Raw genomic sequence first — 72,089 nt, forward strand, 5'->3', positions numbered from 1 at the left:
CACTCAAGGTTAATAAATATCCATGTAGCTCACACAAGAGGTGCCAAAAGGAAGAACAATGCTACTATATAGAAAGGACAACAATTCTATCCAATAATGCTTCCATAACATAAATCTCACACTGAATATAGGGTAGCACGTGAAAACTATATATGGTCTGCTGAAAAGAAAGACTGCAATAAGCTGGCACAACACAGTTGTGGACGAAAACCCTCACTCACCCGAGGGTGACATGCTTCATCATTGGGTTCCTCCAGCATACGAGGACCGCAAGGTACCTCGTATGGGCTACGACTTAACCCAAAAGGGAAAGAGCAGGAGTGCAAAGCACGTGTTGGAACTACCAACTCAAAAGGTAAGGAGGGGCAGAGTGCTGAAAATAAATGATAATAGTGTCTTAAAAACTACCTACTTAGGGGTCACAACTTTATTCCTCCTACCTAGGTGGTAGTGATTAAAATGCAAGTGAATACAGGTTATAGATATATACCCTTATAAATGATCAACATGTTTCTGCCATGGTGACGAAAAGGTTCAAGGCATTCATCAGGATCAAATAGGAGTCACTCTGCTAAATATGGTGAAAAAATTAATAAAATGAAGTGATACTTAGGCCTCTAGTCCTTGACCATCATGCTTTTAGTATTGATCGGTATGATCGGTCAGGGGGCTCTGTAAAACATCAAAATGCCCAAATTAATAATCCCTTTCTACTAAATCAGTCTTTCTCAAAAAAGCGTAATAAATCTCTAAAAAAATCTCTAAAAAAGAGAGCTTCAATCTGGTAGAGGGTTAAAAATCAATGTAATATCAAACCTTCATCTAAACACAATGCAGACACCACATCTAAAGTCTACGGTGCGGTTACATAAGGTGAGCAATGCACGATGCTATGTGCTATTCTTAGCTCTCTTTACAATAGTATATAGTTAGTGGCCTCGGTAGTCATGTATTACTGTCTAACTTTACTTGGTGGTGAATTTGAGACGTTTCCCTAACTCAGACATCACGCGTCCTCTCTAGATGTCGGTTGTATCTATGACATCGTAGTTATGGGCTGGTTACTTTGTATAGATACCGTTTTATTTTTAAGGTGACCTATCTATCTATACATTAAAATTAAATAGATTTTTGTGTTATTTACAATTAGGTAACACTGTTTGAGGTCAAAAAAATGGGACTTTATACTTGATCTTATTGATTACCATATGTTTACAAGGGACACACACCGATTCCCCAGTCTGGCTAGACTTTAGATGTGGTGTCTGCATTTTGTTTAGATGAAGGTTTGATATCACATTGATTTTTAACCCTCTACCAGATTAACCGACATGGCAAGACACTCGGTAGGAGGTTGAGTCGAATTACACAACCTACACTTAGGTAAGCTCTCTTTTTTAGAGATTTATTACGCATTTTTGAGAAAGACTGATTTAGTAGAAAGGGGTTATTAATTTGGGCATTTTGATGTTTTACAGAGCCCCCTGACCGATCATACCGATCAATACTAAAAGCATGATGGTCAAGGACTAGAGGCCTAAGTATAACTTCATTTTATTAATTTTTTCACCATATTTAGCAGAGTGACTCCTATTTGATCCTGATGAATGCCTTGAACCTTTACGTCACCATGGCAGAAACATGTTGATCATTTATAAGGGTATATATCTATAACCCTGTATTCACTTGCATTTTAATCACTACCACCTAGGTAGGAGGAGTAAAGTTGTGACCCCTAAGTAGGTAGTTTTTAAGACACTATTATCATTTATTTTCAGCACTCTGCCCCGCCTTACCTTTTGAGTTGGTAGTTCCAACACGTGCTTTGCACTCCTGCTCCTTCCCTTTTGGGTTAAGTCGTAGCCCATACGAGGTACCTTGCGGTCCTCGTATGCTGGAGGAACCCAATGATGAAGCAAGTCACCCTCGGGTGAGTGAGGGTTTTCGTCCACAACTGTGTTGTGCCCGCTTATTGCAGTCTTTCTTTTCACCAGACCATATATAGTTTTCACGTGCTACCCTATATTCAGTGTGAGATTTATAATAAATATCCATGCCACTCTACTTGGAACTTAGAACATGCACATAATACTAACCTTAGAGAGAGTGCACGCTGTCAGCCTGGTATCCATTGATATGAAGAATGTGTATATAGAGAATGTTTAACCACCAGCTTCTTTTACCCACATTCATGACTAATTATCCTCAAACACATCCGGCAAATAATATTCCAAGATGGCGTTACATTTTGAAATATACTTCTTCCCGTTTATAGAGACCCTTACATAAGGAAAAGAACTACCAAAACAGATCCTCCATTTTATATATGCGATTATCATCCAGAATCTGTATGAGCTGTCACGACAACTCCAGATCCTCAGCAACTACATATTTCTTGCTCTTACTCGGTTACCCTGGAAGCAACAACAATTTGTACGAGGGTCCTAGCCTAATCATACATGCACCAACCCTCTGATGACGCACTCCCTTAAGACTGATAACCTACAAGATTAGAGATCCGTAATTCTAGGATAAACCTGCTCACTACCGACTTCCAGTCATATACTTTCTGGCAATTACAACATTTGACGATCTTTTAATTTTTCTTTTTCATACTTGTGCCCTTGCCTTATATTTTATCACGCTATTGCTCGTCTCACTTTGGAGACATTAGTCCCATATTATGAGGGGAAACACCATTCTAAGATGGTGCTTCTTCCTCTGTATCGACTAGTGCCGTTCGGAATCAGAGGCCCTCACCGGAAACTAGGTGAAGTGCTACAAGGCTCCATTACTCAGATCCACCCGGCAACCTGCAGAATTTGCCCGTGCAGACATTCTAGGGCGAGGACAAGCCGACGGTAAGGTTAACCTGACCAACGGTTATTGACTGCTTCTCAATTACAAAGGAACACTTTAATAATCGTATATAAACTCGCCCCTGTAGACTTCTTTTGTGAGGTTACATTTTCTGGCAGAACTCACCTGATGACTAATCCTAGCTATTTCGACCATAGGTATGACTTTCCTTTTGATTTTCTCACATAAGATTTAAGATGGCTTTCTTTGAAGAGACATATATACATATACAGGAATAATTGTGTTTTTGGCTCCCCTCTTGCCTACTTGCTCTATTACAGATCTCTATTTTGGGGTTTTACATCTTACGACATTCGTAAAACCAATTGACCTAACGTTAAGACGGTACTCTGTTGACTGTGGCAATGGGGAACCACTAGGTACACACTATCCACCGGCTAATTACAAATGAGACACGTGGTGATAGCCATAACGTTTTTTTTTTTTACTTTATTTTTTCTTTTTATACAATTCAATAACAATATTGACAGATGGGACAAGAAGTCTTCAATGCAAAGTGTATGATCAACATTGGGTATGGAGGTACAGCAAGAATCAATGAATCTTGCAGAGGGGTCGCTCAAGAGAGAGCGTGTATACACATCAACAGTGACAATCCGAATAGTACATATGACCATTCTACTAAGTGTCCATTCGCAAACAGAGGGCGGGAAAGCATTCCTTATAAGCCAGTACCAGACCTCTTGTGAGATAGTGCAAGGGCTCCCCCTTCTACATCCAAATCGAGCTTGTAATACTTCAACCATGGGGCCCAAATGTTCCGGAATTTACGTGGACAGCCCCTTGCTTTATAAACCACTTTTTCCGCAGCCATGTATAAATCCATATTGGATTTCCATTCTGTAAACGTAGGAAGGTGTTGTGCACCCCAGTATTTGGCTATATCCCGTTTAGCCACTACCAACCCAAGATTAGCAAGCAAGAGTCCATGCCGTGGCAGATCGACCTCAGTGGGAATTCCCAATAGTAGGAATTTCACATCCATCTCAATGGTTGCCCCAAGTATTTTATTTAATTCCCCCACTATTGTGTGCCAGTAGGGCTGAATGTGACCGCATTCCCAAAGCGTGTGAATGTATGTGCCATGTTCCACATGGCATCAGAGGCATGCAGGGTCTTCCACCCTCCCCATCTTGTGCAATCGTTCCCTATCATTGTAGACCCTATGAAGGATCTTGTATTGGATAAGACGCAGTCTTAATTTAATCGCCCCCTCACGTGGGTGCATGAGGGCCACTTCCCAGTCTATATCCTCAAGGGGTCCTGTGGTGAGTTCCCACTTTGCGCGAAGTGGGCCGAGACAATCCGGCATGTTATTGAGCTGCGTTTTGTATGTCAGCAATATTGCCTGAGTCAGGATCTCCTCCTGAAGGAGTCTGCCCTCAAGGGGGGCGTATTCCGGCAGTATCCCATCATCAAGCCCTTCCGCCCGCCAAGCATGGCGAAGCCTAAGGTACGCGTAAGCTTGGGAACTATGCAACTGATATTTGGATTGAAGGAACGAGAAGGAGGCCAGGGAGCCTCTCTCCAGGAGGTCTCCTATCTTGGAAATGCCAATGAGGTCCCATTGTTTGAAGCCCGTCAGCTTCCTGATCTCACACAGACTAGCTACTTCCCATAATGGGGTCTCCCATGTAGGTTTTCCTTCCCCTCTCATCAATTTCCCTGCAGTTTTCCAGGCCTCTATTACCCGTTGGATAGAGGGAAGGAGTTGCGTCGTGCCGGCAACCCCGTATAGATAATGCAGGTGGGAGCGTTCCTGGAACTGAAGTCTTTCTAGCCTATATGCCGGATGATCCCTAGGTGTGTGAATCCACTCATTAATAATGATAAGGTGGGCTGCCCTATTGTAGGCTCTGACATCTGGTATGGCCAACCCCCGTTGTAAGGATTACGTTGCAGGGTCCGTAATGCTATCCGTGGTATGAATAATCTCTTTCTCCTTTATAGACAGTACCCATCGGGACTCAATTTCTTTCCGCCCCAGCCACGCCAGCAGTTTCCCCACCCGATCACCCGTTTCATAAAGGCGATGTTGGGTTGCTAGTTGGTATGCTTTTACCTCATCAGTCGCAAGCGCTAAGTATTCGTGCCTAGTTATTTCATGCCGGCGCAGATCTTGCTCTGTCATTGTACCCTGGCTTGTCCCTTCCAAGTCCAGGAGGGTATGTTCTAATTCTTCAAGCTCCTGAGTCGCACGTTTCTTCGTGTGGGCCAGTACATTCTGCACCCTGTCACGCAGTACCGTCTTGTAGGCCTCCCACAAAGTAATTGCAGATGGGACTGAACCTTCATTTTCAGTGAAATATAGCTGGGAGTCGACACAAAGCTCTTCAGCAACTGTCACATCACGCAGCTCCCATGCATTAAGCCTCCACTGCGGAAGCCGTCTACCTCCTAAACCACTCATTTTCATGAGCAGGGTAGAATAGTCTGATATTCCCCTAGCCAGGTAGTCTATATCGGACACCCGCTGCATCTCCCCTGCTGGAGCGAAAAGATAATCCAAGCGGGAGAACTCCTTGTGGGCACTGGAAAAGTAAGAATATGTCCGCCGAAGCAGATGGTGGCATCGCCAGAGGTCAGGCAGGCCCAGTGACTCTTAAAAACAGGCCAGAGGAGTAATATCTAGGTTGTCCCCTTGGACTAAGGAGCGGCCCAGCAGGGGATTCAGTACATCGTTGAAGTCTCCTCCAAGGAGGTGTATGGCGGGGCCAGAGTGCAAGAGGAGGTTAGTCAATTTGTCGAACGTGCGTTGTTGGAGGCGAGGTGGTGCATAGACACTAGCTAGAAAATAAGTCCTGTGTTTCCAAATCCCCCTGACCGTGACATATGTTCCCTCGGGGTCCATCCATGTTTGCGTGACATGAAAGGGTGGGGACTTCCTAACAAGGATCGCCACCCCACGGGAGACCTTGGTAAATCCCGCGTGTGCCAGAGTGGTGTAGCACCCTCATCCCAGAAAGGAGCATGTTGTTCCCAAAAGGTGCGTCTCTTGCAGAAATATTATATCAGGTCTATGTCTCTTAAGATATTTGGTTACCAATCCCCTTTTCACCTTATTACCCAAACCATTGACATTCCATGTCATTACTGTATAGTCACCGTCTGGCATAGTACTACAACTGCGAAATCTGTCCCGGTGTCTGCTTTCAACAGGAAGGTATCCCCCCTCCCTCTCCCCTGTTCTGCGCATCAATGTGATCACAAGCCTGAATCAAACGAACTCCATTCCCATCAAATAATCTCCAACTAATACTCAAAACAGCAAAACAACCCCCCTTCACCCTACACTCTTCTGGCGATCTCCCCACCCACCCACTCATCAACATGACAACTTTGGAGCGAATCGTCCGTTAAGAGGTCTGTTATCCCCCTGCCCCTCCCTCCCAATTAAATACACAATATCAAAACCCACACAAACAAGTCAACTACTTTCCCAGCTCAAATGTAAACCAGTGGACATCCACTGGAGCCCAGGAAAGTCTTACTGTCCGTCAGCGGCCAGTGGGCCCCACCTCTCAGGTCTCTTCGCCTCCACAGGAAGTTGTCTGGGTCGAGCATCAGGAACTTGGAGAGCATGGTCCGTCCCTTCTAGTCGTAGGATACTGTTCAGGAGCGGATGGGCGCTGGGTGCCCCGTCAGAGTCATCCCTCTCAGACAAGTCAGTGTGGCCCGTATCATCCCGTCTTTGCAGTGGATCAGCTGACCTCAAACGACGCACCTCTTCCCCAGAGTCCGACAAAAGTGCGTCCGTGCCCCTGGATCTCAGGGTTCTGCCCGGTGTACCACCCGCTGACAACCTGGTCCGCAAACTTCCCCTCTGGCGCTTATCTCTGATCCTGTCTTGGGACCATACCCCTCGTCTGGGTGGGGAGTTAGTGGAACCTGTCAATGGTGGCTTTAGAGGTTGCGGCCACTCCTCCACCCAGGACCACGCCTCCTCCGGGGTTTGGAAAAACAGCGTAGTGTTCTGAAAAATGACCTTCAGTTTGGCTGGATACAACAACATATATTGGATACCCATAGCACGCAGTTTTATTTTAACTTGATCAAAGGTCCATCTCTGTTCTCTGTTTCTGTTTGCACATCGCAAGAATAATCCGGAAAGACCATCACCTTAGTATTCTCATAGCGGATCTCCCCCTTCTTCCGGATTTCTCTGAGTATTAAGTCTCTATGATGAAAGTTCAAAAAGCGCACTATTAGGGGTCGTGGAGGGGCCCCCCGCGGCAGAGTAAAGCTGGGCATCCTGTGCGCCCGTTCTATTATGAAACAAGTCAAGAACGGCGCCTGTGGCAGCAGATCTTTCAGGAATGTCAGAAGAAACTGTTCCGGGTTACTTCCTTCCACTTTTTCAGGAAATCCAACTAATCAAAGATTGTTCCTCCTGGCCCTGTTTTCTGCATCATCCACTCTCCAGGCCACCTCCGCCACAGACGAGAGAAGCCCGCAACATCTTTTCGTGTGACCTGGGAAGTATCTTCCAGCTCCGAGATGTGATGTTCCGCTTCCGTCACCCTGTCTGAGACCTTGCGGAGATCTTGACGCAGCAGTGTAACTTCGGAGCGGACCTCTGCTATCTTCCCTTCCAAGCTCTCTCTGGACTCCCGGATAGCCTGCAGGATGGACGCCGTATCTGGTTGGGGTGCGGGTCCACCCTCCGTACCCTACGCAGCTGGTAGCACCTTGGCGAAGCGGTCAAGTTTGCCCTGACGGGACGGGCGGAGTTCTTTACCCTTGTCTTTATCCTTTGTCATGGTGGGCAGACACAGGAGAGGGACAGTCCAGCTGTCGTCTGCAAGGACTGCTATGTTCACCGCTATGACGCAGGTGTTGCGCCAACTTAATCCGAGGCAGCTGCGGCCAAGACTGCCAACACGCTGCCCTTGAGTCTCTCTGGGCAATGTAGGGATCCAGCAATACCGCAATAGGATCAAAGCAACCGTGCACCCTCTCTTACAGCGCCATCTTGTGATCCCAGTGAGGCTCCTTAGTCAGAGGGTCCAAACGTCTGCGACCAGTCCAGAAGAAGGGGGGAGGAGGCACGGAGATGAGGGGCCGACAGACAAGTCGCAGATGGGTGAGCAAACTGCGGTCTGTCCTCGGAAGCAGGGCTTATATTGATAGCTGTGCCCCTCAAATCCCCCTCAGTTTACACGCAGGGTCTATGACAGCGGCGCCCCTCACATACGGTATCGCCCCCAGTTCCAAGGCGCCACAAAGCGGGCAGGGTCCAAAGTCTTCAGGGGTCCAAGCAGGGTGACCAATCCATGGGGGAAAGCATGCCAACCACCGCGGCCAGGCAGTTGGGCCACACGCCCTCAGCGCACCCATGTAGCCTGCAGGGAGTTAGTGTAGTACCCCAGGATCGGCCCTCTAGGACAGGGCGGTGCACTAAAGATGAGTAGGGAAGAGTGACTCTGCAGCGCTATGATGGCAGTCCAAATAAGTAGGACGGAGATTACTCACAGTGCGGCTTTCAGAGGTCTCCCAGTCGGGAACTCACCACCGCCGGGAGGGTGTAGCCAGTATACCTTTTCAGGGAAAGGGGGGAGGGCAGGCAGGCCTCACCAATAACACCGGAAGCACCCCTTGAGCGGGGTATGTGCCAGTTCAGCTATTGCGCGGGGCAGAGGAGGAGCGCAAGGCCTTTATCTACAGGGGGCAAACCCCCCCGGGGAGCGTAGGCGCGCCGATCAAGTCTTCCCCAGCCAGAACAGTAGGAGACAGTCCGTGTGCTCATCAGTGGAGTTGCCGGCACCACCTCCGTGACCCGGAGCGTTGTTGTCCCGTAGTGTCGCTCACCATGGGGAGGGCTTCACTCCCGACGGGGGTCCACTCAGCAGGTTCGTGGGTCTCCCCACAGCGGTCACTACGTCCGCGTGGTCTCGGGCTGGGTTGAGATCAATGCGCCAGTGCCGCCATCTTGAAAGCAAAAACAACAGTTGATGGACAGAATGCAGAACAATGTCATACATTCACCCCAGTACAGAAATCTGGGCCTAAATCCATCGTTTTTTTGCTCACCATGCCATTCCAGTTTGAACCCAGCCATATGCAAATCAGTCTTGACCCTGTGCCTCATGGGAACAGTCCAGCCCGAACTGCCAAGCCAGGTCCTCCCTGGACGGGAACCAAGCATCCTAGAACCGGTTTCAGGGTTTCACCCCTCTTCAGCCAGGATAGCCTGATTCCAGTGGCATGGAGAGCACGGGACACACGTCTGAGCATACCCATCCCACTCAGGGTGACAAATGCAAAAACAACAGTTGATGGACAGAATGCAGAACAATGTCATACATTCACCCCAGTACAGAGATCTTGGCCTAAATCCATCGTTTTTTTGCTCACCATGCCATTCCAGTTTGAACCCAGCCATATGCAAATCAGTCTTGACCCTGTGCCTCATGGAAACAGTCCAGCCCGAACTGCCAAGCCAGGTCCTCCCTGGACTGGAACCAAGCCTCCTAGAACCGGTTTCAGGGTTTCACCCCTCTCCAGCCAGGATAGCTTTATTCCAGTGGCATGGAGAGCACGGGACTCACGTCTGAGCATACCCGTCCCACTCAGGGTGACAAATGCAAAAACAACAGTTGATGGACAGAATGCAGAACAATGTCATACATTCACCCCAGTACAGAGATCTGGGCCTAAATCCATCGTTTTTTTGCTCACCATGCCATTCCAGTTTGAACCCAGCCATATGCAAATCAATCTTGACCCTGTGCCTCATGGGAACAGTCCATCCCGAACTGCCAAGCCAGGTCCTCCCTGGACTGGAACCAAGCATCCTAGAACCGGTTTCAGGGTTTCACCCCTCTTCAGCCAGGATAGCTTGATTCCAGTGGCATGGAGAGCACAGGACTCACGTCTGAGCATACCCGTCCCACTCAGGGTGACAAATGCAAAAACAACAGTTGATGGACAGAATGCAGAACAATGTCATACATTTACCCCAGTACAGAGATCTGGGCCTAAATCCGTCGTTTTTTTGCTCACCATGCCATTCCAGTTTGAACCCAGCCATATGCAAATCAGTCTTGACCCTGTGCCTCATGGGAACAGTCCAGCCCGAACTGCCAAGCCAGGTCCTCCCTGGACTGGAACCAAGCATCCTAGAACCGGTTTCAGGGTTTCACCCCTCTTCAGCCAGGATAGCTTTATTCCAGTGGCATGGAGAGCACGGGACTCACGTCTGAGCATACCCGTCCCACTCAGGGTGACAAATGCAAAAACAACAGTTGATGGACAGAATGCAGAACAATGTCATACATTCACCCCAGTACACAGATCTGGTCCTAAATCCACCGTTTTTATGCTCACCATGCCATTCCAGTTTGAACCCAGCCATATGCAAATCAGTCTTGACCCTGTGCCTCATGGGAACAGTCCAGCCCGAACTGCCAAGCCAGGTCCTCCCTGGACTGGAACCAAGCATCCTAGAACTGGTTTCAGGGTTTCACCCCTCTTCAGCCAGGATAGCTTGATTCCAGTGGCATGGAGAGCACAGGACTCACGTCTGAGCATACCCGTCCCACTCAGGGTGACAAATGCAAAAACAACAGTTGATGGACAGAATGCAGAACAATGTCATACATTCACCCCAGTACAGAGATCTGGGCCTAAATCCGTCGTTTTTTTGCTCACCATGCCATTCCAGTTTGAACCCAGCCATATGCAAATCAGTCTTGACCCTGTGCCTCATGGGAACAGTCCAGCCCGAACTGCCAAGCCAGGTCCTCCCTGGACTGGAACCAAGCATCCTAGAACCGGTTTCAGGGTTTCACCCCTCTTCAGCCAGGATAGCTTTATTCCAGTGGCATGGAGAGCACAGGACTCACGTCTGAGCATACCCGTCCCACTCAGGGTGACAAATGCAAAAACAACAGTTGATGGACAGAATGCAGAACAATGTCATACATTCACCCCAGTACAGAGATCTGGGCCTAAATCCATCTTTTTTTTGCTCACCATGCCATTTCAGTTTGAAACCAGCCATATGCAAATCAGTCTTGACCCTGTGCCTCATGGGAACAGTCCAGCCCGAACTGCCAAGCCAGGTCCTCCCTGGACTGGAACCAAGCATCCTAGAACCGGTTTCAGGGTTTCACCCCTCTTCAGCCAGGATAGCCTGATTCCAGTGGCATGGAGAGCACGGGACACACGTCTGAGCATACCCATCCCACTCAGGGTGACAAATGCAAAAACAACAGTTGATGGATAGAATGCAGAACAATGTCATACATTCACCCCAGTACAGAGATCTGGGCCTAAATCCATCGTTTTTTTGCTCACCATGCCATTCCAGTTTGAACCCAGCCATATGCAAATCAGTCTTGACCCTGTGCCTCATGGAAACAGTCCAGCCCGAACTGCCAAGCCAGGTCCTCCCTGGACTGGAACCAAGCCTCCTAGAACCGGTTTCAGGGTTTCACCCCTCTTCAGCCAGGATAGCTTTATTCCAGTGGCATGGAGAGCACGGGACTCACGTCTGAGCATACCCGTCCCACTCAGGGTGACAAATGCAAAAACAACAGTTGATGGACAGAATGCAGAACAATGTCATACATTCACCCCAGTACAGAGATCGGGCCTAAATCCATCGTTTTTTTGCTCACCATGCCATTCCAGTTTGAACCCAGCCATATGCAAATCAGTCTTGACTCTGTGCCTCATGGGAACAGTCCAGCCCGAACTGCCAAGCCAGGTCCTCCCTGGACTGGAACCAAGCATCCTAGAACCGGTTTCAGGGTTTCACCCCTCTTCAGCCAGGATAGCTTGATTCCAGTGGCATGGAGAGCACAGGACTCACGTCTGAGCATACCCGTCCCACTCAGGGTGACAAATGCAAAAACAACAGTTGATGGACAGAATGCAGAACAATGTCATACATTCACCCAGTACAGAGATCTGGGCCTAAATCCGTCGTTTTTTTGCTCACCATGCCATTCCAGTTTGAACCCAGCCATATGCAAATCAGTCTTGACCCTGTGCCTCATGGGAACAGTCCAGCCCAAACTGCCAAGCCAGGTCCTCCCTGGACTGGAACCAAGCATCCTAGAACCAGTTTCAGGGTTTCACCCCTCTTCAGCCAGGATAGCTTTATTCCAGTGGCATGGAGAGCACGGGACTCACGTCTGAGCATACCCGTCCCACTCAGGGTGACAAATGCAAAAACAACAGTTGATGGACAGAATGCAGAACAATGTCATACATTCACCCCAGTACACAGATCAGGTCCTAAATCCACCGTTTTTATGCTCACCATGCCATTCCAGTTTGAACCCAGCCATATGCAAATCAGTCTTGACCCTGTGCCTCATGGGAACAGTCCAGCCCGAACTGCCAAGCCAGGTCCTCCCTGGACTGGAACCAAGCATCCTAGAACTGGTTTCAGGGTTTCACCCCTCTTCAGCCAGGATAGCTTGATTCCAGTGGCATGGAGAGCACGGGTCTCACGTCTGAGCATACCCGTCCCACTCAGGGTGACAAATGCAAAAACGCTCCGTTCCCGGGAGTCACAAAGCTGCCCAACTCTTAAGCGGGATGTAGGCGGAAGCCTCTGCAGTGGGTTCGCTGCACTCCGTTGGGATTCAGACTGCTGGCTAGCCGTTCCGAAGGCGAAGAGACACAGGATATCGCTAGGATCACGAGCGGGGCCAGTGGAGCTCTCGTGTAGCACGTCCACACTGCCATGCTGCTGGCCACACCCCCCGCCATTACGGGTTTTGACACGATTCGACCACAAACACTCTCTGTAGCATATTCTGTATCCCATTCACACCATAGAAGTGGTAATGACGGTAATGGGAAGATACTTTCTGGGGAATTGTTAATGTACAGTACTTTATTTATCTCATTCTTTTGATCTTGCTCTCTTCCTTACTATTGCCCTCTCCTGAATCAATGATGACTGATGATATCTGAACCTTACTTCTGAACGTATGTATATTTCTACCGTACCTGACTTGTTGCATGTAATGTATTTTAACCATGGTGCCCTAACCGATTACTGTCACGTCACTAGTGGCTATTTCATTTCAATGTTGGAAACTCATGTACTGATGCCCTACATGAATTACAACGTTTGTAATTCCAGGCATATTGCAATCATTGTTTTGAACATGATAATTTTATAATTGCCTACTATTTAATGTTGCTTCCTTTCTATCAATCTTTTTATCTCAAGTGATGATCCATGTACTTCAATCTATCGTAAGTACTTTTCTTCCTTTGTCTTTCCCCTTTCTCTCTTTTTTGCTCCCTACACCTCATCTTGGCTTGGATATTACCTTTCCTCCCTATACTATTTTAAAATCACTTTCTTTCCCTCATTTTCTGTCCTCTTATCCCTTTCTCTACTCTACCATTTACCTCCTTTCTGTTCCACTGTTTCCCCTCCTCTCATCCCCGTTCCTTTTTCCTTTTTTCTTTATTTTCTATTTTCTACCTACTTCTTGAATTTCTACACGTTTTTCTTTGCGTTGTTCGACTACTGCAATGTTGAACATATGACAATGTGGGAATGGGAACGCTTTGTATTGTCTTTTGTTTTTCACCTCAACCTTGAGAAAGCCCCAGCCTGCGGGCCGCAGGAGTGAAACACGTGTTGACTGTGCCTCACAAGAGTATTCTCCTGTAGTGATCACAAATGACCCTAAATAAATTTGCAGAAACAAAGGGGTTCCAACCTCATTCTTACCACTCCTAAAATGACGCTAGAAACTGATTAGGATCTTAACAAATTTTTATCATTACCAATACTTGTCCTGGTACTTTTTGACTGGTGACGTTAGACATATCTGTATCCATCTGCATGCTGATAGTTTTCCTGGGGGAGAGGGAAGCGGTACGGACTTACATGTGTATAGGCTGGGCCCTGCCCTCGCACAAAGGATTTGTTTACCCCAACTGATGTCTGGAGCCGGAGTTGGGATTGAATGGGGCTGTTGTGCACTTCTAACATTTCTTTTGAAGTTACCTCCACACCAAAGACATTTTGAGTATAAGCACCGGGCTCTAACCCATCATTTTAGACACAGCGTGGGACTCGTAACCAGACACTATTGGCTCTTCATACTACATGCAGAGGATTGCTGTGCTGTCAAGAAAAGCCACCACTTGGACTTTGCTTTGTTGCGCTTACTTTACTTGCCTGCTGGGCTACTAGATAGACTGCCACTCTGATAAGAAAACCAGTGTGCTGGCCTGTTGCCCGCCTACTTATTCTTCTTGCCCTCAGTGTTCTCCAGGGACGGGTGTGCTGGCCTCCTCCTTGCTCAGTTGAGGATCCCAGGACAGCATTGCTTTTGGGCTAAAGAATACAGTGTGTGCTTTTAACATACATGCAGTGAGAGCTTCATTTGGTCTTTGATCAGTTCTAAGGAGAAGTGGTAGTGACCGTTGTTGGCAAGGGAATTCAACACGTGTTGAGTGCTCTTGTTCAGCTTCAAACTAACTTTTGGCACTTTGGTCACACAGCGCAGGGTGAGCATTTTGCTTCCACTTAACAGTGCAGGCTGAGGCTAAGTGCTATCTCCACGCTGGATGACCTCTGCATTCCCAGTGCGTGAGGGCAGGCTCAAGCACTTGATAGCCATCGAGCCCACAGGCGAAGGGAGGACCGTGGAAGCCCCCGTACCTAAGGAAAGCTGCATCACCTGGCAACCAGGGGCAGGTCAGCCACACGAGGATCGCTAGCATGCTCTGCCTCCAGAGCGCATCATAAATGAGGTGCCAATGAAAGAGGCAGCCCCGTCCCGTGGCTGTTAACATCGCTTCAGGTGTCTTTCCCTTGGGTCTAAGCACCTAAAGGTACTCTGGAGGGGGTGCAGGGGAGACACTGCCATCCTGTGCTTATTCACAAGAGGCCCGCAGTGTTGACAGCGGTACCGCGCACTCGCAGGCTGCTGCCTGTGCTTATTTGCCAACGCAGGGTGATGCCCATGGTAGCTGTGCGACTGGAATGCCCCATACCTTGAGGGATGACTATGGAGGATACATTACTTAATAATGAGGATTAGGCACACAGAAGGTTCCTGTACCCTACCCTTTGCTGGTGAAAGGAATTCTTGTCATGGGTTCTCTGGATTACCATAATACGCCTAACATGAGTGCAGGTGGGCTGCACCCTAGGCACAAGTGGATAATTTTTCATGAATCCTGCTTGTATTACCCATTTGTGATGACTAATGGAGCTTACTGTTGCATTTCATGACCTGAGGTTATGATAAATGCCGTTTTTCCGTGCACTGTCAGGATAACGAGTATTGTCCCAGAATCTGTATAATGTACACAGTAATGATGTTTTTTATGACGTGTGCAACATATAAGTCTTTACTTTATTGCACTTACTGTGATGTTATGACAATTGCCTAGTTGGCAAGGTGAGTATTGTTACATGCTATTTTGGTCTATGTTTATATACAATACAGAAACTTATTTTGATAAAATACTGTGTGGAGTCTCTTTTGTGGTGTATTTTCTCGTATCACTGGTGTGTGTGTGTTGCACAAACACTTTACAACTTGCCTCTGGGATAAGCCTGACTGCTTGTGCCAAGCTACCAAGGGAGTAGCTAGGGTATGCTCAGACGTGAGTCCCTTGCTCACTTTGCCACTGGATTCAAGCAAGCCTGGCTGAAGACGGCTGAAATGCCAGAAACCGGTCCTAAGAAGCTTGTTTCCGGTCCAGGGAAGACATGGCTTGGCAGTTCGGGCTGGACTGTTCCCATGAGGCACAGGGTCAGACTGATTTGCATATGGCCATGTCTGAACTGGGGTGGCAGAGTGGGCTAAAGAACGGTGATGGATCAAACCCAGATCTGTTGACTGGGTGTGAGTGTTTGATTGGTTCTGATGCTTCGTCCATCACCACCCCCTTTTGTACCGCTTTGTTCACCATAAGTTGGCAGGGTATGCTCAGACGTGAGTCCCTTGCTCACTTTGCCACTGGATTCAAGCAAGCCTGGCTGAAGACGGCTGAAATGCCAGAAACCGGTCCTAGGAAGCTTGTTTCCGGTCCAGGGAAGACATGGCTTGGCAGTTCGGGCTGGACTGTTCCCATGAGGCACAGGGTCAGACTGATTTGCATATGGCCATGTCTGAACTGGGGTGGCAGAGTGGGCTAAAGAACGGTGATGGATCAAACCCAGATCTGTTGACTGGGTGTGAGTGTTTGATTGGTTCTGATGCTCCGTCCATAACCACCCCCTTTTGTACCGCTTTGTTCACCATAAGTTGGCAGGGTATGCTCAGACGTGAGTCCCTTGCTCACTTTGCCACTGGATTCAAGCAAGCCTGGCTGAAGACGGCTGAAATGCCAGAAACCGGTCCTAGGAAGCTTGTTTCCGGTCCAGGGAAGACATGGCTTGGCAGTTCGGGCTGGACTGTTCCCAAGAGGCACAGGGTCAGACTGATTTGCATATGGCCATGTCTGAACTGGGGTGGCAGAGTGGGCTAAAGAACGGTGATGGATCAAACCCAGATCTGTTGACTGGGTGTGAGTGTTTGATTGGTTCTGATGCTCCGTCCATCACCACCCCCTTTTGTACCGCTTTGTTCACCATAAGTTGGCAGGGTATGCTCAGACGTGAGTCCCTTGCTCACTTTGCCACTGGATTCAAGCAAGCCTGGCTGAAGACGGCTGAAATGCCAGAAACCGGTCCTAGGAAGCTTGTTTCCGGTCCAGGGAAGACATGGCTTGGCAGTTCGGGCTGGACTGTTCCCATGAGGCACAGGGTCAGACTGATTTGCATATGGCCATGTCTGAACTGGGGTGGCAGAGTGGGCTAAAGAACGGTGATGGAGCAAACCCAGATCTGTTGACAGGGTGTGAGTGTTTGATTGGTTCTGATGCTCCGTCCATCACCACCCCCTTTTGTACCGCTTTGTTCACCATAAGTTGGCAGGGTATGCACAGACGTGAGTCCCTTGCTCACTTTGCCACTGGATTCAAGCAAGCCTGGCTGAAGACGGCTGAAATGCCAGAAACCGGTCCTAGGAAGCTTGTTTCCGGTCCAGGGAAGACATGGCTTGGCAGTTCGGGCTGGACTGTTCCCATGAGGCACAGGGTCAGACTGATTTGCATATGGCCATGTCTGAACTGGGGTGGCAGAGTGGGCTAAAGAACGGTGATGGATCAAACCCAGATCTGTTGACTGGGTGTGAGTGTTTGATTGGTTCTGATGCTCCGTCCATCACCACCCCCTTTTGTACCGCTTTGTTCACCATAAGTTGGCAGGGTATGCTCAGACGTGAGTCCCTTGCTCACTTTGCCACTGGATTCAAGCAAGCCTGGCTGAAGACGGCTGAAATGCCAGAAACCGGTCCTAGGAAGCTTGTTTCCGGTCCAGGGAAGACATGGCTTGGCAGTTCGGGCTGGACTGTTCCCATGAGGCACAGGGTCAGACTGATTTGCATATGGCCATGTCTGAACTGGGGTGGCAGAGTGGGCTAAAGAACGGTGATGGATCAAACCCAGATCTGTTGACTGGGTGTGAGTGTTTGATTGGTTCTGATGCTCCGTCCATCACCACCCCCTTTTGTACCGCTTTGTTCACCATAAGTTGGCAGGGTATGCTCAGACGTGAGTCCCTTGCTCACTTTGCCACTGGATTCAAGCAAGCCTGGCTGAAGACGGCTGAAATGCCAGAAACCGGTCCTAGGAAGCTTGTTTCCGGTCCAGGGAAGACATGGCTTGGCAGTTCGGGCTGGACTGTTCCCATGAGGCACAGGGTCAGACTGATTTGCATATGGCCATGTCTGAACTGGGGTGGCGGAGTGGGCTAAAGAACGGTGATGGAGCAAACCCAGATCTGTTGACTGGGTGTGAGTGTTTGATTGGTTCTGATGCTCCGTCCATCACCACCCCCTTTTGTACCGCTTTGTTCACCATAAGTTGGCAGGGTATGCTCAGACGTGAGTCCCTTGCTCACTTTGCCACTGGATTCAAGCAAGCCTGGCTGAAGACGGCTGAAATGCCAGAAACCGGTCCTAGGAAGCTTGTTTCCGGTCCAGGGAAGACATGGCTTGGCAGTTCGGGCTGGACTGTTCCCATGAGGCACAGGGTCAGACTGATTTGCATATGGCCATGTCTGAACTGGGGTGGCAGAGTGGGCTAAAGAACGGTGATGGATCAAACCCAGATCTGTTGACTGGGTGTGAGTGTTTGATTGGTTCTGATGCTCCGTCCATCACCACCCCCTTTTGTACCGCTTTGTTCACCATAAGTTGGCAGGGTATGCTCAGACGTGAGTCCCTTGCTCACTTTGCCACTGGATTCAAGCAAGCCTGGCTGAAGACGGCTGAAATGCCAGAAACCGGTCCTAGGAAGCTTGTTTCCGGTCCAGGGAAGACATGGCTTGGCAGTTCGGGCTGGACTGTTCCCATGAGGCACAGGGTCAGACTGATTTGCATATGGCCATGTCTGAACTGGGGTGGCAGAGTGGGCTAAAGAACGGTGATGGATCAAACCCAGATCTGTTGACTGGGTGTGAGTGTTTGATTGGTTCTGATGCTCCGTCCATCACCACCCCCTTTTGTACTGCTTTGTTCACCATAAGTTGGCAGGGTATGCTCAGACGTGAGTCCCTTGCTCACTTTGCCACTGGATTCAAGCAAGCCTGGCTGAAGACGACTGAAATGCCAGAAACCGGTCCTAGGAAGCTTGTTTCCGGTCCAGGGAAGACATGGCTTGGCAGTTCGGGCTGGACTGTTCCCATGAGGCACAGGGTCAGACTGATTTGCATATGGCCATGTCTGAACTGGGGTGGCAGAGTGGGCTAAAGAACGGTGATGGATCAAACCCAGATCTGTTGACTGGGTGTGAGTGTTTGATTGGTTCTGATGCTCCGTCCATCACCACCCCCTTTTGTACCGCTTTGTTCACCATAAGTTGGCAGGGTATGCTCAGACGTGAGTCCCTTGCTCACTTTGCCACTGGATTCAAGCAAGCCTGGCTGAAGACGGCTGAAATGCCAGAAACCGGTCCTAGGAAGCTTGTTTCCGGTCCAGGGAAGACATGGCTTGGCAGTTCGGGCTGGACTGTTCCCAAGAGGCACAGGGTCAGACTGATTTGCATATGGCCATGTCTGAACTGGGGTGGCAGAGTGGGCTAAAGAACGGTGATGGATCAAACCCAGATCTGTTGACTGGGTGTGAGTGTTTGATTGGTTCTGATGCTCCGTCCATCACCACCCCCTCTTGTACCGCTTTGTTCACCATAAGTTGGCAGGGTATGCTCAGACGTGAGTCCCTTGCTCACTTTGCCACTGGATTCAAGCAAGCCTGGCTGAAGACGGCTGAAATGCCAGAAACCGGTCCTAGGAAGCTTGTTTCCGGTCCAGGGAAGACATGGCTTGGCAGTTCGGGCTGGACTGTTCCCATGAGGCACAGGGTCAGACTGATTTGCATATGGCCATGTCTGAACTGGGGTGGCAGAGTGGGCTAAAGAACGGTGATGGATCAAACCCAGATCTGTTGACTGGGTGTGAGTGTTTGATTGGTTCTGATGCTCCGTCCATCACCACCCCCTTTTGTACCGCTGTGTAACTCCCTTACCCTGACTAGAGTGTGAGTTCTGCCTGGCTTAGGTGTATACCCCAGCCAACCAGAAACCCCATTTCTAACAGTTGCAAATAGATGTTTGTTAAAAGGTAGGTCTACCTAAAGCTGTCAAATATAACATCGAACTACTTATCAGTGACCAGTGTGCATACAACAACTTTGTGAACTCTTCCAGAGTGTGGCTTTGCTAATTAGCATTACGGTTCACTGACATAATATCGATGTTAAACATATCGCTGACAAAACTATCGAAGAAAAAATAAAGAATGTAAAAATATCGACTCCCTATACTTAAAGAGGTAAGTACAAAAATATTGAATCAAAAATATCAAATTAAAAAATATATATAAAATAAAATAAACTATATTAAATATATTAAATATGAGTATTATTTTTAACTAAATAAATTAAATGTATTATACAGTTTAACTAAATATAACAAATAAACGTAATTTCTAAAAAAATAAACACACAAACATAATAATTCATACATATACATATATTTAACTATTATCTTTTTTATTTTTTAAACTTTAAAATTATATAAAAATATTACATTTATATATATATATATATATATATATATATATATTATCCACCAAAGTTGCCCAAGCAAGCCCGGATGCACTCAGCTGCTGTCGGTAGTTTATTAACCTGGCGGCCAGCTAATTCACACCGGATTGATGTGTCAATGCCCGACGCGTTTCAAAGTGTTAACTTCTTCCTCAGGGGCGGCTGCACAGAAATCATCAGGAAACACCCAGCATGCTCCTGGGCACTAAGCCACACCCACTAAGGGCGGGGACAATATGAAAAGGCATGCTGGGTGTTTCCTGATGATTTCTGTGCAGCCGCCCCTGAGGAAGAAGTTAACACTTTGAAACGCGTCGGGCATTGACACATCAATCCGGTGTGAATTAGCTGGCCGCCAGGTTAATAAACTACCGACAGCAGCTGAGTGCATCCGGGCTTGCTTGGGCAACTTTGGTGGATAATCTATACGCGGCAGCCCTGCCGCGCCGGCTTGCACCATCTCAACGAATCAAGAGAGGCTGTGGGGGAAACGATTCCCTACTGATACAGCACTGCTGTTGGGGCATGAATGGACCAGTATTCTAACCGGAGCCCTACTAAGGGTACGAAAAATATTGCCGCAATGAAATCGACGGAACCCACTGAGGGAACTACATGATCCAGCATGCTCCTGGGCACTAAGCCACACCCACTAAGGGCGGGGACAATATGAAAAGGCATGCTGGGTGTTTCCTGATGATTTCTGTGCAGCCGCCCCTGAGGAAGAAGTTAACACTTTGAAACGCGTCGGGCATTGACACATCAATCCGGTGTGAATTAGCTGGCCGCCAGGTTAATAAACTACCGACAGCAGCTGAGTGCATCCGGGCTTGCTTGGGCAACTTTGGTGGATAATCTATACGCGGCAGCCCTGCCGCGCCGGCTTGCACCATCTCAACGAATCAAGAGAGGCTGTGGGGGAAACGATTCCCTACTGATACAGCACTGCTGTTGGGGCATGAATGGACCAGTATTCTAACCGGAGCCCTACTAAGGGTACGAAAAATATTGCCGCAATGAAATCGACGGAACCCACTGAGGGAACTACATGATCCAGCATGCTCCTGGGCACTAAGCCACACCCACTAAGGGCGGGGACAATATGAAAAGGCATGCTGGGTGTTTCCTGATGATTTCTGTGCAGCCGCCCCTGAGGAAGAAGTTAACACTTTGAAACGCGTCGGGCATTGACACATCAATCCGGTGTGAATTAGCTGGCCGCCAGGTTAATAAACTACCGACAGCAGCTGAGTGCATCCGGGCTTGCTTGGGCAACTTTGGTGGATAATCTATACGCGGCAGCCCTGCCGCGCCGGCTTGCACCATCTCAACGAATCAAGAGAGGCTGTGGGGGAAACGATTCCCTACTGATACAGCACTGCTGTTGGGGCATGAATGGACCAGTATTCTAACCGGAGCCCTACTAAGGGTACGAAAAATATTGCCGCAATGAAATCGACGGAACCCACTGAGGGAACTACATGATCCAGCATGCTCCTGGGCACTAAGCCACACCCACTAAGGGCGGGGACAATATGAAAAGGCATGCTGGGTGTTTCCTGATGATTTCTGTGCAGCCGCCCCTGAGGAAGAAGTTAACACTTTGAAACGCGTCGGGCATTGACACATCAATCCGGTGTGAATTAGCTGGCCGCCAGGTTAATAAACTACCGACAGCAGCTGAGTGCATCCGGGCTTGCTTGGGCAACTTTGGTGGATAATCTATACGCGGCAGCCCTGCCGCGCCGGCTTGCACCATCTCAACGAATCAAGAGAGGCTGTGGGGGAAACGATTCCCTACTGATACAGCACTGCTGTTGGGGCATGAATGGACCAGTATTCTAACCGGAGCCCTACTAAGGGTACGAAAAATATTGCCGCAATGAAATCGACGGAACCCACTGAGGGAACTACATGATCCAGCATGCTCCTGGGCACTAAGCCACACCCACTAAGGGCGGGGACAATATGAAAAGGCATGCTGGGTGTTTCCTGATGATTTCTGTGCAGCCGCCCCTGAGGAAGAAGTTAACACTTTGAAACGCGTCGGGCATTGACACATCAATCCGGTGTGAATTAGCTGGCCGCCAGGTTAATAAACTACCGACAGCAGCTGAGTGCATCCGGGCTTGCTTGGGCAACTTTGGTGGATAATATATATATATATATATACCAATAATTTAAAATAAAAAAAACATTCTGGTGCTAATTCCGATCCTGTTAAAAAAAACATTGCGTACGACTCGTATCCGTATTTTTTTACGTACGAATCGTACAAGTACAGTACAAACGGCCAAGTACGATTCGGACGTGAAAAATACCTATGAATAGCATCGGGAAATGTCTACGAGAGGGAGTCGGATTTTTTTACGTCTGAATGGCCTCGTGAAAAGTGTACGAGAGGGAGCCGGACATTTTTACGTGCAAATCGTAAAACAAAAGTCCGAACGCGCAAGTACGATTCGTACCGCCCGTCCGAATACACAACCGCATGTAAAAGGCCCCGTACGGAGCCAACGCAGTAGCACACATGTACATGGGTAAACTTGTGCCCGTGTACGAGCCGTACGGCCCCCCCACCCCCCAATATGTCAGCACCGTACACCACCCTGTCCGCAATGTACCCCAGGCCCGCACCTGTATGCGCCGTACCCCCCAGTACGCGCCATACCCCCACATGTACACGCCGTACCCCCACCCCATGTACGTGGGTACTCCAGGCCTGCACCTGTACGCGCCGTACACCAGCATGTACGTGCCGTACCCCCCATGTATGCGGGTACCCCTGGCCCGCACCTGTACGCGCCGTACCCCCGCATGTACGCGCCGTACCCCCATGTATGCGGGTACTCCAGGCCCGCACCTGCATGCGCCGTACCCCCGCATGTACGTGCTGTACCCCCCATGTACGCAGGTACCCCAGGCCCGCACCTGTACGCGCCGTACCCCCACCGCCCCAGGCCCTCACCTGTACGCGCCATCCACCCACATGTACGTGTCGTACCCCCATGTACGCGGGTACCCCAGGCCCACAACTGTACGTGCCGTACCCCCACCACCCCAGGCCCACACCTGTACGCGCCGTACCCCCACCGCCCAGGCCAGCACCTGTATGCGCCGTCCCCCCGCATGTACGTGCCATACCCCCCCATGTACGCGGCTATCCCAGGCCCGCACCTGTACGCGCCATACCCCAACCGCCCCAGGCCCGCACCTGTACGCGCCGTACCCCCACCGCCCCAGGCCCGCACCTGTATGCGCCGTACCCCCACCGCATGTACGCGCAGCACCCCAACCCCGTACCCCAGCACCCTCACCCAGCAGCGCGTATGTACGGACCTTACCTACGCGAAAAATACTCGTACAGTACTAGGACACTGTAAAACAGAACAAGGAGGGTCAATCCGACTCGCACAACACCACAAAACATGTCTACATGACAAAATACATCTCAAAGACTGACCTGGCACATCCAAACAGGCAAACAGAGGCCCAAACTCACAACCACCTCTTATAACACACCCACCAAAATTCAAACACAGCCACACCCAAAAATGGACCACTAAAAAGGGCCCAAACACACAACCCATGAGCCTTTGCAACAGACCCACTGCTGCCAGACCCCACACACAAACAACTACACCTTACTGACCCCTTAACTACACCTTAACTCACACATCTTCACACAACCTCCTTCACAAACACCTACACTCACATTCACACACACACCGTCACATTCACACCCACACACCCACAACCATCCACACCCACACCACACACCATGCCCACAGACAAGAATCCAAAGTTCACAAGGGCGGAGCTGGAGCTCCTTGTCAACGAAGTCATCAGAGTCGAGCCACAGCTATTTGGAACATTGGTCAGACAGACCAGCATAGCCCAAAAAACCAGCCTGTGGCAGAGGATCGTCGATAAGGTGAATGCTGTTGCGCCCATCTGAAGGACCAGGCATGAATGCCAAGCCAGGTGGTACGATCTGCACAGGGCAGTCAAGAGGAAGATGAATGAGGAATACGCCCAGAGTAACATCACTGGAGGCGGGCTGCCCCGCAGACCCGTACACTACCGTCCCTGGGAGGAGGTGATGGCCCTGTTTCCGCCGGTGGGAGTACACGGAGTTGAAGGAGTCGCAGAGCCTGGTGAGTACACAAACAACTTACGTAACATGTGGGCAATGGGGTCCACACCACAAATACACCAAATGCACGCAACTTCCCCCAAGCACTCACCGCACACAACCACACTCAAAAACTACGCTCATGCCACCAACGTCTCCATGCACCATTCACAAATCAAGCCAATGCCATGTCCCAGGCTACACCAACCACAAACCCAAGACTGGATGTCCGGGAGGCTGGGAGGGTGGGCCTCACACAACACATTGTGAAAATGAGAAGCAGACACCAATGCCCTCAGCCCATATGGCATAGGTACATAACCATGCACAATGCACAGGGACTGGCAAAGTACTGACAAGGTAGCTGACACTTGGCCCTGCTGTATGCAGCACAAGGCCTTCCTGGGACCACTGTACACTCAAACACCAACTCCACAAGCACAGGTAACTAGCACAGGAACTCACACTCACTGTCATGCCAGCATTCACCATGAGGGGACAGACACATCACCTGAGAGACCCAATGACAAATCACACTACACCCAACAGCAGGCCCGGTCACACACACCCCCCTTACACAAGCACACACCCCCGGGGCAGGGAACGGATTTACACACTCTCACAATGGACATGTGACACAAGACCAATCCATAGCCAAATAAGCATCCTAGCCAAAATTCTACAGGTCAAACACTCAGGAGAACATATCAATCTGTCCCCCGCAACATACCCATCCCCAAGTGGACATTGAGAGGAATGCTAGGCACATCCAACTACCTGGAGGAACTGTGACAACTTGAATATGTATGAAACATGGATGTCGCATGAAACAGAATTAACATTGTCTCTCTCTCACACACAGGGCAACGTCGTGGATCTCCCCCAACACTGGAGGGGAACAATCACAGTCCCCGGCTCGGCGTGAAGATGACCCCACCGGCAGCGACGACTCTCACCACTCCGTGGATGACCCTGACCAACCTGGCCCCTCTGGTGCTCAAGCCCCTGCAGCACCTGCGTCAGGTACATCTGTGCCAACCACCACCCCCATTGCTGCCACATCCCAGGAGACACCCAGGAGCCCTGCTCGCACTGAACAACAGAGCCAGTCTGACCAGGAGGGACAACGTTCTCCGGGCACCCAGGAGGAGGCAGGCAACCCTGCAAATGCCATCCTTCAGGGGTCCCGTAGACCCGATGTGCCCACAACGGCAGGATCTAGTGGGCAGGGGTGGTGGGAGTGGAGGCAGGTGGAGGCGCGAACCTGACCAGCCAGCTGAGGGAACCGGTATGTCCCACATATGCCACATCCTGGACACATACCGGCGTGACACCAGGGGCATCAGCCAGGTAGTGTCAAGACTCACAGAGATGCAGGGGACCCTCAACAAGATCAAGAACATGCAGGCCGAGCAACATGCCAGTCAACAACAACACCAAGGACGGATGAAGGCAAGACAGGCTGAGCTCCTGGCGGTGCAAAGGGACATGAGCCATTCACTCCATCGGATTGCCGACAACATGGGCAACCCTCCCTGTGACAGCAGGCGCAGACCAGCACCAGCCACAGGGAGGGAGGAGGAGGAGGATTCATCCAACGGAGCATCCCAAACATCGTCAAGGCCTGCATCTGAGGGTCCCCGGAGGAAGGTGGGTCATCCACGGAAAAGACAGTGAAAGTCAGCGGACCATCAACATCTCCCAGGTCACCTGGCCTGGCACCTGGCCCTCTGACGCAACAGCAGCACCTCATCCAATGACATTCTCTGCCACATGGACTTGCTGGTCACAGTCTGACCAATGATGACCAACACTGTGGTCTGGACTCTGATGACTTCAAATGCCAAGGATACCATCTCCCCCTGTGAACTTTGTATTCTATTCCCCCGGGAGAGCACCTAATTTCACCTACCAAAACACGTACCCCACCGAAAATAAAAATATTATTTGGTTCATGAGACGTTGCTGTCATGTTGCTTAATTCCACAACATATGTGTGTGTAAATGTCAAACTATGCCTGAGTGTTAAACTAACTCCAGCCATCCATACCCTGGGATCTGAGTCTGGTACAGGACACACATGGGTCACAAGGTATCATTCAAAGCAGGCATGGAGCAAAACACTCACCTGTGATGGCCACAAGCTGCTGAGGGGGTGCTTGCAATACTGAGCAGACAGACCTATTTGGAAGATTATCATTAATGCATAGAGGTCATGGCTCATGTGGAGGTTCCCGGGGAGGGAGTCCCAGGTTTGTTTTGGCAGGTGGGAGAACTATGTTCTGCATGCTGGAGTACGGTGGATGTGAAGAATGGGGGCCAGGGCAAGGTCGGATGCACGGAGATGGCCCAACGGGGTCTCATATGACAAGATGTACAAGGTTGGTTTTGTGTCGGGGTTGTGGACTGCCTCCTGAGTGTGGGTGGGGAGTGTTGAGGTCATCCTGCAGCAGACAGTGATCCATTGCAGCTATCCATGGTGGACGGTGATGTGGCTGGGGCGCAGGATGTTGAAGCTGAGGTGTGCAGATGCACCCTGGATGTGGACAAGTTTCCCGGGAGTTTGGATGTACGTGCTCCGTAGAGGGCAGGCCAGTATTTGACACGGATGTTGTCGTGGACATGGGGGATGGTCTGTCTTTCCTTGGAGTGGATCTATCTGTGGATCATGTGCATAATGCTAGAAGGCGTTGCAGCATGAGGTACAGATGCTGTGGACTGACATGGCAAATGTGTGCGAGCAATACATGATGCACACCATCTTGTGTGTGTGGCCACTGGGTGCCGGGGCAGGGCTCTTGCGGGTGGGACACAAGCACTTGACCCAGCTGTAAGGGGACAATCCTCAGATGATCACCTCAGTCCTGTACAAGTCCAGCCTCAGGTGGCTCATGTACAGCCATTCATCAATGAATCTCATGCATTCAGGAATAATGGAACTGGCAATGTATGCGTCTTTGGTGAGGGTGAGGAGCACCTGGCTGTCAATGGCATACCAGCTGATGAGGTGCTGTGCGCATGTGATGGTGGAGAGGGGGGTCCTGGACACATTGTAGATTGACACGCTGAGAGATGATACCTGTGTCATGTGCCAGACGATGACACCATACTACATGCAGAAGTCTTGAGTCCCACTCCCATGGCCTTGCTGGGGTACAGAGCCGGTGGGGAGTAGGAGGGACATGACCTGGTTGGTGTGACAGGGCCTGGAAGGCGTGGCAGCGCTGTGTAGGCAGTTGGAGTAGCACACTCAGCATGCAAAGGTGTCGTGTGTGCGCTTAGGGTATGTCTGACAGTATGCGTTAGATTTGCGGATGAACATTGCTTGGAGTGTGGCTGCTACATCAGACTGTAGTGTGATGTGGGTCATGCAAGGACATGAGGGTCGTGCAATGTGCACGTTGCATGTGCTGATGGTCCAGCCTTTGCCACCGCGTGGTGCCAACTGTGGCATAGACAAGCTGAGGACAGCCAAATTAATGGGTGGAGGGAGGAAGGGAGGAGCATCTTTGAGGTGTGTGTGTTGCCAAATCAGGATACTCTGTGGGCTCTTGCTGCAGGGTCCGCAGCAGCAGGCGGCATGTCCTTGAAAATATTCCACAATTTGCACACAAAGACTAGGATGTCTGAAGGACAACTGCAACAGGCGTGTGTAAAGGAAGGAGTGTCTGGTTTTACATGGCACACGCAGAGACAATGCATGCACAAACACCAAAGATGAATGACACGGATAAGGGAACTGAAGGCCGTGCTGCGCACAGGAGACACACCCTCAGCAGGTGTTGATGGCCCATTGTGTGGACCAACATGCCAAAATACATACACAACCATGGACTTAAATGCACAATAGGGATCATAATCCATGAGGAACTGCATGCATGTTGCTAAACTACACATGGACTCCTCTGCACAATCTTTCACAACTATGCCAGAGATGCCGCATGCAAAGTGGCAAAAGACCAGCATTGACAGAGATGAGGCACCTTGGAGTGTGAGGAACACCTTTATTACTCAGGCTCACACTAAGGGAAATGCATCCTTTTGAACAGACTCACAGGTCATTCCTCTGACCATGTGGGACCTACACTGGACACCCCCTGCAACACACAGATGTGTAAAATCCTACTGAGCTGGCACACAAGTGAAGTGGGTGAGCCAAACACCCCTTGCTCCACACGGAGAGTCTGCAATTCAGCATTGAGCCTCTTATGGGGATGTCCCACACTATGTCCACCATCAGCATCCCGTATGTTCCTGAGGGACGTTTTACACACATTGATGCCTTCATCACATTCCACAAAACATTACAGATGACTGTCAGGAAGGGTGAATATCAAGTCATGGGAGCCATGCCACATGTCATGTGCCCCATGGTGAGTCGACAGGTATGCATGGTAACACAACATGCACAGGAGCAGTCCCAACATAAATCAAACACGTACCACACACAAAATGCCTTGCTGCACTCCTTACCCAAAATGACTTTTCACTATGTCCGTGCATGGAACGCTGATTCAGCACACGTTGCAATACTCATGAGGAATAGCTGGAGGCCAACGAAGACACGAGCAGACGACATGCGCAAGAAACTGTGGATGACAGACACACCACAAGTCTGCAAAGAGCTAGTTATCGGCAGGCATGGACATGTACTCGACAGGAATGATGTTGTCACCATGCTAATTTAACAAATTAGTGTCCATGCTAAAATGTGTGGAATGACTTCATCACTTGAATGACACATCAGAACACACCTCCAAGTCACTTAGCACACAGTCAGCTGGACACACACATTGAAACACATGCCACACAAGGCTCAAAGCATGCACACTCAGACACAGGGACTCACCATTATGAGAAGAAGTTGCGGATGAGCTGACTCCGGATGTCCTCCTCCTCCTCCTCACTTTCCTCGTGCCCAAGCCCTTCATCCTCCACGGGTGGATGTTCCTGCTCATCGGGATCCAGGATGAGTGGCACTGCCTTCTCCACTGCCATGTTGTGTAGCATGCAGCACACAAGGAAGATTTTGCAGACCTTCACCGGGGCATATGGGAGGGACCCGCCCGTCTTGTGGAGGCACCGGAATCGGCTCTTCAGGAGTCCAAACTTCCTCTCAATAACGCGCCTGGTCTGCCCATGGGCGTTGTTGTAACGGAGTTCTGCGGCAGTTCTGGGATTGCGGAGAGGCGTCATCAGCCATGGCATGTTGGGATAGCCAGAGTCCCCTACATGGAAACATCATGTGAAGAAGTGGGTCAGGAGATGCCGTAAGATACAAAGATACCGCTAAACAGAGGACAAACAGAGTATACCCACCAACAAGACATGCTCGTTCGTCGTGCAGCCGCAGCATCATTTCTGGCACCCTGCTACGCCTCATGATGTAGGCATCGTGTGCTGACCCTGGAAAACGGGCACAGACATGGGAAATCCACATGTTAGGCAGATACACCACAAGGGCATTAATAGAGTGATAATGTTTGCGGTTCCGAAATGCTACCTCCTGTGCCTGTGGTGGTACCAAAGCCACATGTGTTCCATCAATGGCCCCAATTACATGAGGCATCCCTCCCAGGGCATAGAATAAACCCTTGACACCTGTCAACTGCTCACGAGTGGGAAAATGGATGAATTCATCCAGGTGCTCCAACATGGCTTCTAAAACATCATGCAGGACACGGCTGAACATTGTCTGGGACATGCCACCGACATCAGCTATGGTGAATTGAAAGGTACCGGTGGCAAAAAAATGTAGGGCTACCATCACCTTAATCTTGGGGGTCAGAGCAGTAGGATACCTGTGTCGCGGTTGGAGGTGTGTGTTGTATCTTCCCCTCTCTCTCCCCACCTTGGTACCTTCCGTCCACCCCCTCCGTCCCTCTTACCTTGGTATCTCCCGAAGCTCACCTTAGAATGTTGACAACCTGCTCATGTCAGAGAGCGGATGGCTTGAATAAAGTGACAGTTGCACTTCTACTGGTCGTGTCACTTTCATTACTACACTGGCGACGATCCTGTGAGGGGGGCAGGACAAGTCATTTCCCCTTTTTCGTGTTGCTCTCAAGCGGTGCGGGACGAGCTGTGTGCCTGCCGTGTTCCGGACTTTGAAGGGTGACAGTCTACGGGCTGGCGGTTGCTGGTGTTTCTAGTTTCCTGTCACTCAGCGGACTTCTGGCAAGTTGCTGCGGCTGTTTCCGTCTCCTTGCGTGTGGATGTACTCTCCTCACCAGCGAGGTCCGTGGCTGGTTGGCGTCTTCTGGATGGCTGTTCAACTGTAAGATTACTGGCACTGCTGCGCTACAAGCTTCCAGAGGGGCACTGGACACGCGTCATCTGGCCATTCATTCTCTTCGTGGCTCCGTATTTTGGCGAGTTGACCGGCATCCAAGGGGAACATCTCTTCCGCGGCAGTTCCCTGGTGGACTCCTGGGTTCCCTCAGTTTCCGGGGGACTGACTGTCGACGCGCCTCCACACGCCCACAAGAGGGCGGGAAGCAGAAGTGTTCCGCTGGGTCCTGTCGCTCCCGGCAAGTTTTCGGCAGGTTACCTCGATAGAATACGCAAGTGTCCATGCCTCTACCGCCCACTGTAGGCGTATCTTTGTGGTGTTCCGTGGGCTCCTGGCACGGGTTGGTCCGGCACATGTCAAGATCATTCAGCTGCAGGCGCTGTGCTCGTCAATCCGGGGGTGGCAGGAACGGCAGCGACATCCTGGAGATCAGCAGCCGATGAATGACCGGAGCTCAGAGGTACGTCCAGTGGTGGTTCCAGCAAGTTCCTTCCGCTTTTTGGGCATAATTCCTGTCAGGAAGTTGTGGTAATAGGGACGGAAGAGTCCCCTCCCTTTCTGGGCCACCTGGTTGCCAGTACTGTTCGGGTACTTCTTACTTTACGTTACCCACGGCTCAGGTTGGGCATTCAGTGACTCCCTCCTCCTGGGCCAATTGAGTTGCTGGTACTCGGCGGTTACCTCATACAGTACTTTGCCCCAGCCTTGTAAGGCATTACTGCGCTCCTTTGGAACTGTACTATTGGGCAGAGTGTTATGTGGAAATAGCCCAGGAATTTGAAAGTTGGATACTGGCAGCTATACTTTCAATGTTATGGAGGCTTCTGGTCTTAGTAAGCTGAATTGAATTCTCTGGGGCTACCTTACATATTTCTTCCAGACACCTATTACCAGATAATCTACTCCTTCTCAAGTTACACTTCTTCCTGCAAGTTTTGGTTTTTTTTTTTTCCCTTCACCATGGGTACCCCGGGAATATGTCAACCTCCTTCATTCCTAAATGAATGTGGCGATCCTGATATCCATTGGAAGGAATGGACAAAGCTGTTTGAGTCATATTTGATTGCCATGGGGGGGGAAAGATTTTCTGCCTTACGGAAGCAGCATATTCTCCTACACAACATGGGGGTACATGGTCGCAAAGTATATGAGACTCTCCCAGAACCGGAGTTGGATGAAGAAGAGGACCTTGATGTGTATGAGGTTACCATGCTAAAATTAGGTAATCATTTTGGGGATAAGATAAATGTAGTTCTGGAACGTCATAAGTTTTTCAGTAGATCACAAGGAAAGAATGAATCGGTAAAAAACTACATTGCCAATTTGAGAGGTCTTACTCAAAGGTGTGATTTTGGGGATCTTAATGACTCCTTGATACGTGACCAATTAGTCAGATGCACAAGCAATAGCAAGATCCAAGAGAAGTTGTTATCCAAAAACCCGTCGTTGGAAGAAGCTGTGTCTATTGCCCAGTCTATTGAACATACGGCAAAGCGCATGAAAGAAATAAAAGTGTCAGAAGAAGTGGTTGCGGCAGTTCAGGTAGAATCTCCCAATAGGAATGTCTCTAAAGTCAGAAGTAAGGTTGAGTCATCCAGTAAGTTGCAAAGAGATCACTCGGACCTCAAATGCTATAGATGTGGGAGCAGCAATCACTTGGCCAACAATCCCAATTGCACAGCTCGCAATGCCCACTGTAAGAAGTGTAACCGAAGAGGACATTTAGCCAGGGTGTGCAGGGACAGTGACAGCACCCAAGTCAAAGCCATCAATGAAACCAACGATGAGCAGCCTAGATTTACATTCCAAGTAAAAAGTATGTGTGGTAGTATCCCCTTCGAATACCCCAAATGCAGCATTTCAATTAACGACACATGTATTGAAATGTTCGCAGACTCATGCTCTCCCTTCACCCTATTAAACATGGAAGATTACATGAAAATCAAAGGGGATCCAAGTATGCATATATCTAAACCTGACATCACACCCCAGGGGTATACCAAAGACCCTATTCCATTGGTAGGCATGGTGGAAACCGAAATAAATTTCAAAGGGAGATCCACGGTGGGCAAGATCTACCTTGTCAGCTCGGGTTCTAACCTCCTCGGGTGGCGTCACCAGAGAGAACTGGGCGTAATTCTTGATCCTAATGGTAAGGAACAAGTCAACGTAGTCAAAGGTGCCATGGGGGAGTCACCCCTATGTGACGAATTCCCTCACCTTTTCTCTAATGAGCTGGGGATTTTGAAACACTTTCAGCATAAAATAAAGATCAGACAGGGGGCGAAACCTGTGGTACATAAGACTCGCCAAGTTCCTTTACTGTTAAGACAGCCTCTTAAAGAAGAACTTGACAAACTCTGCCATTTAGGTGTTATTCTCCCCATTGACGCTTCGGAGTGGGTGTCCCCCATTGTGATAGCATCTAAAGCCAATGGACAGGGCATTCGCCTTTGCATTGATTTACGCAGTCTCAACGAAAACATTTGGGTCGAACGGTTCCCGCTTCCCAACATCAATGAAATGTTAAGTACCATGGGGAAGGCCAAGTTCTTTTCAGTCATAGACCTTTCAATGGCATATTACCAAGTAGACCTTCACCCTGAGTCTAGACCTCTGACTGCATTTTCAACACCGTTTGGCACTTATATGTTCCTAAGGATGCCTTTTGGCCTTGCATCGGCGGCTGCTGTCTTCCAGAAAATGATGCAAAAGGTATTGGAGGACATCCCTAACTGCATGTGTTTTCAAGACGATGTTCTAGTCTATGGTGCTGATGAGGAGGAGCATGACATCATATTCAGAAAAGTATGTTCCAGGTTGTCGAATGCAGGGTTATCTGTTAAAAAGGAAAAATGCAAGATCAAAGTCATGGAGGTAGACTATCTAGGACACAATCTTTCCTTTGAAGGGATAAAACCCAAAATGAGCTTAGTCCAAGCAGTGGAAAACGCTCCTCTCCCCACAAACAAGGAGGAGCTCAAATCCTTCTTAGGGCTGGTGGAGTATATGGCCAAGTTCATACCCAGGTTTTCAGAAAAATGCGAGTCCCTACGGGAACTGTTAAAGAAAAAGAGTGAATTCAAATGGGAAGAGATACATTCTGACTCTGTAAATGCCCTGAAAAAAGAGATCGTGGGTTCACGTGCATTGGGACCTTTTGACCATAGGAAGAGGACCATCCTATGCACGGATGCCTCCAACAAAGGTCTTGGGGCCACCCTATCTCAGAAAGGGGAGGGGGGAGAAACCATCATTGCCTTCGCCTCCCGTACTTTAAGTCCACCTGAACGGAATTACTCCGTAATTGAGAGGGAGGCATTGGCCTGCTACTGGGCCATTAACCATTTCAAGTTTTTCCTGTGGGGCAGTAAATTCACAGTCCGCACGGACCACAAACCCCTAACGCACATTTTTTCAGCTAAGAAATCCCTCTGTGAGTCCCCCAGGATAGCCAAATGGGTTTTGGGGCTGGAGAAATTTAGCTTCAGAATTGAATACTTGCCGGGGAAGGATAACGTCCTTGCAGACTATTTGTCCAGGTCCCCTGTAGAAACAACAGATCAATACGGAGGCTGGTTTTAGAAAAGCCTTAAAAACATGGCTTTTCACGTCAGTTTGATATGGTGAAATCATGTCTACTGTCTTCTTTGGCCTTATTTCTGTCTGATGTGTTCAGCGCCGGGACACCCCTGTTTGGGGTAGCTGTCGCGCTTTATAAGCTTCCGTATTATTATTATTATTATTAAACAAACATCGAGGAAGACCCTTTGGATACCCCCATCCTTTCGATTCATCTGCCTTCCTTTTCCAAAGAAGAATGGAATAACGAAATGAGAAAGGATCCAATATTGGAGGCACTAAAAGAATTAATCATAAAGGGGTGGCCAGATAAATGCGGGGATGTGGTAGAAGAGTTAAAAGAATTCTGGGAAGTAAGGAATGAGCTTACCATTCAGGAGAACAGAATCTACCGCAATTCTAAAATTGTGCCACCCGAGACTTTGAGAGACAGAATAGTAGACCTTGCCCACGAAGGCCATTTGGGGAGAAGTCTCACCAAAAGCAAAGTAAGGAACAGCTCTTGGTTCCCAAGGATGGATTCTAGAGTGGAATTAAAGGTAAAGGACTGCTTTAGTTGTGCAAAGAGTGACAAAACCAAGTCCTTACATAAGGTTCCTCTTTCACCGGTGGAGGTACCAGTTGTTCCATGGACTAAACTGGCCATGGGCATAATTGGCCCCATGGATGCATTAGGCCCACTGAGAAGGTTCATGTTTGTACTGGTGGACTACACCTCCCATTGGGTCAATGTCAAATTCACCCCTTCCACCACGACCAAGAACCTCGTGGCATTTTTGGAATCTGTGTTCTCATTTGAAGGAATTCCATCGATTTTAGTAACTGACAATGGGGTGCAGTTCACATCAGATGAAATGATAACTTTCTTAAAGGACCACAATATCAAGCATGAGAAAACGGCCCTCTACTGCCCTAAGGCAAATGGCTTAGTAGAGAGGATGAACCGTATGATTAAGGAACATATTCAACTGGCAATGTCTAATGGATTCAACGTAAATGATTCTCTTAAAAACTGTTTGTGGGCTTACCACACGGCACCCAACCTTGTAACGGGGATCTCTCCCTTTGTAATGTTAAGAGGGAGAGAACCAGGCACCAAGATGCACCCTCTCTGGCTAGAGGGGGGTAAGAAGGTTGTCTATGACAGGTCTGAAAGTCAGATTAAAGTGCAGCAACATCAATCCCGCTACAAAGGCTGGTATGATAAGAAACATGGTGTGAAGGAATTGAAACCTATGGGTAATGATGCTGTGTTGATAAAGAAACCCACAAGGGTTAAAGCGGGACAGAGTAAATTTTTTCCTTCTCAGAATGTCAAAGGTAGGGGGAAGAATGTGGTGGAATTGGAGGATGGTCAAGTTTGGAGTGGGGACAGAGTAGCTAGGTAATGCTTCCTCCATGTTTATTCTGGTTATGTTGGGTAAGGAGATGTGTTGTATCTTCCCCTCTCTCTCCCCACCTTGGTACCTTCCGTCCACCCCCTCCGTCCCTCTTACCTTGGTATCTCCCGAAGCTCACCTTAGAATGTTGACAACCTGCTCATGTCAGAGAGCGGATGGCTTGAATAAAGTGACAGTTGCACTTCTACTGGTCGTGTCACTTTCATTACTACAGTGTGGTTCCAGCCGGGTGGTCAAGCGCTCAATCAACTCTTGCGAGAAGCAGTATCTTCGGATGCAGTCATGTTCACGCATGGCACCCAGGTCTGGCATTGGTCGGGGGAGAGGCGGTGCCCTGCAGAGATTTGGAAGGAATAACGATGAGCGAGTACATCACAACAACAATGTCAATGAAATGAGCACATGTTCAACAGCTAATACACATCTGCTAAATACAGAGTCTGGTCTGTGCAATACATCCAGCACATGTATGCCAGCAAGGTGATACTCCTACGAAGAGCCAGCTACAATAGTTTATTTGCAAGGTCGACGTGACATGCCATGAAACGAGCTGTTTGCCAGTGTAAGTGAACAGCCAGACACATTACAGGAGTGACAGACATCCACATATCTGCATTTGAAGGATGTAATCTCATACAGACAGCAGGCGGGAAGCTAGACGCACAGGTCAGATGTCATTTAAAAAGGGCAGATCACACACCTTTCCATGAAGGCGTACATGTCAAATGCTGATAACCCAGACATTGAGACAACGCAGATATGTCCTCAGGTCGCAATACCATGTTCGATGCATGAGGACACATGTCACGTGGTATTGCACATGTGGCATGGTGTGCGTAATTGTGTGCCATGCACATATGCACACAGACACATGTTGGATGCTGAAACAGCAGATGGAGTTGACGGAACACCAACTGCAAGCTCATGGGAACACATGACACACACATGACATAGTCACATCGTGGCACGCTGGTAGTCACATGTCAGGTGAAATTATCTGTGTACCTGCCATCAGGGGACAGGTGCGGGTGTTAGTGACTGTGGAATACCCGTGATGCAGTGCTTGACACGTTTGTACTACATGTACACATGTGCAAAGTGTGAAGGGGAAGTGTGCCACATAGTGCCCTATCACACATGACATGTGTAAACAGCTCATCACACATCTATTGTGCCACAACATGAGGAGACATGTGCCACATCACTGCCTGACACACCTAGGCCCTGCACATGAAGGACTGCACTGACAATGACTTGATGTACAGCCTTGTGCGAGTCTGACACCTCCATTCCTTTCGTGTGCGCCTCCTATCACCAGTGTAAGCTGTGAAACGCAGTACACACGCTCTGAGGCCGTGTGTACGGGCCGTACACGCGTGAGTACGGCCCGTACTCATGTGTGTACGGCCCATACACGCGTGAGTACGGCCCGTACTCACGCGTGTACGGCCCGTACATGCGTGAGTACAGGCCGTACACGTGCGTGTACGGCCCGTACACGCATGAGTACGGCCCCTATGACTGTAGTGTTAGGCCATAGTGATAGGGGCCGTACTCACGCGTGTACGGGCCGTACATGCGTGAGTACGGCCCCTATCACTATAGTTGTGTTACCATAGGCCATTGTGATAGGGGCCGTACTCACGCGTGTACGGGCCGTACACGCATGAGTACGACCCCTATCACTATAGTTGTGTTACCGTAGGCCATTGTGATAGGGGCAGTACTCACGCGTGTATGGGCCGTATATGGGCGTGTACGGCCCATACTCACACGTGTACTGGCCGTACACGTGTGAGTATGGCCCCTATCACTATAGTTGTGTTACCGTAGGCCATTGTGATAGGGGCCGTAATAACGCGTGTACGGGCCGTACACGCGTGAGTACAGGCCGTATTCAGGCGTGTACGGCCCGTACTCACGCGTGAGTACGGCCCCTATGACTGTAGTGTTAGGCCATAGTGATAGGGGCCGTACTCACACATGTACGGGCCGTACATGCGTGAGTATGGCCCCTATCACAATGGCCTATGGTAACACAACTATAGTGATAGGGGCCGTACTCACGCGTGTACGGCCCGTACATGCGTGAGTTCGGCCCCTATCACTATATTTGTGTTACCGTAGGCCATAGTGATAGGGGCCGTACTCACGCGTGTACGGGCCGTACACGCGTGAGTACGGCACCTATCACTGTAGTGTTAGGCCATAGTGATAGGGGCCGTACTCACGCGTGTACGGCCCATACACGCGTGAGTACGGCCCGTACATGTGTGAATACGGCCCCTATCACTATGGCCTACGGTAACACAACTCTAGTGATAGGGGCCGTATCACTGTAGTGATGGTTCCCTAGGGGTACGTGTGAAACGCGCCGTACCTGTGTGGGGATTTAAAAATTACAATGGGGACACATGAGGGACAAGTAATCTGGCATAAATGCATGCTGGTTGTCATGGATACCGAGTTTCAAGTTCCAAACTTTACATCATGTGGTCTCGAAAAAGCAGTTGGCCACATTATACATTGTTGCAAAGTGGTTGTTGACTTGACATGATGCTGCAAATTCGAAAGATGCTAAGGCTGTCACTGGTGTATGTTTAAAGGGATTGGAGGAAACGTAGGATGCAAATGAGTCTGACCAATCACTCTGTACTCCTGTAAATGAAATAGGCCAGCAATGCAGATATAAGGCAGGCTGAACCCATGAGAGGGCACTTGCCTGCACAACATGTCAGTCGATACCACTGCTGCTGTATTGTCTCCCTCTGGCACCATGTCAAGGACTGTGGAGAGGGCCCAGCCTTTCACCCAGGAGGAGAATGAGGCCCTGCTGGATGTGATCGTCCCACAGTACCCCATGCTGTGTGGTCGACCAGGGGAGCAGGTGAGTGCTGTCTCCACTACCTTTGCCTGTGCACCTTTTTTGTGTCTGTCACTTCTGGCATTGTGCCCAGGTGTGACAGACATGCAATGTTGTTTAGAGTGTATCCCGGGGGGGGGGGGGGTGGATGGCTTATGTCTTTCATGCAGGGCTTGATGTAGTTCATGTGTGCACTCCTCACTTGCATTGTGCTTACTGTGACATTCACTGCATAGTGCATGGCACATTCAGCCTGGCTAATCCTCTTGGGCATTCTTGTTCTATTGTCCTGCGGTGATTCAGTGGTCACCCCGGTGTGACAGGTGACTGCACCCACAGATGTGTGTGAGTTGAGTTGAGATGTGGTGAGGGTGGTGAGAGTGTCCAAATGATGTGTACGCCCAATGGACATTGATGTGTGTGAATGTTCCTTGTCATGTGAGGGAGTGTCTATGTGGAGTGTTGCACTACAGCTGCATGGAGGAGGCAACTGCTCGACCCATCTGATGTGAGAAGGAAGCCGTGCTGTGTGTCTGACTTGCTGAGCTAGCCCCACACCTGTGACACCCCCCTGGCAAGTGGCACATGTGCAGAGTGAGCTTTGTATCCACTGTTGACAATGGCAGGTGATTGATCTGTGCCTGTGTGTGTCTGTGTACTCTGCTGCGGTTACGTCAGTGGCCTGGGGCATGTGACTGCTTTGCGGTGCTGGCCATCAGCCTTGTGTTGCTTGGGATGCACAGTGTGTGCCATGATCAGGGATTGGTTTGCACCCCTCATGCCACCTGTGTACCTACTATGCCATGTAGTGCATTGGTGCGTCCACAGTGGCAAATGTCCCTATGACTAAGGTGCTATTACTTGCCAGCATACTATGCCCTGTTCAACAAATCAAAGATGTTAAAATGTGTGTCTCTGTGACATGGTGCAGGTGTAGTGATGTTGTCCCACTTTCTCATCCTCACAGGTAACCGCCTACCATAAGGGGAAGATCTGGAAGGAGGCCGTCAAGGCCGTTCAATCGGTGGAGGGTCGCAGTCGGCGCCTGCCACAAGTGAGGAAGAGATGGCAGGACATCCGGTGCTGGACCCGGAGGATCGCCCGGGTCATGCTGAAGGAGGAGGCTCCCCGCAAGCATGGCGGGCGCCGGCGCCTGACCCACCAAATAAAGCGTGTCCTTGCGGTGGTCTTCCCTGACCTGGATAGGCGGATACAGAAGTTACAGCAGCAGGAAGGGGGTAGGTACATGTGTGTTTGTTGTGTGTCGCCAGCTTTTGTTGCTGCTCAGTCGCCTGGAGAAACTGCCAGGGTATATATGTGCAGTGCATATCCTGTTCCCCCAAGTCAACCTGTGCTGTTCTTCCTCCCTTCCCCTCCTTGACATGTGTTACCTGGTCTGTGTGTTATCACTATTGCTCATGGTCATCTAGGGTGCCAGTTAATCAAGGTGCACACTGCTTTCAGCATCATGTGTGGGGGTGGTCTGCCTGTGCCCTGTCCTGTTCAGTCATTTGGGGGTGCATAATTGTTGGCACTGATGCTGAGTCTCAACATAGGAGTGTGAGGTTTCAAAAGAACAGACTTGCAGCATGCATTACCAATGTTGTGGCCTCAGACATGATGTGCATGAGTGGGAGATATGCATAGTGCCGGCACGGTTGCTCCTGTAACAGTCAGCTCATTCCAGGACCATGGAGCAGTGTGCCCACTACAGTCCCCTGACACAGCCTGCCCTCCTAATCATGTGTGTCATCCAACACTGTGCACATTCACTGTGGGTTTAGCATGGCCCTGCCTCTGTGGCATTGTTCCCTGGCCTAGGTTGTATTTTTCACATGTGTGCTACATGTGTCCATTGGACAGGGATACACCAGTTTGCTTGTGCATACTCACACTGGGCAGTACCTGTGTGGCTATTCACAACAATCTGTTGATGGTTGTTTGTGACAAATATGTTTTGCCAGCCCTACAAGGTGATGTTGTGTTAATGAAGCGAGTTTTCAAGCACAGTTATTGTAACCATGAATAAGAGGTGTCACTTCTTGATTGGTATCAGTCACATTGACTCAGGTATGGGTGGGTGTGTGTGGGAGGGGCGTACATGTTCAACCCTGATTTTTCATTGCCAATTCTGACTTGTGTGTGATAACTCGCAGTACAGAAAGTCACCATGCAGTGCCCCGTGATGTTGGCCAGTGCTTAATGTTTGTGCTTCGTAGCCTGTGATCAGCGATGTCTGATCAACGCATGTTGCTGAGGTCCCTGGACTCGTCACTGACGGCAGTAGTGAGTCACCTGCAGCGCTGCGTCCCCCCTACCCCTGCACCATCCACAAGTTCCACACCCATGCCTGTCCCAAGCACACCAAGATATCCACACACACGCACCCCACCAGACACAAGCAGCACACCACCACGTAAGGGCAAGCGCACACCTCCTGACACGCACACTCAGGGGGAAGCAGGCACACCCACTCGGTCTGGGGCACACAGGCAGGCACACAGCCACAGTCCTCATCCACATGACTCACTCCCCAGTCCCTCCGATGTCACTCCCCTTGGCTCCCCTGCCCCAGAATCGAGAAGGAGGCCTACTTCGCTGGGCTGGGCCTCAGCCCCACTAGTTCACCTGGCCGCAAACGGTGAAGGCACTCCACCGGTAGGGGAGTTAAGTCCCCCAGCCTGTCCACCACCTCGAGTGTACGGACCGTACCCATGCCCCCCAGAGCGTGGGTACGGTCCGTACCACCATTGTAGTGGTGATGTAGGGGTACAAGTGTACGGACCGTACCCACGCTCTGGGGGCGTGGGTATGGTCCGTACCACCATTGTAGTGGTGATGTAGGGGTACACGTGTACGGGCCGTACCCACGCTCTGGGGGGTGTGGGTATGGTCGGTACACGCGTACCCCTACATCACCACTACAATGGTGGTACGGACCGTACCCACGCTCTGGGGGGCATGAGTACGGTCCGTACACTCGTACCCCTACATCACCACTGCAATGGTGGTACGGACCGTACCCATGCTCTGAGGGTCGTGGGTACGTCCTGTACCACCATTGTGATGGTGACGGGTACGGGTCCACGTCCACTTCCGTTGTGGCGGGACGTGGGATTGGTGGACACGCCTCCCGAAGTGACCAGGCCATGGAGGTAATTAATGTGCAGGATACATTTGTTTTTTGTGGGATGTGGGTTATGTTTCCTGCCCCTTGCCCCCCCCTTCTTTGCCCCTGGGGGTTGTTCTGACTTTCTGCGGCGTCTGCGTCGGTTTCTGTACACAAGGTCGTAGGCTATGAGGGCCGGGATGACACGTAGGATGGGGTCCATGGCTGTCTGTCGCGTTCCGGTGCTCCTTGTTCGCGTCGTCCTCAATTTCCTGGGAATTTTTGGCTGCCGTAAAATATGAGCTGTGCGGAGTGACGTAGGCACGGATCGTACTTGCCGGTTCGTAAAACGCTGCCTGACTCCGTCCGGACGTCACCTACGCGATGTCCCGGATCGGAATTGTGGGTATTTTTTTGTCGGTCGGTCTTTTGTACGACTCGTACGGAAATTGTATTTCTGTACGAATCGTACTTGCGGGTTTGTAAGGTGGTTTTCCCGGGTACGAGTCGGACGGAGAAAACGCTCCGTACGACTTTTCGTACCCGGGTTTTACAGGATCGGAATCGGCACCTCTATAGTAAATTAAAACATTAAGGGGCCGATTCCGATCCTGGAAAAATATTCCCCGTACGAATGGTATCTGGATTTTTTACCGTACGAATCGTACAAGTCCCGTACAAACTGGCAAGTACGATTCGTACGTGAAAAAGTCCATACGAATCGCATTGGGTAAATTCCCCGACACGTCCTCGGGTCAGAAAAGGTGTCCGACACGTCCCCGGACATTTTTACGTCCGAATCTGAAAACTGAAGTCCGAGCGCGCAAGTACGATTCGTACCGTCCGTCCGATTGTACAACCGTATGGTAAAAAGACCGTCCGGAGCGAACTCCTATAGCAACCATGGCGAGGTCCAAACAGGTGCCCGGTACGCGCCGAACACCCCCCCCAACCCCCCGTATGTACGCGCTGTCCCCCCCCAGCCCCCGTATATACGCGCCTTCCCCCCCAGCCCCCCGTATGTACACGCCGTCCCCCCCAGCCCCGCGGATGTACGCGCCGCCCCCCCCAGCCCTGCGGATGTACGTGCCTTCCCCCCCCAGCCCCGCGGATGGACGTGCCGTCCCTCCGCCCCCCCCGCGGATGGACGCGCCGTACCCCCACCCCCGTAGGTACGGCACGTACCCCCACCCGTGTATGTACGGCGCGTACCCCCACCTGTGTATGTACGGCACGTACCCCCACCCCCGTAGGTACGGTGCAGACCCCCAGCGCATAGCGCTGGGGGTCCGCACTGTACCTACGGGGGTGGGGGTACGTGCCGTACATACACGGGTCGGGGTACGCGCCGTACCTACGGGGTGGGGGTCCGCACCGTACCTACGGGGGTGGGGGTACGTGCCGTACATACACGGGTGGGGGTACATGCCATACCTATGGGGGTGGGGGTCCGCACCGTACCTACGGGGGTGGGGGTACATGCCGTACATACACGGGTGGGGGTACGTGCCATACCTACGGGGTGGGGGTACGGCGCGTCCCTGCGCGGGGGGCTGGGGAGACGGCACGTACAAACGGGGGGCTGGGGGGTGGGGGCGCGTACCAGGCCCCCTATTCCACTCACATCGCGGCATCCTTCGCTTTTCCGGCACTTTTTGGGTGCCGTAAAAATATTGCCGTCCGGACTGCTGTTGGTACGAATCGTACTTGCTGGGACGTAAAAACATGCCTAACTCCGTCCGGACGTCACGTCAGCGGTGTCCCGGATCACATTCGTATGGATTTTGCTGTGGGTCGGTGTTTTTTCTGACTCGTACGGAAATGGTGTTTCCGTACGAATCGTACTTGCAAGTTTGTATGGTGTTTTTACCGGGTACGAGTCGGACGGAGAAAACGCTCCGACCGACGGTTCGTACCCGGTTTTTCTAGGATCGGAATCGGCCCCTAAATTACTAAAAAAAATACAACTGACGTTTCACAATACAATAAATGCAAAAGTAGGGAAAATGTTGGATAACAAAATAATTAAATTGCTGGATAGCGAAGGGGTAAAAATTACTATTCCCACTCCAGTGAGTGCAAAAGTAGGGTAAGTGCTGGATAGCAGAGGAATTACATTTACTATTCCCACTCCAGTGATTGCAACAGTAGGGAAAATGTTGGATAGCAGTGGGGTAACAATTACTATTCCCTCTCCAGTTAGTGCAACAGTAGGGAAAGTGCTAGATAGCGGAGGGGTACAAATTATTATTCCCACTCTAGTGAGTGAAACAGTAGGGAAAGTATTGGATAGCGGAGGGGTAAAAATGACTAATTCCACTCCAGTGAGTGTAACAGTAGGGAAAGTGTTGGGTAGTGGAGGGGTAAAAATTACTATTCTCACTCCAGTGAGTGCAACAGTAGGGAAAGTATTGGATTGCAACAGTAGGGAACGTATTGGATAGCGGAGGGGTAAAAATGACTATTCCCACTCCAGTGAGTGAAACAGTCGGGAAAGTGTTGGATAGCGAAGGGGTAAAAACTACTATTCCCTCTCCAGTGAGTACAACAGTAGGGAAAGTGCTGAATAGAGGAGGGGTAAAAATTCCTATTTCCACTCCTCCAGTGAGTGCAACACTAGGGAAAGTATTGGATAGCACATGGGGAAAAATGACTATTCCCCCTCTAGTGAGTGCAACAGTAGGGAAAGTGCTGGATAGCGTAGAGGTAAAAATTACAGTTCGCACTCCAGTGAGTGCAAAAGTAGGGAATGTATTAGATAGCAGAGAAACAAAAATTACTGATAACATTTAAACAATATAAAAAATATTAAAAAATCATACAAATAAATAAACAATATAAAAAAAATATACGATTAAATATAATAAACATATCAAAAGAACACATATTATAATATAAATTACACATAACAAAAAGCTACAAATATTATATAAAATAAATTAATAAATACATTTATAAACAATAATTATTTAAAAGGAGCAAATCTTAACAAGCAAAAAAAATATTCAAAACATAAATGTATTTATTTTATGTCCTACCCTATAACACCACACCAATAAAAAAAACTTCAAAAGTTTTATTTAAATTTATTTCCATAATTAACTTATAATCAATGTAAAAAATATGATTAATAGAAAAATAATAAACATTAATTAAATTAAATACACATGCTTTAATGCTATAATATCCACAACACACACCTAAAATATTTACACAATTACCATAATTAATTATTTAAATTAATTAACAACTAATTATTAATTCATCAATTAAATTACTTCCCACCCTTTCCACCATTTAGACCTATAAACACCACAAAACACACCTAAAACGAATTACACAATGACCATCATTAATTACTAATTAACTATTTAAAATTAATTAACAATTAATTAATAATTCATCAATTACAAATAAATTGCTCCCCACCCTTCCCACCATTTACACCTATAAACACCACAACACACACCTAAAACTAATTACACAATTACCATAATTAATTGCCAATTAATTAATTAATTAAAATGAATTTTAAAAAAATAATAATTAATTCATAATAAATTACTTTAAACATTTAACACTCAAACATCTGAATTAAACATATATTAAGAAATACAAAATATTCAATAAATGTATTATAATAAAATTACTTCCCACGCTATTCCTCTATAAACCCACAGCCCATTTGGAAGTAAAAATGTAAAATTCAAATAAACAAATAATAATAACTACTAAAATTTTAACACATATAATAAAAATACAAACAATTCTTATACAAAAAACATACATCACATACATATAAAATATATCCTAAATACATAACATTAATAAAAGATCCATATTTTTAACAAATATATTTTTGCAAACGTATTAAACACTTTTATATTTTAAACATTGATATTACTTACCTAAAATAAATATTCTTGACCATGATATTTTGTCTGTAGATATTTCTGACCCACGATATTTTTACCTCAATGTGTGTGCAAATTGATATTTTTCATCGATTTTCTGTCTCTGTACCTGACATTACACCCTGGAAAGATGAACCCCCCCACCTCACCTGCTGATAGAAAGAGAAGTTGTCTTTGTGAGGAATGGTTTACACCTGGCATGGCCCGTTTTTTCCCCAAGGGAGCAATGAGCCCTGCTATAACATCTGATACCCGAGCAGCTGGGGGTCTGGTATGCAACTATAATGCTGGTGCTTTTATGGCTGGGGAGATCGGGGGAATCCTCTGTGAGGAAATTAATTCTACAACCTTAACTGCTGTGATTCAGGAGGTGGAGACACACGTGCCATACATGGCTAAGATAGCATTTACCTGAATACAATCTTAATTATGCGATGGAACATACTGGCATAATCGCAGGCCTTTCACATAACAATTGTAATCTAAAACAGCAGGAAACTGCAAGATTACATTGGCATTAACAATTTTGCCCAAGCTTAGTAGTTATATGATTCTGTGTGGAATAACTTAGACATGGCAGCAGGTCTCCCTCCCCCTTCTCTCTCAGTTCTTAAACTCTGAGTCATTACAGCTACTACCTACAGCTGACCCCACGGACGAGAGTCAAGTGATGGAGATTTGCCAAGCTTAGTTCAGGAACTATAGAACTGTTATTTTTTTATTGTCCTCATTCACCTCAGGGTCTAACTCAAACCTAAAGGGGAGAGAAAGAAAGACCATGGAGATGTTTGTTCTATTTTTCAGGTTACCTCGATCCAAGAGTCAAAAGACTTCAAATCATAGCCATGGAAGGTGTAATCACTGTACAATTTTTGAGCTTACTGCAGTATTAACAAAGATCTTCACTGTTCCAACCCCAGCACCTCAACAGGGGGACCCAAAACTCATTCCTCTTTAAAAAAAACCTGCGAGATACATTCTAGATATATAGGAGAGAGCATTAAGCCAATCTTTACACAAGGAAGCGACATGAGCATCTTATTTCCTACTAATTTCCCTTTGTGCCAAAAGTACCATATAAAGGAGCAGCTTAGACTCATCACTACTGAGTCCTGCTGACTCCTCTGCTGTCCCAAAGATTATCAGTCTGAGGGTTACCTTTTCGTTTTTCCCCAATATTCTTGTGATGGTCTTACCCTCATTCTACCAAAATTGTTGGATCGCAGGGTACTCCATAAAAATATGGATGTCAATTGCCTTCTACAGCCCACATTTAACAAATTTAGAGGGACCCCCCTTTTCCATCTTTGTGATCCTATATGATGTCCTGTAGGCCCTGTGAAGAGAAAAAAGATGATGCCTTCTTAAAAAAAGCAGGCTTGGCAATAATATATATTGTGTGCATCAATACTTGCCATAGCACTTAGAGCTGAGTCTTGGGCAAGTATCCTCCCCAGAGCTCTTACGAGAGGGTAAAGTCCCAGTCCAGATTTTCCACCATGATGATACTTCCTTCTTCTCAGGCAGTTTTTTGAATAGCTGTTCCTCCAAGTGGTTAGTGGTTCCGAAAAAAAAATCCAATCTCTGAGACCAGCTGTTTACTTGTAAGTACTTAAAGCTTGGGAGGTTGCCATCCATTATGGCCAGAGGCTCATGCGAGGCGATAAGCTTTCCACCAGATGTAAGCTTACCCCATGCTTGAATACTGGCTAACTTAATTGGTAGAGACTATCTGTCATTGAGACACACTGGGGTTCACGGGGAGTCCCAGATAGGAGCAAGATTGCTGTAGTAGTCCAGATGTATGGTACTTCTAATAAGGGTCCAGAACCTAGCCATAGCCTGTACTACTTTCAACCTCACTTTTTTAAAGTACTTTTTGTCCCTAAATTTCAGCAAAAAGTGATTACTTGCGCTACACTGTGATCTTTTTGCATGGCCTTAAACAGCAAGACTAACTCCGTACAATCAGTAGAGTTAAAGAGCCTTCTAAAATTCTTCATTTGGAAAGGCCAGGCATTGATCTGCATATTGAGGAGCAAAAGACCCTGCTTATCGTTCTTTCAATGGAGCTTCCTCCACGATATCCTTACGCTTCTATATACCCAAATAAAAGAATTTGATGGCCTGTTGTATTTTATCTAACCATTACTTCCTAAAATGCATGAGAATTGTTTTAAAAAGAAAGGTAAATTTAGGAATAATAACCATCTTCACTAAATTGATTCAGCCAAAGACTAACAACGGAAGGAGGACCCAACCAATTATTGACTTCTAATAGAACCTTGGCGAGATTTACCTCGGGAATCTAATAGATATCTTGTGTAATATTTAAGCCCAAATATTTCGTCTTGCTTTTGACTAGGTTATTTTCACAGCTTTGATTTCAAATGATAATCTTTGTTTTTCCGCACACGTAAATAATATATGTCTCGTTGTCAAATTCATACATAAAATATGAATACATAAAGAAATTCAAATAACAGAGTACAATCTTCTTCTTGTCTTCTTTATTAAGACGAGTTCTGGTGAGGTATCGAGATTACAGCCATTCACAGCCATCTCGATACCTCACCAGAACTCGTCTTAATAAAGAAGACAAGAAGAAGATTGTACTCTGTTATTTGAATTTCTTTATGTACTCATATTTTATGTATGAATTTGACAACGAGACATATATTATTTACGTGTGCTGAGGCTTCAGCAATAAGTAACGTTAAGCTCCGGCTTACATCTGTAGAGTGTGTGGTGTCTCTATGCCTTTCAGCACCGTCGTATTAGAGAACTAAAAATACTTGTGCACTTTCTCTGTAGCGTCATATACCTATGACACATACCACAGACCTGCTAAATAAGATAATCTTTGTTTTACCTGCATGAACTCAATAGACGGAGACCTTTCCAAACTCGGATTTCAACTGGCTGTAAATTCGAGGTATATAGCTTAAGGTCATCAGCATATAGGGCGACTTTTTCTCCCAGCCATTGAAAGTGAAGGGGATTATGGAAGAATCATTCCTGATCCTACAGGCTCAATATAGAAATTGAAGAGAAAAGGGGAGAGCAGGCGCCCTTGCCTCATACCTTGAAATATCCTGAAAGCTGGGGTTAAGCTGCCATTTACTAAGACTCTTGCTGAAAGGCCTCTGTAAATCAGATGCACAGCTCTACAAAAATGTTCTCCCAAATTGTAGTGGTCTAAAATAGTGGCCAGGTAGGACCAATTTACCTTATCGAAGGCTTTTGTGGCATCAAGGGTTAAGACAGCTAGAGGGATATTCAGGTTTGTGGCCAATCTATAGAACCAATAAGTCCATAAGTTAATTTGTGTCAGCATCTGTCCTTTACAAAACACTTCTGGTCCAAGTGCAGAAACCCCCCGAACACTCCACTTAACCTCTCTGCTAAAACCTTCGCAAATATTTAGTAATCGCTGTTTATGAGAGAGATGGGTCTATAGAATGCACATATGGCAGGGTTTTTCCAGGTTTCAGGAATAACATAACTATTGCCTCATTCCAGTATTGTGGCAGCAGAGACCCTTGCTCAAAAGTCTCCCCAAACAACATGGTCATAAAAGGGAGAATTGAATCCCCTAAGGTCCTATAAAGCTCTACTGGAAGACCATCTGGGCCCGAAGCGTTGCCCCCTTTACTAGCACTAATAGCCCCTTTAACCTCTAGATGGGTAATACGATCATTCAAAGCACACTGATCATTTACTTACAGTGAGGTTAGATCCTGTGAACCTATCCAGTGGTTGACCATCTCCTATATTATATGACAATCCCCAGTATCCAAATTTTCACGAAACCCTTTATGGCATTTTCTATATCAGTGCTACTAGTCAAGATAGACTCTGGCATGTCACTCTTAATTCCCTTACCTGGTCGGATGTAATCTTCCCTGTGTTCTCTCCATATTCAAAGGGCTAGCTTGCTTGCTTCCTATTTCTCCTTCACTCTGGTCTCCAGTAACTCAGCCAGTAGCTCTCTGAGCTCCTGAAACCTGAATTCTAGGGGTGGGGACTCCTTGGCATTTGAATTTATTACCAGAAGCCCTTCCACTTTCATCATTTCGGCCTCCAACACTGTGACCTTCTTTTTGTAATACTTCCTCCAAAAGCTTGATAAACTTGTAATCTTCCCCCTAAGAAAAGCCTTAAGTGCATCCCATACCACAGACACAGGGACAGAGACAACATTTAGCATAAACAGAATTCATCCATCTCCTCTCAAAGATTGCTAACCAAATCCATGTCCCTAATAGTATGGTATGGTCTAGGGTCCACCTTCGTATCTCAGCCCTGACAATATGTTTGCATTTCAATAGTACAGCTGAGTGATCTTAAAAGTGGGCTGCTTAGTAGGTTATTTCCTGTATCTGCTCTTTTAGGTCCAGATGAAAAAGTAATTGACCCTAGAGAAGTGGCCGTATTTCTTATTATGAAATAAGTAATCCTGCATTGGTCTTGCTCTTTTCATCCAAAAAGTGCAAAGAGCTAAATGGCCCATTATTTGTTTTAAATAGGCTTGAGATTTGGGAGAGCCTATCGCCCTAGATTTAGCTGATCTATCCAAATTATTATCCAATAGGAGATTAAAGTCTCCAGCCAATACAATGGGAAAAGTATAATCTAGCAAATTCGATCAGATTAAGAGACACAACCTCATCACAATTTGGATCATGGTACCCTACCAGTGCAAAGGTTTTAGCAGAGAACTGCACGTTGGTAATGATCCACCTCCCTGATTTATCCATGAGAATTCCTGAGATAGATACATTTGATTGCTTTTTAAGCAAGATCACCACCCCTCTTGATTTGGTATTCTGGTCCGACAATCCATTTGTTGGATCCATTTTAAATAACTGTAAGCATTCCCACCTGGTCAAATGGGATTCCTGACAGATGATAGTATGGGCTTGCACGACCCTTATATACTGTAGAATCCTATCCCTCCTATCTTTCATATGCAGCCCATTAATAATCCACATGAGAATCTGCAAAGGTTCTTTTATACTTTTATTCCCATGTCCCATCAGAAAGCCTTGAATTTTGTCACACCTTCCTGAACCCTAACTGAGGCTTTTGAGGATTATTTTTCCCCCACGCTCCCCACCTTTTGTTTTCCCTGCCCTCCTACTCCCACTCCTAACCCATGACACACCCCTCCCATTGGAGAACTCACCCATACTTCCACATGGACTTAAATAAGGCAGTTTTAGAGTGTTCTGGGATGTTCTCCAGAACATGTAAACAAAAAAGAAGAGCCTAAATCTACGAACTCAAACGACTTTACAAATTAGAGCCTAAGTTGCGACCAACTAATACACCTGCTAGCCTCATTTTATGAGGAGTTACTCATTTTGATGGCTTCCACCAATTTGTCTGCTTCTATGGGACCGCATAATATTTTTTTTTACTGTGGATCACCCAAAGAGAAGCTGTAAATCTCAACTGGGCCGTAGCCCTAACTTTTTGAAGTCCTCTAATCTCTTGCCCAGTATCCACTGCCTACTTAGGGTTACCAGGAAGATATCTGATCTAATCTCAAAGGTGACACTCTTTGCACTCAGCGTTTTCATTTTCAGAGGTTTGGCCAGAATTCTTTCTTTCAGAGAGTATGTCTGAAAATTCTGCAAAATCTTCCCTTGTTTGGATTCCTGCTGAAAGGGTCTTTATGTATTCTTTGAATATCCTTGGCAATATCTAGACCGACCACATAGGCTTTTAGATCCTCCCCCTCCACTCCTTCAGGTACATTCAGGATCCTTGGGTTGTTTCTCCATAAGTTGTTTTTCAGTGACTCAATCTTTTCCAAACATTCCTGTTCACTGTGCCTCAATGCTTGTATCTCTACCTTGCCTTTTTTCCACTGTGTCCTTCAGGTTTGAGATTGTATCCTTGAAAACCTGAGTCCTGGTGGCCAAAAGATCAAACTTTTTCTCAAGAGTTTCACAACAGCCCTGCATTTCTCTTTGATTCGCTTCCGAGATAACAACCCCCACTTTTAATCATGGACTCAAGTGAAGTGTTTGTCAACTGTTCCCCAGAAGCAGGAGGTATGTGAGGAGGGGTGGGAGGCTGAGCATTTTCATTAGGAGGGGCATCAGCAAGCATTTGGGGCTGTTTCTTAAGTACAGTGCCTATGAATAACTCCTCTCCCTCCAGCCTCTCCAGAACTTGAAACCTATTTCATTCTGCACACCTCAGACCATTTGCGCTCTCCATCCCTTTGGATCTACAGAAGAGCCATTGATTGTCAAACCTTCGTGTACCAAAGCCCTCAACCACACCCAGGTTCTCTCACTGCCCACTGGGGCTTGTAGCCTTAGTAAATACCTTGAATATGGAGCTTAGAGAAGGGGTGATTTTTAACTTTTGATGATTATTTATATTCTCTGTCTTGCGATCACTCATGCTACATCATGTAACATGTTTTGGGGATTTATGGAGCACAGAAATAAGAATCTTCTGAATTCCTAACGATGTTGTACTCTCGCTAGTAGGACCCACGTTAGTTAATAGGGCTGGTAGCACTTGTTGAGAATGCCTGGCAAGATGACTGGGTGAACCGTTTCACTTATCCTTAAAGTCAGTCCTGAGAGAATATCTATTTTTACCCTCAGGGTCTTTAACTTTATTAAATCTCTTTGGGCCCCTCCCATGCTTTGTTTGAGCCTGCTAATGCTTCGGCCATACAAAACCTTACCGCAGACTGTTGCAACTCACTCCTCACTCCTCATGCCCAGGCACCTTCAGGAACTCCAAGCTTGGGCCTGAGCTCAGTCAGCACACCACCTCCTGGCTCCTCCACCAATGCTGATGCCAATGCCAATGAAATAAGGCCCCGGCATGTGCTGCCTCTTTTCCCCCAGAGGGAGGTCCTAGCAGCAGCACTGGTAGACTTCTGGAGCTCCAGAGTGGCTCGCGTCCACCATGCTACAGCATTGCCGGGATCTGCGGGGCTCCCACTTGCCCCACACAGAGCCAAGGAGCGTGAATTGAGCGTCCCAGTAAAGAAACATCATGCAGAGTGACTTCTACTTACAGGCTCTTTAAAAACATAATGCTGTTGGTCAGGACATCAAGCACTGAGGAGCGCTCTAGTGACAGGCTTCCTTGTCAGCCGCCATGTTCTCCCCATTATTTACATTACTAGTCCAGTTTCCCCTTTCCTTCCCTTATATTTTTGTATATTAGTAGGTTTGTGGTTATGTAATGTCTAACTCTAAGGCCTCCAAGCAATTATTTTTTCCAGAGGCTCTGGACAGCAAACAGAAAATACGACCAGGGTGGAGGTCTCCTCATAGAAAGGATAAGCGAGATGGAGGTCTCTGCCGCTGGGTTTGTGAATGACATTTTTAGTATGTTTGTAGTCCTACTGTAGTACAACTTCGCATACTATAAAGTGCAGTTTGTGAATAGGCCACATCTCAAACATTAAATAATTTTGTAAATACCCTCGTCCACTGCTGAAATGGTTTTCTCATGTGTGTTGGAGGAGTTAATTGTTACCCACCTGCATGGTGGCCACGTCATCAACCTCGGAAGGACAAGCGTCTACATGAAGCCACTAGGATTCGAACGGGCACTCAGTTGAGCTCATGTCCATATAGTGGACTTAGTGCATTGTTCCATCTGATTAGCTTCATATAGGTTTTCTTGTTGTTGGAAAGTTGAGATAAATTTAATAATTCGCCATCGTCAGTTATATTATAATTCGTATTATTTTTTTTAGAGAGGAGGGTGATTTAAGTATTTCGTTGCCCATTTAAATGTGAATCAAATTCCTCAGATCTGACTCTAATTGTATTATCTGCAGACACCCTACTGTCACCAGTGCATTATCTACCAATGTAATTTAAGATTCCAAAACATCATTCTACGTTTCTTCCACTCCATTGTATTACTATGAAACATTCTTGTAATCGACAACCCAATTCATGGTATTACACTTTCATTACAAGTGGAGCAGCTTGCAAGTTCTAATGACTATGAGAATTGAGAACATCAAGGAGTTCATGAAAATCACATGTTTATCCTTCCTCCTTGGAAGGGCAAAAGCAAGCAAGGCAACCTTTGCCGTCTTGGAGGTGTGCTTATTACATGAACATTTCCTTTCCAACATTCAAGCAATTCCGTACACGCCCAAATCCTGTGATTTAAGGTTTCTTTAGGCGCTTATGAATATAAAGAACATTAAAAACATTACATTCATCTTAAGTTTTGTCTTGTAGGAAAGCAACATTTCCTACGAGCCTTAAGATCCTCAGGGCTCCATCTGGTTTCAGTTCCACGCTTTAACCCCTTCAGCGCGGCGCGGATTCCCGCGCCACGCTGAAGGTTCGTTGCGCGGGCGGGCTCATGACGGAACGGTTCCGTCATGAGCACAGCCCAACCGACGCTCATGACGGAACCGTTCCGTCATGAGCGCCGAAGGGGTTAAAAGGGCTAGAGCTGGGGGCCGCTCCTTTAGTGTGCTTGCTGCCAAGCTTTGGAACTCACTCCCTGCCCATATTCGGGCCTTTGATGAGCTCCTGACTTTCAGAAGAGACATTAAGACCTTCCTGTTTTCCTTGGACGCTTAGCATAGCCTGTTCACTGTGTTGTTTGTGTGCCGATTTCTTGTTCAAAAGTGCCGGGACGCCCCTTTGCTGGGGCAGCTGTGCGCTATATAAATCTGGCTAACATAACATTTTAATTTACACAAAAAAAAATTGCAATCGGTTATAACAACTATACAGCTTCCTTCAACCATTGTGAGCAAATTTTGCCATTTTAGAGTTTAATGGGCATTCACATGGCCTATATTTGCAAGAAAGTATCACCATTATTAACACAGACAAAAGACTAATGACAATAATTCCTGCTTTACCCACATTCATAACCATAGTATTTATTAAATAAAGAGGGACATTTCCGTTTTTAATGTAAGTACTTAAACCTATGAAGTACAGGAATTTCAAGAACATTCTCAATGGCCCATTAAAAGCAATTCATATACCATCATAAAGTAAATGGAAACACTTAGCATGCTAAACGTATTTATTTTACAGTTTTACAGTTGTAGGAGAATGGTAAGGTGAGGTCAATTGGCCTCTTGAAAAATTGGATGACAGCGTCTGTATAAAAGTTCCCCTGATTTGGAAAGGTGAGTTTATCATATGCTAAAGTGCGTTGTTGTTTTTGTCAATTGAGCTGATGTGTCCTACACACTCACAAACAGCAGCAATTATCCGATTCGTATGCTAGTAACCTCCGCACTGAGTATGCCTGTAATGGTTTGCAAGAAGAATAGTCTTTGAAGTAGAAGCAGAAGTTACCAGGATCAGAGAATAGCTCTTCCAAGATGCTGTCTCTCTTGCAACCTGTGCAGACAATCATCTGTGATCTAAATCCCAAGTCTTACCTGCGTCCATGATCAGTAATATGTTCTGGAAGCCCTGAAGTCAGTTCCTCTTAGTTCTATGGGCAAGACAGTTGAGTCGGCATGAAAAGCAATTTCAGTTGGCAAAACATTTATTCCCTATGTCAGAAATACATTCAATAAAAACCAGCATAAACTGTTTTTATTTTTAATATTTTGCCCCCAAAACTAAGTCATCATGTAGCCTGAATCTTTTGCCGTGCACTGCAGTGAAGCCCTTAGTTGCCGTGTCATGGATAGGAAAGGGACCTTAAGAATCGAGGTTTCAGCATCTGCTTGCTGCACACACACCATTTTTGCAGAAGAAGACCCTCCATGAGGTGGTAGGATACTAAAGTGCCACACTTTTGATGGCTCGTACTGTATCAAATGTTTTAGGCAGTGTTAGAAATTGAGTTTGTGGTTGTCAGAAATGCACACCCTATCCAAGCAAGAGCCACATTCCTAGTCAGGATAAGTCACAACACATCCTAAATTATACTGTGATCACCCTCTGGTAGCTTGGCACAGAGAAGTTAGGCTTAACTTAAGAGGCAATGTGCAAAGTATTTGTGAAACACTTCAAATAGCAACACAATGATACCAGACCAGATTTAGAAAAATAGATCTTAATTTTATAAATGTAATAAGACCAAAATGACATACATCCAATAAGTAGAAGTCAAGATATGAATTTGTAAAGAATAAATGGAAAACAGAGCTTAGAAGCAAAAAGCGCTTAAATTAGATATGTAGTTGTGCTCAGGCAAACTCAAAAGTTCAGACTCACCGCGATGGAGCGTGGGTTGAATACAGGGACCTACTTAGGCCCGCTGAAAAATAGTACCTAGATCCGAGCTTGCGTCGACGGTGAAGAAGATGCGAGATGGAGTCAAAGAGATGCACCAATGATGAGCCACGCAGTGGGTGAGATGTGCAGAGATTCTCCGCGGAATGGCAGTGATGCGTCGTTACCAAATGCATAGGTGATGTGTGGCTACAGCTCCTGCAGCAGGTGATGCGTTAATCTTGAAGACGATGCACTGGTTCTGAGTGCGATACGCCAGGTCCTTTCCATGCTTCGATGATGATGCGCCAGTTCTGAACTATGCAAAGGCGAAATTGCGCAAGTTCAGATGAGGATGCATGGGTTCTGCTTGTAGCAGCACTTTATACCCCTTTCCAAGGGCCCAGGACTGGGTTGTAAATACTTGGCAGAGTAAGATTTGCAGCAAGCAAAGTCCAAGTACTCTAGCAGGAGAAGTTGAAGTATTTGATGTCCCTGAGACTTGGAACAGGAGGGGCAAGCCAGCAAGCCCTTGAAGTCACTCTGGGTTAAAGTGAGGCTGGTCCAGTCTTTCTCACCTATGCAGGAGAAGAGCAGTTAGCAGGGCTGCTCAGCAAGGCAGAAGTCCAGCAAAGCAGCAGTCCAGCAGAGTGTAATTCCTTTCAGAAGCACAACAGTCCTGCTTTCTGGCAGAGTTTTCACAGGTCCAGAAGTGTACTAAAGTCATGCTGTCAGAGGTCAAATACTTATACCTAGTTGTGCCTTTGAAGTGGGGGAGACTTAAAAAAAAGCTCCAAAGTGCACAGAGGTCCTCTCTTCCTGCCCTGGCTCCAGACTCAATAGAGTGGGGTATGCAGCCCTTTGTGTGTAGGGAAGACACTTTCTATTCAGGTGTACGTGTGAGGCTGTTCCCAGCTCCTCAGTCATATCTCCCAGGAAGGCCCATCAAGAGGCACCTAAGCTCCCTTTGCCTGTGGCTATCCAGTGACTATACACAAAGCCCAGCTGTCACCCAATCCAGACTGAATAGAGACAGGCAGCAAGCACCAAATGGCTAAAAATAGTATATGTAAATGTACTAAAAACATACCACTACACCAGGGGTTTGACCCTTATCTGTCAGCAAGGCTTAGCCATTAGGAGTGCAAAACACCACAAAAAAATACCAGTACTGACTTGCCATTTACACACATGTAATTGCCTTCATGACCATTATAATCAATAGCAGTGACCACAGTTTATTTTTCAATCAATAATTTTAACACTTTTTGAAAAGATGATCATACATAAAAGAGCAGCATGAGCATATCTTAATATTTACATACCATTATGCCCATCCAATATCACTGTTACACCAAGATATTGGACACAACATTATACAAACAATACAAAAAACATATATATCAGTTCTGAATTTTGAATGTACAACCAGGAGAATTTAGTTATTTACTCAATAAACAAGAATATATCCACTCCTTATTCAATGGGCAAAGCAACCTAACAATGCTGCACTGATAAAACCAGGGGTACCAATTAGCTTGGTGTTTACAATCCCTTCCATCCGAAAAATATTTACAGTTGGATATAGTGACTCAGCACTAAGGTGCCGATTCCAATCCTGTAAAACCCGGGTACGAATGGTCGTACGGAGCGTATTCTCTGTACGACTCGTACCCGGGAAATCCACCGTACAAACCAGCAAGTACGGTTCAAACAGAAATACCATTTCCGTACGAATCGTACAAAACACCGTACGACTGAAAATTACCTACTATTCTGATCCTGGACAGCGCGTACGCGACGTCCGTACGGAGTCAGGCAGCGTTTTACGGACCAGCAAGTACGATCCTTCCCTACGGCACTCCATATGGCTCTTTATTTACGGGAGCCAAAAACAGCCGTAAAAGCTGATTCCCCAGGGGTACGAGTCGTAAAGGCCTCCCCACCCTACCCCCGTATGTACGCACCACACCCCCACCACCCCCCCGTATGTAAGCACCGTACCCCCACCACCCCACGTATGTACGCACCGATCCTTACGTGCTTTTTCCCGTACGAATCGTACTTCACGGGTCGGACGTGACTTGTACGATTCGTATGGAAAAAAATACGGATTCGAGTCGTACGGAAATACTTTTTAACGGATCGGAATCGGCACCCAAGTGAGCACGAAGGAGTGATTTTCGCGGCCTCGAGCGATTTCATCAGATGAGTTTTGAAAATGTTCTTAACAGTACCATCAAGTAAACATCAGGTACATATGAGTGGTAAACAGTTCTGAATCTTGAGGAGAACTCGCAAATAAATTCACAGGTTCGAAACGTATTGACTACTGTGCAACCAACGACAACAAAACCCCTGATTTTATCAGCACAGTGGAAAAATTAGTTTAAAAAAAGCTGATATTGTTGATTGCAGGAAACTAAAATTTACCACCTCTCTAGGGTCCTTTTTTAATGTCATGCCTACAGTAGTAGATATTAGAGGAGCCAAAGTGAAGTAAAAGGAGACTCAAGAGAGGAATTGGAACCAAGGAAAGATGTGTCACATAATTTGTAAGTGCTGACAACGGGGAAGGCCACATCCAGGAAAGGGTAGAACAGGTTTGAGGTTTTGGAGAATCTTGAGGAGAACCCCAATCTAGTAAGTGGTGAAGCAATTCCCAATCAGACTGAAGTGTGTCCTATTTCTTTAGGTACTGCATTAATACAGGAGTCTTCACAGGAACCTATACATGAGTTTACATCTTCAAAGCCCGTAGAGAAACCAACTACTGAGACACATGCTTCTCTCAAAACTATGATTCTTTCACTCTCTGCAAACATCAAAAAGGGGTTTGCCGTCTCTTAAACAAATCAGGGAGAAATAAGGGCTCCTGTGAAGCCCTCAAGAAAAAATTAGATCTTTTTACTGTAAGGATCCAGGCCCTTGAATACACAGTAGGGGTTTTGAAAGTTGAGGTGGGGAGAAGTCAGGTGGAAATAAAGACATTAAGGGGTCTATTATGATGTAGGGTGGATGGCCACTGCCCGCATGGCGGTGGCGATCCACCCTACATCATACCCCGCCAGCAACCCATTTTCCCCCCGCCATATTAGTATGGTGGGGGGACCCCGGCAGACGGAAAGACCGTCCGCCGGTTTTCCACCGGTCGACCAGTCGGCTGGGTGGAAAAGGGGCTGGATATGGTGGTGGTGTCTGCTAGACACCGCCATCCATATTAGCATGAGCAGCGGTGCAGGGTTTTCCATGGTGGAGACCCCGCCTAGGAAAGCCATGTGGATTTTGCTTTTGGGGCCCCATTGTGGGTCACCTTGTGTATGACAATGCACAACATGCATTCCCAGCATTGTGGCGGGCGGTGCTGTGAGCACCGCCCGCCACAATGCTGGGAATAGAGGATGCCACCGCCACGGTGGCGGTGGCATCCTAATTACCGGTGCGGGGCCGCCACACCACTGGCAGCCGATCCCTGCACCCCTAGCTTAGCGGGCGGATGAAAGTGCGCCCGCCATCCTAATCAGCACCTAAGACTTAATGAGCAGGTAATCCAGGAAAAATTGGAACAATTGGAGAACATTTGAAGAAGAAACAATTTAAGGATTTTAAATGTTCCAGGGTGGAAGGAGATGATTTAAAACCATATGTGGTTTCCCTCCTATAGGTAGGAACACAGATAGAAGACAGGGAGGAGGATGTAGCAAGAAATATTCAGAGAACACACAGAGATCCTAATAAAACTAAACCAAGGAAATCCTCCTGAACGTTCAAACTTATGCCCTAAAAAAAGATTCTACTAAAAACATTAAAGATGAAATTCTTGAGATGGAAGGACTTCTCTTTTAAGATTAGTTCGGATTTATCGTGAGTGACTATAAATAGGCAATGAGAGCCAGAGGAGGAGGTTAGAATAATTGAATAGTTTAGGTGCTACGGCCCAGCTCAGATTCCCTGCTTCCCTGCGTGTTATGTACCACAATAAAATACACAATCTGAACGATCATACAGAAGCAGATGAACAACTTTAAGTCAGCTAGAGAGGAAATTCAGGTACATAAAAGATACTTTTAGCGAATTAAGCATGCAGGCTTTTTTTTGGAAAAGAAAGGAAATCCCACATTTTGAATAATAATTATAATAATAGTATGCATCTCCTTGCTGATTAATGCTGATATCAGGCTGTGGCTTTTTTGTTGCAAGAAATTTGTTTTCTCTTTTCTTATGCCAGGGCATCCCAATGGCACTCTAAAATAGGACTAACATTTAGTCCATATGGAATCAGGGGAGGGTTATCCAAGGGTTGGAGGGGCAGGGGCATGAGTTTGGGTGGGAGCACAGGGAGGGGAGCATATGGGAAAAAAGAAAAAAAGATCCTCAAACACCCCTGCTGGGTCTTTAGTTGGTATATTAAAATGGGCAGTTTTGATAATGAACAGGGAAGAAGAGGTGGAGTGATTCAAATAATGTCATGGAATGTGGATGGGTTGCACACAAAAGGCAGGAGGGATACGATTTTACAATATTTAAGGGACTCACAAGCACACATATTAATCCTGCAGGAAAAGCACTTGACCAAAGCTGAATGTGTAGATTTAAGTCCCAAATGTGGGTCCAATTTTCTGTCTGCACAGATCAGAATTTTAACATAAAGGGGTTAGTTATATTGCTGAAGCAGCAGGTCAAAGTGGATATATTGGGAGTCACGACAGATACATTTGGGAGGTGGATTATAGCAACATTTCAATTATATGATAGGATCTTTGCATTAGAAGGGTTTCATGGCCCAAACTGTGATGATATTGAACAACTTAAGGCTGGTGTTTCCAGTCTCCTTGATTTCCCATACCCAGTTATAATGGAGGGGAGATGTTAATGTGATCCTAGACAATCATTGGACAGGTCAGCTCCACTGGGATACCATCTGGACCTGCTGCTTTACCTCCTTTGCTAGATCTTATTGCTGCCCTTACCTCTCCCTGAGTAATCTGTTGATTCAGGTGGGCCTGTTCACTGAGTGCAAGACTAGGCAAATCATTCGCCCCCAGCCAGTTTTTCACATTTTCATCAGTAACTGCCTCTTCTCCAGAGTACAGCCCTTCAAAGAATCTCTGAAACAAAGTCTCTATGTCTAAGCTACTCATCCACGTCTCCGCGGTCTGCCCAAGTCAATCTCCTTAATAACATTCCTTACTTGATCCTCGTTTATCTTCCAAGCTAACAGCTTCCCTGCACACTCTCCTTACTCGAAATGAGCAAGCTTGCTGGCTTACCATTTCTTCTTGATACTAGACTGCAATAGTTCATATAACCGGCCCCTCAGCAATCTCAACCTTTTTTCTAATGAGAGTCTTACTTCAGTACCTAAATTTTCCACCAGTTGTTTCTCTAGCTTAGCCATCTCTACCTGTAAGGGACTCACTTCCCTCTTACACTTCTTATTTCAAAAACTCATGAGGAACATGGTTTTCCATCTTATGACAGGCTCAAATATGTCCCAAACTACAGTTAGGTGCGCTGATCCCAAATTTGTCTTAAAAAATTATTCTGTCTCAGTACAGAAGTAGGAAACCATGTCACTATCCAACAGTAATGTACGATCAAAAGTCCATCTCCTTACCTCTTCTTTCAAAATGGGTTTGATCGTTCATACCACAGCTGAGTGGTCAGATATATGGGCAGCTAGATAGGTAATGTCATAGACTGCTCCATTTAACACCTGCTCAACAAGGATGCAATCTATCCTTGAAGCATGACGATACTTTTTATTGTAGAAGGAAAAACCTAGTTGTACCCCTACCCTCTGCCTCCATAAATCACTCAATCCTAACTGTTTCATCATGCTCTTAGGATACACCTGTGATTTAGGAGTCCCAATCGATCTTCTTCTAGCTGTATAAGGTTCTGGGGGATTCCATTCTAATTGTTTTGACAGCCTTGTTTAGGGAGATTATGAAGGACAGTGTTGTGCTACCGAAATCCTGGAATGAAGCAACCATTATGCTGATTCCAGAACCGGGGGAAAATGCCGCATTTTGTGAGTCTTAAGGACCAAATTCGCTTCTGGATAGCGATTATAAATTATTCTCAAAAATGTTGGCAGAAAGTCTGAGTGGAGTTGTGGGGAGGTTTTTACATTGTGATCAAAGGGTTTCATGACAGGAAGATTACTGCACAAATTTACTTACAATCTTATTGGCTCTATGGATTTGTCCACAACTTACAGTGCCCCCCTCACAGTCCGCACACTTGATGCAACAAAGCCCTTCGACAGAGTTAACTGAACCTATCTGATTACAATCTTAAAACAGCATAATATGTGTGAAAAGTTTTGAAGAGCAGTCTGTTTGATCTATCAAGACCCATCTGCGAGGATTTTAAGTGAATGGGAATCTAACTCTACCTTTCAAAATATTTAGAGGACCTAGACAAGGCTGTCCCCTGTCTCCATTATTGTTTAATTTATATATTGAGCCTCTTGCTACTAGGATTAAGCAGGATCCCTCAATTAGTCCCGTTTATTGTCTAGCAGGGGAGAAAAAAGATTCCCTTTATGCTGATGACCTCATATTTTATTCATCCAATTTATTAACAGCTCTTCCTGCTGTACTGAAGATTGCAATACATTTTGGAAAGGTTTTGGGCTATTTTGTTAATGCTGAGAAAACTGAACTCATGTTTTGGAACCAGAAAAGGGATAACTCTTTTATTAAAAATGAGATACTTGGGACTAAAGATCACGCAGGATATCAACAAAATCCTGAATTTAAACCTTGAGAAAGATCTGGAGTAAACAAGTAAGTTGATGCAAGGGTTGGCTCATCTGCCTCTGACGAATTTTGGCATAATTAGTCTAGTGAAGATGATGATTTTGCCTAAATGTAGTTTTGTCTTTAATACTACTCCATTAGATCTGAGTAAGAGTTGGTCAGAGAGAATACAACTTGCAATAAATTCCTTGGTATGGGCATATAAGGGGCCGAGGGTTGCATGGAAAAAGCCGGACATGCAATATTATGCCTGGTGCTTTCAACTGTAGAATCCTAGGATTTATATTTCTAGATTATTCAGAAACTGGACTTCTGTTTAAGGCCATGCTAGGAAAAGTTAAGGGGTGGCAACACACTTCCTGTTTAAATTTGGAGTCCCGAAGTTTTTCAAAAGGTGAAGTTGAAAGTACTGCAAGCCATGGCGAAGGTGTGGTCTATGGAAGAACAATTATCGGAGAAACCCCCAAGGAAGAAGGAAATATCAATCTGGTACTGGGAAGTTTTAGAGACTTTGGACAGGGATTTCAAGTTGGCTGAAGAACTCTGGGGAGAATGCTTGCCAAGGGAGCAGTTACAAGTTATCTAGCAAGTATTGAGACACACTTTATTCTTTGTTGTGAAACCTGTTTTTTAAGAAGAAATCATATTTTTTCCATTCATAGAGCTTGCTTCTCCCCTTACAAGATTTCAAAGAGGGTGAAATGTGCCAAATGTGGATTAGCATCCACATGTTCATGGAATGCCAAGAAATAAAGATAAAGACTGGAAGAGCTGAGAGACAATATGAGGAAGTTTCTCTTCTATTTCATTTTCTGGCAAGAAGGAAAATCTGTTGCAAATGGGTGGGTGATAGACCTCCCCTTCACTCAAAGTGGCTTAATGCACTTCTTTCTATATCAAGAATGGATATGACTGGGGTGCCTCCAAGAGGAAAAGGTTCTGGCAGCCACTGATGAGGCAGATCAGGGGACAGAAGGCTTAAAGGGAGAGATGTAAGGAGCATAAACCTTGTCCAATGATTAAGCCTTTTTAACTCTTTACACTGTGTATACAACATGGCTTCTGAAGTAGGGCAGGGTGAGAGAGATGCAGCCTCTTGGTCAAAGGTCTTCCTCTACGAAACCTAAGGCCATAAATTGACATGGTTAAGAGAAGATCTGTAGTCTGAAGTGAATAAGGACAACAACAACAACAACAAAAGTTTGTCTTTTGACCACAGTTTTGAAGGTTTGCTGCTTGCTAGAGCCGAGGGTCTGGCTAACATCATTTAGTGCTTTTAGGGGTGGATGTCTAGCATGCTGTGATTCTCCACTTTTTGTTGTGAATCTTAAATCATAAAAGCTACATGGGAATTGTAGTTGTCTTTTCTGTTTTCTACCTTTGCACTTGGCATAGTGACATGCAAAGATATGAAACTCAGCTTCCTTGTCGCATTCTGAACAATAAGACCTAAGGTAGAATCCCTTGTCTTTGTTAGAGAAATGTTTGCTAAGGGGCTCATTACGATGGCCGAGGGACCGCCACCACTGGCCCGGCAGAGGCGGTCCCTCCGCCATCTGGCTCCCATTTCCCCCCACCACATTAGGATGGTAGGGGGAATCGCTTAGTGACAGCGGCAGTCACAAAGAATGCCTTCCACGCTTCCACCATGGCAATCATACCGATTGCCTGGCGGAGCAACCAGCATGTGTGAAATGGTGGTGGTGCCTAGCAGGCACCGCCCACCAGATTACAATGCTAGCATCAGCCAGCTTTTCCATGGCGGTTTCACCTCCACGGATAGGCTGGCGGAGGCTGGGTTCTGGGGCCCGAAGTGGGGCCCCTATGTGTGGGAGGAGGGTCTATGTGCACTGGGGGTTAACCGTGGTACCCCCCTATATTTCGATGCACAAGGTGGCAGGCACCGCGTGGTGCCTGCCACATTGTGCAAAGAAATGCACTACGTGGCATTTGTGCATTGAGAAAGGTGCTGCAGCCAGCAGCACTGTCCGCAATGATCAGGGGTGGGCACATCCTAATACACTCAGCAGGACGACCGCCTTACTGGCGGGCGGTCCCAGCTCTGCAGCAATGGTGGGCGGACTGATGTTCGCCTGCCATCGTTATGGGCCCCTAAGTTCTTTAAAGAGTCCCATTATGTTTCCACCAAGATCACAATTGTATTTCTCATTGGGATATTTCCAATACGTGATTGGTTAAGTTACTTTTCTTTCATTTGGTTTGTCAGTGTCCTCATGAACATCTGCCAGTTTTTCCAATATTAGTGTGGTTGTTTGATGATTTCTCTATGGTCAATATTTTCCTAATTACTGTAGGAAGCTGGCTCTGTATATACTATACCAAATTAAGGTATAGTGTGGACCAGTGAATCCCCAGAGGCTTACAGAGGCTTAAGTAGATAACACTAAAAGCTCTATTTGTAGTAGTGTGGTCAAGCAGTTAGGCTTAAGCATTTCTTGTACACACTCAGGCAATAAATTATTACACACAGTCAAAGACAAAATCCAAGACCAATAGTTTTGTAGAAAAAGTTATTACTTTGTTGTTTTATTTTTAGAACCAAGAGGAACTCAGTTGCCGGTAAGTAACAGTTTAAAAAATAGTAATACTTTTCAAGATGCAGTAGGAATTAGCAATAAAAATGCTTTAAAAGAATAGAAATACTTTTGTACAGTCAATCAGAAATAGTAGAACTGAACAATTGTCAAAGATAGACTTTTAAATGCAATATGAGAAAATGCAATGGAATCCTATGGGAGAAGAACAGGTATATGCATTAACAGCTAAGTGCACAACTTACTCTTCCAGTCTTTGGGGGTTTAGACCAACACTATGCAAGGTTCAGTTTAAGGTACATACTACACCACCAGCGGCACTGGGGTGGCTGGGTGCAGAGGTCACTGGACCCAATGTTAGTCAACAGACACTGGGAGCACTCACAAGAGGTGCTGGTTGCAGGTAGGTACCTGTAGTTTCAAGGTACAGGCCCCAGGGTTAAGGTAAGCACAGGGTGGGACACGAGACAACACCAAACCTACACCACCAGTGGCACAGGGGCGGCCAGGTTCAGGGTGAAAATCAGCATCGGATGCCCAATTCTCTTCAATGGGGAATCTCGGTCTCACAAAGAAGCTGCAGGTTCAAACCAGGAGGCTGGATGAAGGTGACCACTGGCTGGACAGGTAAGTTGGGTTGTTTAGGGAGGTCTGGGCACTGCTGTTTGGGCTCCCCAAGGCCGGGGGACTGAGGATCCCAGGGTACCTTTCGGTGCTGGATTTTCTTAATCAGAGCTTGTCGCGGACAGGGGGACCCTTCGTGTAGAGGCTGCAGGCTACTTTGTGGGGTCCGGGAGAGGTCAGCCACCGATGGTCTGAATTGCTGGGGTGACGTCACTGGATAGGCAAGCCACTCAGACTCGGGCCATTGCCGACGGGTGCAGAGTGGGCAGGGGTCGCATATCAGCCTGCATCCTGAGTCCGTGCAGTGGGAGCTTTCTGGACAGGGCCGCTGTCCTCTGGAGATCTGGTCTTTGTAGAAGGGTGGCAGTCTTCCTGGGGTTCTTGGAAGTAGCTGGTCACAGGACAGGCATTGTCTTCTTTGTGGGATCTTGGAGCAGGAGACAGCCGGTAGGGCTGGGGTCAAATCAGTAGCTGTCTTCCAGGCTTCTTCGTCCTTTTCTTCTTAGATCACTGGAATCTGAGGACCAAGGTACAGGGGTGCACATAAATACAGAATTTTGGGGCGTTACAGATGCTAGTATCTAGTAGCCAATGTACTACTTGCCTTTAGGGTGACTACACCCTCTGTATGTCCCCTCCTTTGGGGAAAGGGTATCCTCTAACCTGAGTGGGTAGAATCCTTCCATTCAAGATGGAGGGTTTCCTAAGGTGGGGGGTCACCTCGGTCTAGGGCACCTTAAAGTTTGTCCTGGCAGAGAGGGGACACACCTCTCCTAACTATTAATTTTCCACCAAACATGGGGCTTGGTCAGAGGGGTGGGCATCTCCACTAACTGGTCAGCATAACAAATGGCAGGAAGCCTTTGAGGCTCACCAGCTTGAATTCTGTTCCTGCTTGGGGGTAGGTGAGAAGCACCTCCACCCCAAGCAGGCTTCATTCCTGACCCACAAGAGCACGAGTGCTCCTACTCCAGGGGGTCAGAAACATGTCTGTGTATGGCAGGCTGGTGCAGACCAGTCAGCTGCACACTAGGGAGTTGGTCGATTTTCAGAGGGCATCTCTAAGATGCCCTCTGGGTGCATTTTGTAATGAATCCAAAACTGGCATCAGTGTGGATTTCATAGACTGAAGAGTTTGATATCAAACTCTTTGGCATTCAATAAAGCCATCATGCAGCTGTGGAGTTTGCAATGCCAACCTCCCAGCCCATGTACTCAATATGGCTCCACTGCACTTGCAATGCCTGTGAAGGGGCGCAGACACCGTAGGGGAATATGGCTCATGCAGCTATGCCCTCACCTGTGGTATAGTGCACCCTGCCGTACAGCTGTGAGGCCTGTTAGAGGGGTGACTTACCTATGCCACAGGCAGTGGTTGGTGGGCATGGCTCACAGGGGTGTGTGCCATGTTGACTCATCATCATCAGAGTCTTTATTTCGGTAAAAGTACCATAAAAGATTCAAGGGATAAGTTTTGTACATGTCAATATAAATCGCACAGTGCACATCGATAATAAAAGCAGTACAAGTTAAGAATGACATTGGGTATAAAAATTGAACTAACAATTTTTAAAGAACATGAAGTTAAAAGCTACAGGTACTATGTAGATCTCGGTTTTCATCGCAAGTTCGAACCAGCTGGGAAGATAGATGTGCAAACTGAGCAAGGTCCCGTTTCTGAAGAAGAGATGTATTGGATGACAACAATTGCGTTCACCAATGCAGCGGGTCGTAGTTTTCATTGCAGATACCATCCAACAGAAGGGTTGAGGTGCTAATTTAGCAGTGTCCCGTTACTAAAGTGCAGGCAAACTTAACTGTGCATATATGGCATTGACCCGATTCTAATGCAGATGCATTGCCTACTAGTAATTGCATTCTTCAATTGGGCAAATCATTAATTCAATCACGGGTTCTTACCAACATAGAGGGGTCGATTCCGATCCTGTTTTTTTTTTCCCGTACGACTCGTATCCGTATTTTTTTACGTACGAATTGTACAAGTCCCGTACAAACGGCGAAGTACGATTTGTACGTGAAAAATACATATGAATCGCCTCGGGAAAAGTCTACGAGACGTCCCCGGACAGTTTTACATACAAATTGTAAGACTGAAGTCCGAGCGCGCGAGGACGATCCGTACGGCCCGTCCGAAAACACAAGCGCATGGAAAAGGCTCCGTACGGAGCGAACATTGTACAAGCCCTACCCGAGTACACTTGTGCCCGGGGTACGAGTCGTATGGCCCCCCCAGCCTCCCACCCCTCCCGCGTACGTCCGCACCGTACCCCCCACCCCCGTATGTACGGCATGCACCCCAGGCATACCCCCCACCCGCATATGTTCGCACCGTACCCCAGGCATACCCCCACCCGCGTATGTTCGCACCGTACCCCAGGCGTACCCCAATCCTTGCATATGTACGGATTGTACCCCAGGCGTACCCCAATCCTCGCGTATGTACAGACCATACATACGCGAGGATTGGGGTACGCCTGGGGTACGGTGCGAACATACGCGGGTGGGGGGTACGCCTGGCGTACGGTGCAGACATAGGCGGGTGGGGGGTGCCTGGGGTACGGTGCGGACATACGTGGGTGGGGGTATGCCTGGGGTACGGTGCGGACATACGCGGGTGGGGGTACGCGCCATACATACGGGGTGGGGGGTACGCGCCGTACATACAGGGGTTGGGGTGTACGCGCCGTACATACGGGGGGGTACCGGCCGTACATATGCCATCTTGGGGTACGCACCGTACATGATGACACGTACGATGTGGGTGATGGCATGTACGTCGCGTAGCGGGCCCCCTTTTCCTCGTGCATCACAGCATACTTAGCTTTTCTGCACTTTTTGGCTCCCGTAAAAATATAGCCGTGCGGAGTGCTGTGGGTACGAATCGTACTTGCTGGTCCGTAAAACGCTGCCTGGTTGCTGGTTTGTACGGTGGAATTCCCGGGTACGAGTCGCATGGAGAAAACGCTCCGTACGACCATTTGTACCCGGGTTTTACAGGATCGGAATCGGCACCAGAATGTAAATGTGCAAAATATAGCAAAGAAACTGTTGTTAAGAAGCAAATGCTGAAGGTTTCTGTCGCCTGTCAATATAGTAAAAAATATTTAAAACATTTTATAATAGCATGTAAAAGTGACTGTAAAGTATTACTTGCATTTTTAAGTTTGCTGACCTGTATGGCTAATGTGTTTAATGGGGAATTAGACATGTACACTGCTCAAGGGGTTAAGCGGGGGGGGGATCAACAACCTCCTTCTGATTGCCCGTGCATTTCCCAAATATTTCGCAGTTGCGCACACAAATAGGGGTCTTGCATCCAATTTCAGTATGCGCGGGGCCACTCTAAAGTGTCGGGTACCAAGTTCTCTGCAGACAGTAGCAAGCCATCTGCTCCTTCGTTTGGTGTATGCTTTACATGCAAAGAGGCAATGGGCCGTGGATTCTTGTGGGCAAGGACAGCAGGGGCAGCCCTTTGGCTGTGCTTTATTGCGCAGCCATGAGTTTGTAAATGCATTGATTGGCAGGCTGCCAAACCTAAACTGAATGCATAACTTCCTGTCGGCCGGCACTTTAATGATGTCAAGCTAACTTTCAAGGGTACAGCTAAACTTAAACTCACTGAATTCATCATTCAGTCTCCCCTGATTGCCATCTATGTGGGTGATTTGCTCAACCCCGCCCCAATAGAGTGATTTGATCTGTCTTCTAGTGAGGGGTATTAGACAACCAATGTTGTGTCCTGCAAGGCCTATGTGTGACAAACCTTTTGACATGTTTGATCCAACAATTTTGTGCATGGTGTCTATGGCACAGACCTCCTTGAAAGCAGCAGCGTAGAGCGACAGTTCCGGGGTGGAAACCATCCGGTGCCAGAACAGCAGGGGACGGAGCTTCGCTAAGTCGCTTATGGGTTTGATGCCCATGTCGGGCAATAGTGGGAGAGTGGGGGTGTTGTGTGGCAGGGAAACCACATTTTTAAGAAACTTGTTCTCTAGAGATATCAGTTAATTTGCTCTTGCCTTACCCCATAGCTCAGCTCCTTAGAGTGCACTGCTCACAGCCTTGCAACTATATAGTTTCAGTGCTGGTGCGACAGGCTTAGTGTGAGAGAGGCGGTGTTCTTTGAGCAGGGCCCCGGTCACCTGGGAGAATTTGAGGAAGGCCTTATTGAGATAGTGCCTCCAGGCCATATCCTCAGATATTTTAATTCCTAGGTAATCGAAGGAACTGACTCTTTCTAGTGGGACATTGTCTAGGAGCAGATTACCCTTGAAGGACTTGTGGGGATTTAAAAGCATGAGCTTGTTTTTTGATGTATTAATTTCAAGCCCCCTCCCTTCGCAGAAGAGCTTGAAATGGTCTAACAGTATTTGTAAGCACTTTGGGGTCTTTGAAACAAGAAGGGTATCGTCTGCGAATAGGAGGGTAAGTATTCTCTGCTTAGCTAAGGACGGGGTATTAGCTGGGATAGCAGCTAGAACCTCGACAATATGATTGATGTACAATGAGTATAAATTTGGAGCCAGGACACATCCTTGGCGGACTCCCCGCTGAACCGTGATGGGATTGGTGACCTGTCCCTGGCTACCCCACCTGACCCTAGCAAAGTTCTCATCATGGAGCCTAATTAGGAGTGCGAGGATGCCCGGAGGATTGCCCATTTCCCTGAGCACCCGCCATAGATTGTCCCTGGGAACGAGATCATATGCGTTTTTTAAATCAATAAATGCAATATACAGGCTCCCTTTGCCCTGCAAGACCACCTTCCAGTACATCATAAATAGTCAAAACACCTGATCGACTGTGCCAGTTTTCCACCAGAAGCCCGCTTGGAGGGAAGAGAGAATGTTGTTTTCTTTATCCAAACAGTAATTTTAGCTAGAAGCGAACGACAGATGACTTTCTGGACAAAGTCGATCAGGCTAATTGGTCAGTAGTTTGCAGGAATAGACCTATCGCCCTTTTTAAAAATGGGGATCACTTCAGCCCCTGATTCTGGGATGCTCCCTTCTCCCGCAATGTCATTGGCAAGGGTCAAAATATATGTGGCCCAGCTTGCCCTGTCAGATCGAAAGAGATCCCCTGGGATACCATCCGGGCCAGAGGCCTTGGCGGGTGTAATTGCATCCAGTGAGACCAGTATTTCCTCTCTAGTAAATGATAGATCATGTGGTTGTTGCATTAGATCGGGTACAGCAGCTTCCATAACATAACTTGTAAGGGTGGAATACAGAGAACCAAAGTGTTCCTGCCACGCATGGGCCGGGATGTTGTTAGCTAGAGGTGGAGACCTTTCATAATTGCTTTTCCCACGAGTAACCAGAACAGTCGGGCATCTGGACTTGAGATGGATTAGCCAAGTCCTGCCCACCTTCTTTCATCCCAGTCCCTCTTGGCCTTCGCTTGGGCCAATTCATACTGCCTCCTCAGTTCCCGAGTTGACAGACTGTCCCCATGCCGTAGGGCAAGGGACAGCCATTTTTTAGGGATCTACACTCTTTTGAAAACCAAGAGTTTGTTTTCATAATTTTTGCTTTACTCGACCTCAGCTTTTGTTGGTGGACAATAATGTTTTTGGCCAGATGGCCAAAATATTTTGAGTGTAAGTCACTGCAGCTTACTCATGTGAGAGAGTCGCTTAACCGGAATGACAGCAATTCCAGTTGGTTCTCAACATCGTGTTTTAAGATGTCAAGCTTGGATTTGCCTGCCAAAATTGTGGACCATTTTAGCCGGTGATTTTCATTGGAGGGGGTCACCTCCCTTGTAGAGAGGAGATCATGGGCTGCCCTGGCATTATCGCACCACAGATGCTCAATTATAAAGCTCAGAGGGTTATGATCGCTTTCTCATGTCTGAATAATAGAAATGTCAACTACAAGTGGCCAAAGGCAGAGGTCCACAAGAATATAATTGATCCGACTCGACCCTTTGTCCCCTACGAAAGTCATTCCCCCATCTTTGTCTGACGGGGTCCTTCCGTTGGCAGCCCGTAGACTATGTGTAAGGGTTAAGAAATTTAACTGGATTGCTGTTTGGGACCATTTCTTTATTGGTGGCAAGTCCAGTGTGGGAACTGACCACATGCTGTTCTCCTTGTTAATCTCAAGGATATCTTCCCGATCGTGTGGCTCAAATGTTACTTTAAAGTCACCTGCCACAACTAGGGGGAGGTCAGTCTGTCTTGCATCCAATAACTCGTGTAGTGACTGCAAAGTTGGTGACCTGCCTAGTCTGGAACTCCTTGCATAGACATTAAAAATATCTAAGGACTTTCCTTGGGGGCCTTTGAGTCTGACCCAGAGGAGGTCGCTGTTATTAGTCAGTAGCTCCTCTGTTTCATAATTTAGTGCGATTTGGATCAGAGTGAGTAGCCCTTCGGAGGGGCGGCCGTGTATGGAGGGAATTGTTGGTTTGTAAACCGTGGCAAACCCTGGGATATAAACATGTGTCAGACTCCAGGTTTCCTGCATGATACAAATATCGTGCTGGTTAATTATACCATGCCAGTGGGGGAGACCCAATGTCCCCCTTATTCCTGCCACATTCCACAAAGCTATTTTAAGTTTTGTTGTCTCTACCAGGTGCATGGGGATGGGGGACGGCGATG

This window comes from Triturus cristatus, chromosome 5_1 (genome assembly GCF_964204655.1).
Source record: "Triturus cristatus chromosome 5_1, aTriCri1.1, whole genome shotgun sequence".
Classification (NCBI taxonomy): Eukaryota; Metazoa; Chordata; class Amphibia; order Caudata; family Salamandridae; genus Triturus; species Triturus cristatus.